Below are 68,956 nucleotides of genomic sequence, written 5' to 3'. Positions count from 1 at the left end.
TCGAACTGGGATCCTTATGCCAGTCCTTGAGTTTCATGCCATGTGCGCTTAACCCGCTGCACTACAGCCTGACCCCAACTTTGATTTATTTAAAAAAAAATTTTGGGGGGTGCTGGGCAGTGGTGCACTGGGTTAAGCACACATAGCATGAAGCACAAGGGAATGTGCAAAACCGATTCAAACCCCCGGCTCCCCAACTGCAGGGGTATTGCTTCACAAGCGGTGAAGCAGGTCTGCAGGTGTCTTATCTTTCTCTCTCCCTCTCTATCTCCCCTTCCTCTCTCAATTTCTCTCTGTCCTATCCAAAAAATTGAAAAACTGGCCACAGGAGCACTGGATTCATAGTACAGGCACCAAGCCCCAGCGATAACCCTGGAGGGAAAAAAAATGGCTTATTTATTAAAGACACACACGGCATCACTCCAGTACATGAGATGCCAGGTATAGAACCTGGGTTGTCAAAGTGTGAGTCTTGTGCTCTGCCTGTTGAGCCAGCACCACCCATGCTGGTTCTAACACCTGCGGGTCAGGGGGAGCCCCTAGCAAGTCAATGATGATATTCCTTTCTTCCATCTCCAATTTACACATCTGCCAAGAGCCACTTGGTCCCAGGATTTTCAAAAAGAGTTCTTTATGGGTTAGGGAGACAGCATAATGAGCATGAATGTAACTTTCATGCTTAAGGCTCAGAGGTCCCAGGTTCAATCCCCAGTACAACCACAAGCCAGAGATGAACAATTATTTTTTTTCCCCATGGTTATCACTGGGGCTCAGTACCTGCAATATGAATCCACTGCTCCTGGCAGTCATCTTTTTTTCTTTCTATTTTTATTCAACAGGACAGAGAGAACTTGAGAGGGGAGGAAAGATACAGAGGAAGAGAAAATAAGAGATACCTGCAAACCTGCTTCACTGCTCATGAAGTGTTCCTCCTGCAGGTGGGGAGCAGGGGCTCAAACCTGGGTCCTTACAGATGGTGATATGTGCACTTAAGTGGGGGAGCCACTGTTTGGCCCCCCAGGAAATTTTTTTTATTATTTTATGAGAGAAGAAAAAGATTAGAGCATCACTCAGATCTGGCACATTGAACCTGGGACCTCATACACACAGAACCTCTGGTTTAATTCTGACTTATCTATCCTTTCCTCTTTCTTTCTTTCTTTCTTTCTTTCTTTCTTTCTTTCTTTCTTTCTTTCTTTCTTTCTTTTTGTTCTTTCTTGTTCCTTCTCTCCTTCTTTCTCAAATAAAGAATGAAGATTTTTGTCATGGGAAAGCTGCTCAGTATGGTACCCAGCATTGCACAAACATTTAGAAGTAGAGGCCTGGCAATGGTGCACCTGGTTGAGCACACACGTTACCATGAGCAAGGACCCGAGTTCAAGCCTCAGGTCTCTTAACTGCAGGAAAGTTTCACCAGCCATGAAGCAGTGCTGTGGGTGCCTATTTCTCTTCCTCTCCCTATCTCCCTCTTCTCTCTCAAGTTCTCTCTGTCTCTATGCAATAAATAATACAGATAAAATTTTAAAAATGAAAAAGAGAATCTTTAAAAGAATTAAAAACAGAATTGGAGCTAGGTGGTGGCTCACCTGGGAGAGCACACAGATCACCACATGTGAAGACATAGGTTCCAGCCGCCATCCCCATGAGCACTGGAGAGGTGCTGCAGGTGTCTTTCCTCTCTGTCTCTATTTCTGGCTTCTTTCTTTCTTTCTTTCTTTCTTTCTTTCTTTCTTTCTTTCTTTCTTTCTTTCTTTCTTTTTTGCCTCCAGGGTTACTGCTGGGGCTTGATGCCTGCACTACTACTAATAATCCACTGCTCCTGGAGAATATTTTTTCCCTTTTGTTGCCCTTGTTGTTTATTATTGTTGTTATTGCTGTCATTGTTGTTGGATAGGACAGAGAAATGGAGAGAGGAGGGGAAGACAGAGAGGGGGAGAGAAAGATAGACACCTGCAGACCTGCTTCGCCGCCTGTGAAGGGACTCCCCTGCAGCTGGGGGCTCAAATGGGGATCCTTATGCAGGTCCTTGTGCTTTGCACCATGTGTGCTTAACCCGCTGCACTACCACCTGACCTCCTATTTCTGTCTCTTATCCTCTATCAAAAAGAGGGGGGGAAATGGCCACTAGGAGTGGTGGAGCCGTGCAGGCAACAAGAGTGGGGAGGAGGAGGGGAAGAAGTAGGAGGAAGGGGAGGGGAAGTGGGAATAGGAAGAGGAGAATTTGATTTATTTGCATGTTGGAGATAAAATTTCCAGTGGTTTCCAATGTTGGAGATAAAATTTCCAGTGGTTTCCAAGGTCTGGATACAGCGAAAGGGGTTTCTGGTTTTAAGGTCACAGAAGGGCCTGGGATATTGTATCTGATTCTACCCAGGCACCCTAGAACAAACCATTGGCTTCTGGATGCAAATCCCCAGTGCCCAAAAATGTGCCTCTAACCTTAATGCCTCCAGACTGCTTTGAAGGTCTCCTTCATTTAAAAAATGAGTCAAAGGGGTCTCGCGGTTCCGCAGCGGGTTAAGCGCACATGGTGCAAAGCTCAAGGACCGGTGTAAGGATCCCGGTTCAAGCCCCCTGGCTCCCCACCTGCAGGGGGTCGCTTCACAAGCGGTGAAGCAGGTCTGCAGGTGTCTTTATCTCCCCCTCTGTCTTCCTTTCCTCTCTCAATTTCTCTCTGTTCTGTCCAACAACATCAGTGGCAACAATAACAATAATGACAACAATAAAGGCAACAAAATGGGGGGGGGGAATGGCCTCCAGGAGCATTGTATTCATAGTGCAGGCATAAAGCTCCAGCAATAATCCTGGAGGCAAAATAAATAAATAAATATAAAAAATAAAAATAAAAAATGAGTCAAGGGCTTCTGAAATAGCTCACTTAGTGCGCTGCTTGGCCATGTGCGTGACCCAGGTTCAAGTCATAACCCCGGCACATTGGAGGACGCTTTAGTCCTGGGGCCTCATTTTCTCTCTTTCTCTCTCTCCCTCTCTGCCTCTCTGTCTTTTTTGCCTCTATGTAAAAAAAAAAAAAAAGTCTACTTTTTAAAAAGATTTATTTATACGCATGTGAGAGAGTCCAAAGTCTATGGTGGTGTCAGGTACTGAACCTGGGACTTCTGGGCTCACAGGTGTGCTATCTCCTGCCCCCCACTTCCCAAAAATCTCTGGCACAGCGGTTCTTCTGCTGTGATGCTCTTGAGGTCAGCTGGGGAGATCTGAGTCACCCCAATGCCTTGGCCGCAGACAGAACAATTCAGTACAAATCTGTATTCTGTCCTGGCCACCTGGACAGACAGAAGAAACCCTGCATGAGCTCATCTCCTCTCCCACCAGCACGGCTTCCCTCCTAAGATACAGCTCTAGCCATTCTTTCACTACAGCTCACTCCACCTCTTAGTGATGACCTGGATCTGGGGTCTCTCCACCTCCCCATCTTCAAGGAGGGGTTGTAGCCATTCTCCTGGGACCCAATTATAATTCTAGCACCTTCCTGTAAACCACCCCCCCACACACACACACACTCTTTCTGGGAGCTCACAGAGTGGCAGAGGAGATAAATGACATAATTGTGCTCTGTGTCACCATGTGCTCCTGCTCCTATAGATGAGTGAGTGCACCGTTTTCCAGGAGCCAGGAGGCAGGAAGGGAAGGAGGGAGGGAGGGAGGGACTGTTGAGTCAGTGGAAAGACCGAAAATTCCACAGGCAGGTGAATGGCTCAGTCTGAGAGCCTAGTGTTCTGAGGAGGCATTGACTGAATCCTCACGGATGCCTTCCAGCAACGCTGCTTTTTTTCATTTTTATGTGTAGTTATTTACTTGGGTAGAGACAGGGAGAAATCAACACAACAGGAGAGGGAGATAGAGAGGGAGAGGGACAGAGAGACACCTGCAGACCTGCTTCTTGGCTTGTGAAGCTTCCCCCATGCAGGTGGGGACTGGGGGCTTGAACCAGGGTCCTTGTACATTTCAGCATGTGTGCTCTACCAGATACTCCTTAAAACGTTCTTTGAGAAAATATTGTTATTAAAAATATATTATTAGTGTTTTAACACTGAGTTGCAAAACTGTCAGATTTCACACTCATCTATGTGCTTTGAAGGTTTTTGTTTATTCAAATGAGAGACAAAAAGAGACCACAGCCCTGCTCAACTCTGGCTGATGGTGGTGCTGAGAATTGAACCTGGGACCTCAGAGCTTCAGGCTTAAGAGAGTCTGATGCACTACCACTGCTCTATTTATGTGGCTTCTTGTATTCTAATTAATTTCAATACTATGACACCATTTAAGGGTCCCATTTAATTGTGGTGACAATGAAGTCTTTACAGGTAAAAATAAATTAATTAAATAAATAAAATAAACTTTATAGTGATGGAGACATCTCAGTGTTAGAGCAAAGGGCCTGCATACCCAGGACCCCTAAGGCCCAGGTTCAATCCCTGGCACTGCCATATACAAGAGCTAAGTGATGTGCTCTCTCTCTCTCTCTCTCTCTCTCTCATAAAATAAATTTTAAAAAATTCTCACTCTGGGTTACTATTCTTTTTCAGAGAGGGAAACAGAGACAAAGAAACACAAAGAAAAGAGAAGATACTTGGGTCAGGGGGGCTGGGTGGTGGCACAACAGGTTAAGCACATATAATAGGAAGTGCAAGGACCTGTGCAAGTATCTGGGTTCAAGCCCCTAGCTCCCCACCTGCCGGGGGGGGGGGGGGGGGGGGGGGGGGGGGGGGTCCTCACTTCTAAAGTGGTAAAACAGGTCCACAGGTGTCTGTCTTTCTTATTCCCTCTCTATTTCCTCCCCCCCTCTCAATTTCTCTGTTTATCCAGTTTAAAAAAATGAAAAAAAAATGTCTGCCAGGAGCAGTGGATTCCTATGCTGGCACCGAGCCCCAGGGATAACCCTGGAGGCAAAAACAAACAAACAAACAACAACTTGAGCCGGGTGGTGGTGCACCCACAGAGTGCACACATCACCATAAGCAAGAAGCTGGGTTCAGGGAGTCGGGCGGAAGCGCAGCGGGTTAAGCGCACATGGTACAAAGCTCAAGGACCGCCCTAACGATCCGGGTTCGAGCCCCCAGCTCCCCACCTGCAGGGGAGTCGCTTCACAGGCACTGAAGTAGGTCGGCAGGTGTCTATCTTTCTTTCCCCCGTCTTCCCCTCCTCTCTCTATTTCTCTCTGCCCTATCCAACAACGACGACATCCGTAACAACAACAACGATAACTACAACAATAAAACAAGAGCAACTAAAGGGAATAAATAAATAAATATTTTAAAAAAGAACCTGGGAGTCGGGCTGTAGCGCAGCGGGTTAAGCGCAGGTGGCACAAAGCACAAGGACCGGCATAAGGATCCCGGTTCGAGCCCCGGCTCCCCACCTGCAGGGGAGTCGCTTCACAGGCGGTGAAGCAGGTCTGCAGGTGTCTATCTTTCTCTCCCCCTCTCTGTCTTCCCCTCTGTCCTCTTTCTCTCTGTCCTATCCAACAACGACAACTACAACAATAAAACAACAAAGGGAATAAATAAATAAAATAAAATATTAAAAAAAAAAAAAGAACCTGAGTTCAAGCCCCCAGTTCCACGGGGTGGGGAGGAGGAAGCTTTACAAGCAGTGAAGTAGTGCCGCAGGTGTCTCTCTTTCTCTCACTCGCTTTGTCTTGCTTTATCTTCCTCTTCCCTCTCAATTTCTCGCTTTCTCTATAAAAATAAATAGATCAGGGGGTCGGGCGGTAGCACAGAGGGTTAAGCGCACATGGCGCGCAAGGACCGGCGTAAGAATCCCAGTTCGAGCCCCCGGCTCCCCACCTGCAGGAGGGTCGCTTCACAGGCACTGAAGCAGGTCTGCAGGTGTCTGTCTTTCTCTCCTCCTCTCTGTCTTTCCCATCTCTCTCAATTTATCTCTGTCCTATCCAACAACAATGACAGCAATAACAACAAAAACAATAAACAACAAAGGCAACAAAAGGGAACAAATAGCCTCCAGGAGAAGTGGATGCGTGGTGCAGGCACCAAGCCCAGCAATAACCCTGGAGACAAATAGTAATAATAATAAATGAATAAATAAATAAATCATTAATTTTTAGAAAAGGAAAAGACACCACCACACCAGTGTTTCCACCCATGCCATGGGGACCGAACTCCGACCGGAGTCGCATGTAGTGCAAATATATACTTTAGAGGAATAGTATTAAAATAATGTACCCAGAGAAGATCTTTACATGCCATACATCAGACAAGAGGCTAATAACCAGAATATATAAAGAACAGGCAAATCTCAACAACAAGACAACAAATAACCCCATCCAAAAATGGGGGGAGGACATGGACAAAATATTCGACAAAGAAGAGATCCAAAAGGCCGAGAAACACATGAAAAAATGCTCCAAGTCTCTGATTGTCAGAGAAATGCAAATAAAGGCAACAGTGAGATACCACTTCACTCCTGTGAGAATGTCATACATCAGAAAAGGGAACAGCAGCAAATGCTGGAGAGGGTGTGGGGTCAAAGGAACCCTCCTGCACTGCTGGTGGGAATGTCAATTGGTCCAACCCCTGTGGAGAACACAGGAGAACTCTCAGAAGGCTAGAAATGGACCTATCCTATGATCCTGCAATTCCTCTCCTAGGGATATATCCTAAGGAACCCAACACACTCATCCAAAAAGATCTGTGTACACATATGTTCTTGTCAGCACAATATGTAATAGCCAAAACCTGGAAGCAACCCAGGTGTTCAACAACAGATGAGTGGCTGAGCAAGCTGTCATGTATATGTATATGTATATGTGTGTGTGTGTGTGTATATATATATATATATATATATGAAAATGTATATATATATATATATATATATATATATATATATGAAAATGTATATATATATATATATATATATATATATATATATATATATATATGAAAAGTGTATATATATATGAAAAACCTCCACCTTGGGGTGGGTGGAGGGGAGAATACAGATCCAAGAAGGATGACAGAGGACCTAGTGGGGGTTGTATTGTTATATGGAAAACTGGGAAATGTTATGCATGTACAAACTATTGTATTTACTGTTGAATGTAAAACATTAATTTCCCAATAAAGAAATTAACAAATAAAAATAATAATAAAACAATGTACCCAGGAAGTGGCACAGTGCAGAGGACACCCAACTTGCCTGGCCGGGGCTGGGTGGTGGTGCACCCGATAAGTACCTACAGTATAAAGTGTAAGGATCTGGGTTCGAACCCCTACTTTCCACCTTTAGGGGGAACACTTCACAAGTGGCAAAGTAGGTATCTCTCTTTCTCTACATCTTCCCTTCCCCTCTTAATTTCTCTCTGTCCCATCCAATAAAATAGAAAAATGTCCTCCAGGAGCAGTGTATTCGTAGTGCCAGCACCAAGCCCCAGTGATAACTCTGGAGGAAAGAAAAATTAATTAATTAATTAATTAATTAAAAAAGAAAAACAGGCCACAGGTTCATACTCCTCCACCCCCACCCCCAATCTGGGTTGAAGATGGGCTGGTGACTTTCTGGAATGGCTGAAGAGGTGGAAATTCAGGCCAGAAGGTGCAAGGGAGCTAAGATGGGGGAAGCTGCTGAGCCAGCCTCCCTTTGTCTCCACAGAGTTGGAAGCAGGGCTGTGAGCTCCCCCTCCACCCCCTGCTGGAGTAGCTCACAGCCAGGCCTTCCCACATATGGATGTGCAGAGAATGAAGGTCACATGCCTTTGTCATGAAAGGCATTCACCAAAACAACACGGGCGTGGGGTGGGGGGGGGTGGGGGGGTGGCGACACCTTGGAAAATGCAAGAACAGAAAGAGACCCTAATGAAAGATGAATGTTGTGGTCCGGGAAGTGGCGCAGTGGATAAAGCATAGGCCTCTCAAGCATGAGGTCCTGAGTTCAATCCCCGGCAGCACATGTACCAGAGTGATGTCTGGTTATTTCTCTCTCTCCTCCTATCTTTCTCATTAATAAATAAATAAAATATCAAAAAAAAAAAAGAAAGATGAATGTTGTGAGTGGCTGGATAGATAAGAGTAGAGCTCTCACTCTTGTAGCAAGAAGGTACAACCACACAAAAAGGAATCCTGAGAACAAGGACAGACTCTTGAAACTGGAAAAGGAAGGGCTGGGTGGTGGTGCACCTGGCTGAACACACGAGCTACAATGTGCAAGGACTCAGGTTCAAGTCCCCAATCCCCACCTGCAGGGGGAAAGCTTTGCGAGTGGTGAAGCAGGGCTGCAGGTGTGTCTCTCTGTCTCTCTCTCCCTCTCTATCACCCTCTTCGCTCTCAATCTCTGGCTGTCTCTATCCAATAAGTAAAGATAATAAAAATTTTTTAAAAAGAAAATGAAAAAGGAGGTATTAAAAACAAAAGCAACAAACTTCACAGAAGGTTGGGAAATAAAAAGAAGAAAAGAAAAAAAAAAGGAGAAAATTTTCCTGGAGTGTACAATTATGTATAAAGAATAGAAATAGGAAGGGACCAAGAGGTAGCACAGCAGGTTAAACGCACATGGCCCAAAGCACAAGGACCAGTGTAGGGGTCCCAGTTTGAGCCCCTGGTTCCCCACCTGCAAGGGGGTTCGCTTCACAAGCGGTGAAGCAGGTCTGCAGGTGTTTATTTTTCTCTCCACCTTTCTGTCTTCCCTTCCTCTCTCGATTTCTCTCTGTCCTATCCAACACAGCAGCAATAACAACAACAGTAATAATAATAAAACAATAAACAATAAGGGCAACAAAAGGGGAAAAATGGCCTCCAGGAGCAGTGGATTCATAGTGCAAGCACCGAGACCCAGCAATAACCCTGGAAGCAGAAATAAATAAATAAATAAAATAATAAAAATAAAAAATAGAAATGGGGGTCAGGCAGTAACACAACAGGTTAAGCGCACACGGTGCAAAGCACAAGGACCGGCGTAAGGATCCCGGTTGAAGCCCCCGGCTCCCCACCTGCAGGGAGTCGCTTCACAAGCAGTGAAGCAGGTCTGCTGGTGTCTATCTTTCTCTCCCCCTCTCTGTCTTCCCCTCCTCTCTCCATTTCTCTCTGTCCTATCCAATAACAATGACAACAACAATGATAAACAAGTGCAACAAAAGGGAAAAAATAGCCTTCAGGAGCAGTGGATTCATACGGAGCCCCAGCAATAACCCTGGAGGCAAATAATAATAATAATAAAATAAAATAAAAAGCACAAGTTTCTGAGTTAGTTCCCCTTGGCATCCCATGTGCCTGAGTGATGCTCTTCTTCTCTCCCTCCCTCTCTCTCTTGTAAGTAAATTAAATAGCATTTTAAAATAAATGAATCTCCCATGAAAATATCCAAAAAGAATATACTAACCATTTTCAACTCTGTGAAATCTCAGAAACATTCCCTAGGAGAGTGGAAAAGCCAAGGGAGGGGGGAGTGGCACCAGGAGCTGAGAGAGAGGTGACAGGTGCCCCACTGAGGCATCTCTGAGTCACAGCCTGAGGCAAGCTGTCTGATGTGTGACAAGGGCCGCAGGATAGAAGTCTCCCGGATAAGACCAGGTCACCTGAGGGAGGGATTTGTAATAAGTACCTGGACAGCTAGACAAGCAACACGGGAGATGGAACACCCCTGGGAGAAAAAGCCCCAAGAAAATAACCCGATCCTCACTGAGCACAGGACCCCACTGTAAGAAGTGTTTATAGCACCAGGCTGAAGAGGTCACCACCACATTCTGCTCTCACTACACATCAGGAAGGAGGAAGCGAAATAGCCCACCTGCAGAATGCGCTGCTTTGCCCTGTGTGCAGCAGTGTTTGACCCTCCACGGAGCTGAAGGAAGCTTCAGTGCTGTGAGCTCTCTCATCCTTTTCTCTACCTCTCAGTATTTCTCTTTTTTTAAAAAAATTTTTAATTAATTAATTACTGAATAGAGACAGAGAGAAATTGAGAAGGGAGGGGAAGATAGAGAGGGAGAGAGGAAGAGAGACACCTGCAGACCTGCTTCACTACGAATGAAGCTTTCCCTCTGCAGGTGGGGATCAGGTCCTCGTGCACTGTTCCGTGTGCACTTAACCAGGTGCAACACCGCCTGGCCCCTCTCTCTTTCTCTCTCTTAAATATTTTATTTATTTATTTTGGATAGAAACCGAGAGAAATTAAGAGGGCAGTGGGAGACAGAGAAACGGAGACACCAGGGCAGAGGTTGAGAGCATAATGGTTATGCATAGAGACTCTCATGCTTGAGGCTTTGAAGTGCCAGGTTCAATCCCCCACAACACCATAAGCCAGAGCTGACCAGTGCTCTGGTAAAGAGAGAAAGAGAGAGAGAGAGAGAGAGACCTCCAGTAGTGCTTCACTATTCATGAAGCTTTCCCCCATAGATAGGGACTGAGGGCTTGAGCCCAGGTCTTTGTGCACTGTTATGTGTGTGAATTGCCAGGTATACCACCATCTGACCTCTCTTGGTCAGTTTTTCTGTCTATCTGAAAAAGTCTTCCTGCAGTAGTGGAGCCCCAGTGAAGAAAAAATAAAAAATCAGGACATAATTTTTTCCCAAGAGGACAAAAAGTTGTGTGCAGAGTGAGTGGATATGTAAGAATTAAAATTTGGGGGGACTGGGTGGACCTGGTTGAGTGCATATATTACTGTGTACAAGACTCCAGGTTCAAGTTCCCTGTCCTCACCTGCAGGGGGAAACTTCAAGAGTGGTGAAGCAGGTCTGTAGGTGTCTCTCTCTTTCTCCCTTTCTCCCTCCCCTTCCCACTCAATTCCTTTCTCCAAAACAAAGAAATTATAAAATATTCTTTTAAAGTTAGATCATTATTTTTTAAAAAATTAAAATCTTTAGCATGGGGAAGATGACATCATAATTATGCAAGAGACTTCCTACTCTAACCTTCTGAAGCCCCAGATTCAATCCCCCACGTCTCCATAAGCCAGTTTTGAGCAATGCTCTGGTAAAAAAAAAAAAAAAAAAAAAAAGAGCCAATTCTGTAAACCAGTATTGCCTCAATAAAGAAATACTGAAGTTAAACCCCTGCAACACCATAAGCCAGAGCTGAACAATACTGTCATCAAAATTAATTAAATCGAGAGTTGCGCAGCATGTTAAGTGTAGGTGGTGCAAAGTGCAAGGACCAGCGTAAGGATCCCGGTTCCAGGCCCTGGCTCCCCACCTGCAGGGAAGTCACTTCACAGGCAGTGAAGCAAGTCTGCAGGTATCTCTTCTCCTTCTGTCCTCCCCTCCTCTCTCCGTTTCTCTCTGTCCTATCCAACAATAGCAACAATAATAACTACAACAAGAAAACAACAAGGGCAACAAAAAGGAATAAATAAATAAACAATTTTTTAAAAGACAAAATTAATTAAATCTATAGGCCCTAGAAGGGGTGTAGTGAGTATAGTTTGGACTCTCAAACATGATGTCCTGAGTTCGATTCCTGGCATTGTCATGTGTCAGAAAAATACTCTGGCTCTCTCTCTTTCTCTTTCTCCAGGGTTAAGGCTGGGGCCTCAGTGCTGCACTACAAATCCACTACTCCTAGAGGCCTTTTTTGATTTCCATTTTTGTTTAATAAGAAAGGACAGAGAGAACTTGAAAGAGGAGAAGATAGAGAAAGGGAGAGAAAGATAGACACCTGCAGACCTGCTTAACGGCTTGTGAAGCGACCCCCTCCCCTTTTGGGGTTCTAAGTGGATCCTTGTGCTTCATGCCATGTGTGCTTAACCTGCTGTGCTACCTGTAAATAAACAGCTTTCTGTTTGGGACTACTGCTTCTAGGCCACCAGCAGTAAGACAGGAATTGCATCAGCTGGCTGGTTTTGTGTCTCAGCTGTCACCAAAAGAGTATAGTAATATTCCTGATTAAATATTACTCTGAGGCACAAAAATGGGAACAATGAGCCCCCCATGGCTTTCCCTCCTTATCTCTTCTCCTCTCTCTATCATAGTAAATAAGTCTTTTAAAGATATATCTAAAACTGAAAGAAAAAAGGGGGGGAAAAAAGAAATGACAGAACAAGCATATTACTTAGAAACCAGAAGAAGGAGCTTTCTGAAAGACTTGAAATTGTTGAACTCAAGAAGTGGATGGGGAATGCAGTAAGGTGAGGCTGCTTTTCCTCAGGATTAATATTTGACTTTCAAAAATGATAAGAAGTTAGAAAAAAAACTTTTTTTAATTAAAAGGCTGGGGTGGAGGGTGTGAGGACAGGAGCCCAGAAGAAAGATTTTGACGGCAAGATGGAACGTTCTGTTCCTTTGCGTTTTAAATCAGGGGTGGGGCATAGCGAATTATTATTTAAAGTGTGTTTGATGAATAATAAAAGACTTAGGGCATATATGTGGCCAGCTTTAGAGCAAAGGATAAGGAGAGAGGGAGGGAGAGAGAAGAGGAGGAAGTGGAGGAGGAGAGACAGAGAGAAAGGAAGGGAGGACAGAGATGGGGAGAGATAAACCAACACCATGACACAGAAAGACAGGTGCGAGGCCTGGCAGTGCTCACTCAGTTGAGCGCACACATTATCATGTTCAAGCCCCGAGTCCCCACTTGCAGAGGGGAAGCTTCAGGAATGGTGAAACAATGCAACAGGTCTCTCTCTCCCTCTCTGTCTCCCTCTCCCCCCTCTCCCCCCCCCCTCTCTCTATATATATATATCCTTTCTTTCTTGATTTCTGTCTCTATCCAATAAATAAATATCAAAAGAAAGACTGAATGAATGAAAGAGGAATCAGGTGATGGTGCACAGTGTTAAGTGCACATAGTACCAAGCATAAGAACCTGCTCAAGGATGTCCATTGTAGCCCCCAGCTCCCCACTGGCAGGGGGGTCACTTCATAAGCGGTGAAGCAGGTGTCTATCTCTCTCTCCCCGTCTCTGTCTTCCCATCCTCTCTTGATTTCTCTCTGTCCTATCCAATTTAAAAAAAAAAAAAAAGGCTGTCAGGAGCAGTGGATTCATAGTGCCGGCACTGAGCCCCAGTGATAACCCTGGAGGCAAAAAAAAAAAAAAAAAGAATGAATAAGAGAGAGGAAGGGAGCAGATCGCTTTCTCTCCTCTCCTCTCCTCTCCTCTCCCGGATCAACTAGGAATACCAGAGGAGACCACCCGGACCAAAACAGGACAGGACTAGAATGACCACAGGAACCCAGTAAATCACCCGTGAGTACAAACACGCGTGGCTGGTGACAGAGAGGAGAGAGGGGCCTAAGGAGAGATTAAGTGGCTGCTTAGTTCGACAGTTTGTCAGTGGAGACACCACCTCCAGTCTGCTCCACAACAAGGGGACAGCTGAAGGGAGGAGGAGGTTCCCCAGAGACTCACCAAGTACAACTCTGAGTCTCCATTGCTACTGCCCTCAGAGTCTGGAGCAGCAACAGGGAGGGACACCAGGGTACAGAGATCTGACCGGGAAACTCAGGAGAAGACCTATGCCTCTCGGTGGCATAGCTGAGGGGCTGTGAAAGTCTCTTTGCATAACCACTGGAGTATCTCTGCCACACCCTGCTTTATCTCTTGGTCAGGAGTCAGTGATTAAGCCAAGAAGCCTATTGATAGTTTAAAAGCCCTCAGGCTCCCATAGCCTACAGGGGAAAAAAAAAAAAGGCTTTTACACCACTGAACTCCAACTCAGGGATTGAAAAAACTGTTAACTTATATAAAATGGTTAAAACAACAAGAAAAAATATTGGAGACTCGAACCAGGACAAGAGTCCAGCTAAAAGTCCTCCAGAGGGTGAAGCACAAAACAACGAGTTCAACATCCAAACATTAGCTAAGGAAATAATAACAGGAGTGAGTAAAGAATTTGAAAAAATTGTAATCAGAAATGCAGGAACAACAAATGAGAATATGGAAGAAAATTCTAATAATCTCATGGTTATTAGAGAGCTGAAAGCTGAAATCGCTGAGCTAAGAATGCAACTAGCTGAACAAGCTAAAACAGTATCAGAGCAGGGCAACAAAATAGATGAACTCCAGAAAGCAGTAGAGGGCAGAGAGAATAGAATCAATGAGGCTGAAGACAGAATTAGCAAGATTGAGGATGAATTAGAGACAACTAAAAAAGAAGTAAGAGATCTCAAAAAGAGATTAAGAGATGCTGAAAACAACAACAGAGTCCTATGGGATGACTTCAAAAGAAACAATATACACATTATTGGCTTACCAGAGGAAGAAAGAGAAGGGGAGGAAGAAAGCATTCTCCAGGCCATAATAGCTGAAAATTTCTCTAGTCTAGACAACACCAAAGACATAAAGATTCAAGAAGCCCAGAGGGTCCCAAACAGAATTAACCCAGACCTAAAGACACCAAGACATGTCATACTTAGATTGGAAAGGAATAAGGATAAAGAAAGGATCCTCAAGGCTGCAAGAGAAAAACAAAGAGTCACCTACAAAGGAAAATCCATAAGATTAGCAGCAGACTTCTCCATACAAACACTACAGGCCAGAAGAGAATGGCAAGATATCTATCGAGTGCTCAATGAGAAAGGCTTTCAGCCAAGAATACTATATCCTGCTAGATTGTCATTCAGACTAGATGGAAGCATCAAAACCTTCTCAGACAAGCAACAGTTGAAGGAAGCAACCATCACCAAGCCTGCCTTGAAAGAATTTCTGAAAGGTCTCCTATAAACAACCAGACCACCACAAATAGAACATATATCAAAACACTCTAAAACTCTACAAGAATGGCGTTAAAATATCTTCAATCTTTGATATCAATAAATGTCAATGGACTGAATTCACCTATTAAAAGACACAGAGTAGGAAGATGGATCAGAAAACACAACCCAACAATATGTTGTCTACAGGAAACTCACCTAACGCAACAAGACAAACACAGACTTAAAGTGAAAGGATGGAAAACTATCATTCAAGCCAATGGCCCACAAAAAAGGGCAGGAACAGCTATTCTCATATCTGACATGATAGACTTTAAAATAGATAAGATTAAAAAAGATAGGAATGGACACTACTTACTGCTCAGAGGATCAGTCAATCAAGAGGACTTAACAATTATTAATATCTATGCACCCAATGAGAAGCCATCTAAATACATCAAACTTCTACTGAAAGAGCTAAAGCAATATATTAACAGTAACACAATCATAGTAGGGGACTTCAACACTCCACTATCTCAACTTGACAGATCATCCAGGCAGAAAATCAATAAAGACATAAGGGAGCTAAATGAAGAGATAGATAAACTAGAACTATTGGACATTTTCAGAGTCATTCATCCCAAGAAACTGGAATACACATTTTACTCAAATCCACATGGATCATTCTCAAGGATAGACCATATGTTAGGCCACAAAGACAGCATCAGCCTATTCAAGAGCACTGAAATCATCCCAAGCATCTTCTCAGACCACAGTGGAATTAAACTAACACTTAACAATCAACAAAAGATTAGAAACAGTGCGAAAATGTGGAAGCTCAACAGTACACTTCTTAACAACTTCTGGGTCAAAGAGGAAATCAAGGAAGAAATCAAAATGTTTCGAGAGTTCAATGAAAATGAAGACACAAGCTATCAAAATATTTGGGACACAGCTAAAGCAGTCCTAAGAGGGAAGTTCATAGCTATACAAGCACACATTAGGAAACAAGAAAAGGCACAAATAAACAGCCTGATTGCACATCTTAAAGACCTAGAAGAAGAACAACAAAGGAATCCTAAAGCAACCAGAAGGACAGAAATCACTAAAGTTAGGGCAGAAATAAATAACATTGAGAATAGGAAAACCATACAAAAGATCAATGAAAGTAAATGTTGGTTCTTCGAAAGAGTAAACAAAATCGACAAACCTTTAGCCAGACTCACAAAACAAAAAAAGGAGAAGACCCAAATAAATCGGATAGTAAATGAAAGAGGAGAAATCACAACAGACACTGCAGAAATTCAACATATCATGCGAGGCTTCTATGAACAACTATATGCCACCAAGCTAGAGAACCTGGAAGAAATGAATGATTTCCTAGATACCTACCAACTTCCAGAACTAAGTAAAGAGGAAGTGGATAACATGAACAGGCCCATCACAGCTAATGAAATTGAAACAGTTATCAAAAATCTTCCCAAAAATAAAAGTCCTGGACCAGATGGTTTTACAAATGAATTCTACAAAACCTTCAAAGAAGAACTAATACCTCTACTTTTAAAAGTCTTCCAGAAGATTGAAGACACTGGAATACTCCCTGCCAGCTTCTATGAAGCCAACATCACCCTGATACCAAAAGCAGACAGGGACATAACCAAAAAAGAAAACTACAGACCAATATCTCTAATGAACATAGATGCGAAAATATTGAACAAAATTCTAGCCAACCGGATACAGCAGTATATCAAAAAAATTGTTCATCATGACCAAGTGGGGTTTATCCCAGGCATGCAAGGTTGGTTTAATATACGTAAATCAATCAGTGTGATCCACCACATCAACAAAAGCAAGACCAAAAACCACATGGTCATATCAATAGATGCAGAGAAAGCCTTTGACAAAATACAACATCCCTTTATGATCAAAACACTACAAAAAACAGGAATAGATGGAAAATTCCTGAAGATAGTGGAGTCTATATATAGCAAACCTACAGCCAACATCATACTCAATGGTGAAAAACTGGAAGCATTTCCCCTCAGATCAGGTACTAGACAGGGCTGCCCACTATCACCATTACTATTCAACATAGTGTTGGAAGTTCTTGCCATAGCAATCAGGCAGGAGCAAGGAATTAAAGGAATACAGATTGGAAGAGAAGAAGTCAAACTCTCCTTATTTGCAGATGACATGATAGTATACATGGAAAAACCTAAGGAATCTAGCAAGAAGCTTTTGGAAATCATCAGGCAATACAGTAATGTGTCAGGCTATAAAATTAACATTCAAAAGTCAGTGGCATTCCTCTATGCAAACACTAAGTTAGAAGAAATTGAAATCCAGAAATCAGTTCCTTTTTCTATAGCAACAAAAACAATAAAATATCTAGGAATAAACCTAACCAAAGAAGTGAAAGACTTGTATACTGAAAATTATGAGTCACTACTCAAAGAAATTGAAAAAGACACAAAGAAGTGGAAAGATATTCCATGCTCATGGGTTGGAAGAATTAACATCATCAAAATGAATATATTACCCAGAGCCATCTACAAATTTAATGCTATCCCCATCAAGATCCCAAGCACATTTTTTAGGAGAATAGAACAAATGCTACAAATGTTTATCTGGAACCAGAAAAGACCTAGAATTGCCAAAACAATCTTGAGAAAAAAGAACAGAACCGGAGGCATCACACTGCCAGATCTCAAACTATATTATAGGGCCATTGTCATCAAAACTGCTTGGTACTGGAACATGAACAGACACACTGACCAGTGGAATAGAATTGAGAGCCCAGAAATGAGGCCCCACACCTATGGACATCTAATCTTTGACAAAGGGGCCCAGACTATTACATGGGGAAAGCAGAGTCTCTTCAACAAATGGTGTTGGAAACAATGGGTTGAAACATGCAGAAGAATGAAGCTGAATCACTGTATTTCACCAAATACAAAAGTAAATTCCAAGTGGATCAAGGACTTGGATGTTAGACCAGAAACTATCAGATACTTAGAGGAAAATATTGGAAGAACTTTTTTCCGCATAAATTTTAAAGACATTTTCAATGAAACGAATCCAATTACAAGGAAGACTAAGGCAAGTATAAACCTATGGGACTACATCAAATTAAAAAGCTTCTTCACAGCAAAAGAAACCACTACCCAAATCAAGAGACCCCTCACAGAATGGGAGAAGATCTTTACATGCCATACATCAGATAAGAGTTTAATAACCAACATATATAAAGAGCTTACCAGACTCAACAACAAGACAACAAATAACCCCATCCAAAAATGGGGGGAGGAATTGGATAGAATATTCACCACAGAAGAGATCCAAAAGGCTGAGAAACACATGAAAAAATGCTCCAAGTCTCTGATTGTCAGAGAAATGCAAATCAAGACAACAATGAGATATCACTTCACTCCTGTGAGAATGTCACACATCAGAAAAGGTAACAGCAGCAAATGCTGGAGAGGGTGTGGGGTCAAAGGAACCCTCCTGCACTGCTGGTGGGAATGTCAATTGGTCCAACCTCTGTGGAGAACAGTCTGGAGAACTCTCAGAAGGCTAGAAATGGACCTACCGTATGACCCTGCAATTCCCCTCCTGGGGATATATCCTAAGGAACCCAACACATCCATCCAAAAAGATCTGTGTACACATATGTTCTTGGCAGCACAATTTGTAATAGCCAAAACCTGGAAGCAACCCAGGTGTCCAACAACAGATGAGTGGCTGAACAAGTTGTGGTATATATACACAATGGAATACTACTCAGCTGTAAAAAATGGTGACTTCACCGTTTTCAGCCGATCTTGGATGGACCTTGAAAAAATCATGTTGAGTGAAATAAGTCAGAAACAGAAGGATGAATATGGGATGATCTCACTCTCAGGCCGAAGTTGAAAAACAAGATTAGAAAAGAAAACACAAGTTGAACCTAAAATGGAATTGGAGTATTACACCAAAGTAAAAGACTCTGGGGTGGGTGGGTGGGTGGGGAGAATACAGGTCCATGATAAATGACGAATGAAATAGTGGGGGTTGTATTGCTAAATGGGAATCTGGGGAATGTTATGCATGTAAAAAAAAACAAAAAAAGGAAGAAGAAGTAGAAACGCAAAGCAGAAATTGACTGAGTTTGGAGTATGGCACCAAAGTAAGAAAGCAGAAGTATACTAGAGTTTGCAGTGAGTACCTCCCTAATACTTCCTCTCCACTTTTCCAAGCTTTGGGTCCATGATTGCTCAACAATTTGTTTGGCTTTGTATGTTAACTCTCTTTTCAGTCACCAGGTTCCAGGTGTCATCAGGATGCCAGCCAGACTTCCCTGGATTGAAGACACCACCAATGTGTCCTGGAGCTCAGCTTCCCCAGAGACCCATCCTACTAGGGAAAGAGAGAGGCAGACTGGGAGTGTGGACCGACCAGTCAACGCCCATGTTCAGCGAGGAAGCAATTACAGAAGCCAGACCTTCTACCTTCTGCAACCCTCAATGACCCTGGGTCCATGCTCCCAGAGGGATAGAGAATGGGAAAGCTATCGGGGGAGGGGGTGGGATATGGAGATTGGGCGGTGGGAATTGTGTGGAGTTGTACCCCTCCTACCCTATGGTTTTGTTAATTAATAAAAAAAAAAAAAAAGAGAGAGGAAGGAAGGAAGGAAGGAAGGAAGGAAGGAAGGAAGGAAGGAAGGAAGGAAGGAAAGTGGAAACTTAGAAAGACATCCAGACGCTCACATTCTGAGTGAGGAGACGCCTCACAAAGAAAGCCGCGGGCAGAGAACAGTAGAAACACCTGTCTCCAGTTCTTGTTTAGGAGCAGAGAATAAAGCTGTCACCAGTGAGAGCCCCTCCTGCCATCATCAGGCCAAGAAGTTGCTCTCGCTGGTGTCAGCACAGGACTGGGGCTGGGACTCTCTAGACTGTAGTACCATCAGGGCCTCAAACCCAAGGCCAAGGTCAATATCAGGTCCCCCAGGGTCACCCCATTTTCCCTTCTAGAAGGAACAGCTGCATGGGCTGGGAGAAAACTCAGTAGAGCACATACCTAACCATGTGGGGACCCGAGTTCCAGTATTAGACTCACATGGACAGCACCAAGGGGAAGGACTTCATGCATAGTGGACCAGTGCTGTGTTGACTGTCTCTCTCCCTCTTCTCTCTGTGTCTCTGTTTGAATGAGCAGCCTGGGAGGTAGCACAGTGGATAAAGCACTGGAATCTCAAGAATGAGGTCCAATTTGATCACCAGCATTGCATGTGCCGGAGTGACACACTGGTTCCCTCTCACTCTCATTTATCCATCTTTAAAATAGATAAGTAAATAGGGGCCTGGGGAGACAGCATCATGGTTCTGCAAAAGACTGAGGCTCTGCAGTCCTGGGTTCAATTCCCAGCACCACCATCAGCCAGATCTGAGCAGGGCTCTGATCTCTCTCCTTCTCTCTTGCCTTCCTCCTCCTCCTCCTCTTCTCCTCTCCTCTCACTAAAGCAAATAAATTACAAATAGAGTAGGGGCATACTTGATTGAGCACACGTTACCTTGTGCAAGAACCCAGCATCAAGCCCCAGTCACCACCTGCACAAGGAAGGTTCATAAGCAGTGAAGCAGGTCTGCAGGTTTCTCTCTGTCTCTTCCTCTCTATCTCCCCTTTCCCTCTCAAATTCTGTCTGTATCCAATATATATATATATATATATATATATATATATATATATATATATATTGCCTCCAGGGTTATTGCTGGGGCTTGGTGCTTGCATCATGAATCCTCTGCTCCTGGAGGCCATTTTTCCCATTTTTGTTGCCCTTGTTGTTTTTATTGTTATTGTTGTTATAGCTATTGTTGTTGTTGGATAGGATAGAGAGAAATCGAGAGAGGAGGGGAAGACAGAGGGAGGAAGAAAGTTAGACACCTGCAGACCCGCTTCACCGCTTGTGAAGTGACTCCCCTGCAGGTGGGGAGCTGGAGGCTCGAATCGAGATCCTTATGCCGGTCCTTGCACTTCACGCCATGTGCACTTAACCCGCTGCACTACCACCCAATCCCCATAAATGAATATTTTTAAAAGAACATACAATTACAAATAGAATGAAGAATGGGGGTTGGGTGGTGGTACATCCAATTAAGCGCAATTAAGCGCACAAGGTCCCAGGTTCGAGCCCCGGCTCCCCATCTACAGGAAGGGGAGCTTCATGGGCAGTGGAGCAGTGCTGCAGGTGTCTCTCTGCTTCTCTCTTTGTCTCTCTGTCTCTCTCTCCCCACCCTCTCAATTTCTCTCTACCCTATCAAATAAACAAAAAAAAAGTGGAGAAAAAGACAATAGGGACTAGGTGGTGGTGCACCTGGTTAAGCACACACATTATAGTGCACTATGACCCTGGTTCAAGCCCTTGGTCCCCACCTGCAAGGGGAAAGCTTCACAAGTGAAGTTGGGCTGTAGGTGTCTCTCTGTCTTTCTCCCTCTCCCCTCTCGATTTCTCTCTGTCTCCAGGCAATAGTAAATAAAAGATAGTGTAAAAAAAAAAAAAAGTAAAGGGGGCCAGACGGTAGTGCACTGAATGAATGCAAGGACCCCAGTTCGAGCCCCCAATTCCCCACCTGCAAGGGGGGGTCCCTTTGTAAGCGGTAAAGCAAGTCTGCAGGTGTCTTTCTCTCCTTCTCTCTGTTTTCCTCTCCTCTCTTGATTTCTCTCTTTCCTGTCCAACAACGACAGCAGCAACAACAGTCACAACAACAACGGGGAAAAAGATGGCTGCCAGGAGCAGTGGGTTCGTGGTGCAGGCACTGAGTCCTAGCGATAACCCTGGAGGGGAAAAAAAAATACAATAGAACCAAAGGTCCCTGAGTACCTCCTTGGCAGGGTACCTCCCTGGGGCTGTCACCATGCCATCCTCTCTGTCCCTGAGCCCCATCTGGCCGTTCTGCGCTGCCCCACCTCTACACCTCCAGAAGCTGACTGACATTTCCACTACTCTCTCTGAACCACCTAATTGTCAGGGGCACCAACCTGTCTCTACCCAGGACCCCACCCCTTGGAGATGAAAAAGGCCAGGAGCTGTGGGGGGGCAGGTGGTTTGAAGCCCACTTCTTTTTTTAAAGGTTTTATTTATTCATGAGAAAGACAGGAGAGCGAGAAAGAACCAGACATCACTCTGGCACATGTGCTGCTGGGGACTGAACTCAGGACCTCATGCTTGAGAGTTCAATGCTTTATCCACTGTGCCACCTCCCAGACCACGAAGCCCACCATTAAAGGGATAGGCTCCAAGCTGTCTTTGGGGAAGGAAGTGTCTAGCCCCCAGTCCAGGAAGGAATTATAGAAGTGAACTGTGCTTCCTTGGGGTTGTTTTACAGGGGTGAGGGTTACGAGAGGGTAGGCTCTACCACCCTGGATGTAGAGGTATGCTTCTAGAAGCAGTTTATTCAGTGGCCCATCTTCCACCCCTTTCTTTAGACCCTCAGAGGTAAAAAGGGAAGAAAGCAGAAGAAGTGGGGATATGTTTCTCCCCAAAGACTTTTTTTCCATATTTTATTTATTTGCTTAAAAGAGAGGCAGAGAGAAATTGAGAGGAAAGAAGACAGAGAAGAGGAAGGGAAGGGAAGAGGAGGCGGTCAGGCAGTGGTGCACCAGGTTAAATGCACACAGTACCAAGTGCAAGGATCGGGTTCTAGCTATCCCCCCCCCACCTTCTACCTGCAGGGGAGTCGCTTCACAAATGGTATAGCGGGCCTATAGGGATCTGTCTTTCTCATTCCCTCTCTGTCTTACCCCTCCTCTCTCAATTTCTCTGTCTTATCCAATAAAAAATGAAAAAATAAGTCTGCCAGGAGCAGTGGATTCATACTGCTGGCACGGAGCCCCATAGATAACCCTGGAGGCAAAAAAGAGAGAGAGAAGGAGAGAGGAAAAGATACAACTGCAGTCCCGCTTTACCAGTTATGAAGCTTTCCATCAGCAGGTGAGGACCTGGGGTTTGAACTCAGATCCTTGTTCATTGTAACATGTGCTCTCTACCAGGTGCACCACCATCCAGCCCCACCAAAGACTTTTTCATTCACTGGCCCCTGTCTCAAAGTGGAAGGGGATGTATAAATATGTATTGCTTCCAGGGTTATTGCTAGGGTTCAGTGCCTGCACTACAAGTCCACTGCTCCTGGAGGCTACTTTTTCTCTTTTGTTGCCCTTGTTGTTTACCATTGTTGTTGTTATTATTTTTGTTGTTATTGCTGTCATTGTTGTTGGATCAGACAGAGAAAAATTGAGAGAGGATGGGAAGACAGAGAAGGGGAGAGAAAGACACCTGCTTAACCACCTGTGAAGTAACCCCCCTACAGGTGGGGACCAGGGGTTCGAACTGGGATCCTTACACCAGTCCTTGCACTTTGCACCTTGTGCGATTAATCCACTTTGCTACGCCCGCCCCCCACCCTGTTTTATTTTATTTGGGACAGGCCTGAAGCCTTGTAGTGTGGAATTATACAACTCCAGGCCCTTTTGCTTGCAGATATACACACAGAAAGCTAGAGAGACGGGGGGGGGGGGGGGGAAGGAGACACACCTTAGCACCACAGCACCTCCCCCGTGATGCCAGGATGTGGACCTGAGCCACGTAATAGCAATGCACACGCCCTACCCGCTGAGCTATCTCTCTGTCCCCTCCCCCGTTGTTGTTGATGCTGTGTTCTTCCCGTATCTATAATTAGATCAAGCATGACCATTTTTATGACTCAAATACTAAGAGACATTTCATACCATAAAACAAACTAAAGGACTTTGGGTCTGAATGGGCAGGGGAATAAATCACCCAGAGATTTCATTCCCCCTACCCCTGCCCAGTCTGGTTCCTAATCTTTCCACAAGGCTTTCCTCCTCATTACTCTGCAAACTCTGGCATGTGGCCATCTCTCGACCCACCCAGCCCCGGGCTCCCAGGCAGGAATGTGGAGGCACAAGTAGTGTGAGGTCAATACTTGGTCAGTGGAAAGTTTTCTTTATAAGTGGTGGTGGCACCATTAATGGCCGGGGCCTCCAGCCTGTGGTTTCTGAGGTCCAATCAATTTTTGGTGGGACAGGGAGATTGGCCTGGGCTCTTGGCAGAGACCACTGAGGACCTGGATGAGTCCCCACCCAGTGTGTCCCTCGTTCCGTACTGGGGGAATTTGAACCTGTCACAGGAAGTGGGGCACCCCTGTCTTGAGCTTCTTCCAATACCTGCAGCCCAGCACTGGGTCCCAGAGGACAGCTGCCCAGGGGACCCCACACCTAGGGAAGACTGAAGAAGCAAAGGTTGTGTGGCCAAAGAGGAAGCGACAGACACCAGGTGCAATGACTAGATCTCAGGACAGAACAAAAGAGAATGTGCTGGGTTTGAAATTTCCATAAACTCCAAGGTCAGGGTGTTTGGAAGTGAGATCAACGGGAGCCAATTAGCCTTAGATGAAGTTGTGAGGGTCCCATTTCCCCCCTCCCCCCAGGATTAATGTCCTCTGAAGGAGAGGGAGAGGGGGGAGGGGGAGGATGAGAGAGAGAACAGCCAGGAAGGAGGCTCAGTGGTGGAGTCCAGGACTTGTGTGCATGCAGGTTTGGGTTCAGTTTCTAGCACTGTACATGAAAAGTACAGTGGTCTTCTCTCTCTCTCTCTCTCTCTCTCTCTGTCTGTCTCTCTCGTTAACAAATAAGTAGCAGCGGCCAGGCAGTGGTACTCTTGGTTAAATGCACATATTATCACACACACAAGGACCTGGGTTTGAGCCCCTGCTCTTCATGGGGCTCAGTCCCGGCACTACATATCCACTGCTCCTGGTGGCTACTTTTTCCATTTTATTGGATAGGACAGAAAGTGAGAGGGGAGGGGAGATAAGGAGAAAGGTATATACCTGCAGACTAGCTTTATCGCTTGTGAAGCTCCCCCCCACACACAGGTGAGGAGCAGGGAGTCAAACCCTGATCCTTGCGTGGGTCCTTATGCTTTGTACTATGTATGCTTAACCAGGTGCCCCACTGCCTAGCCCTGGCATTGAATTTTATTCCTGCTATTGGGTATGTGGTAACTTTCTACATATATTGCTTTGTAAGCATAAAAGGTGAGTTGATAGGGGTGTCGTGAGGAAGACAAAGAAAAGACCTCTTCCTGGCATAAGGATCCCAGTTCGAGCCCTCGGCTCCCCACCCTACAGGGGAGTCAATTCACAGGCAATGAAGCAGGTCTGCAGGTGTCTGTCTTTCTCTCCCCCTTTCTGTATTCCCCTCCTCTATCGATTTCTCTCTGTCCTATCCAATGACAGAAACAACAACAACAATAATAACCACAACAATGATAAAACAACAAGGGCAACAAAAGGGGAAAAAATGGTCTCCAGGAGCAGTGGATTTGTGGTGCAGGCACCGAGTTCCGGCAATAACCCTGGAGGCAAAAGAAAAGACCTCTTGCACCTGTGTGGATAGATGCAACCCCATCAAGTCAGCCTCAGCCAGGCCATTCCACAGATCCACTTCCACAATTTTGTAAAAAGTTACAGAATGGGAGTTGGGCGGTAGCGCAGAGGGTTAAGAGCACATGACGCAACAAAAGGGAATAAATAAATAAATAAAAATATATATATAAATGTTACAGAACACCTGACCTGCAGGGGGAAAGCTTTGCAAGTGGTAAAGTGGGGCTGCAGGTGTCTCTCTCTCTTTCTCTATCTCCCCCTACTCTTTAGATTTCTAGCTGTCTCTATCCAGTAAAGCTTTTTTTTTTTTTTAAAGAATAATAGAAAGAAGAAGTTACAGAACAAAAAGGAGATTTTCTAAAAGCAGAGCCCTGCTCAGCTCTGGATTATGGTAGTGCTGGGGATTGAACCTGGGGCCTTTGGGCCTCAGGCAGGAAAGTCTGTTACACTAAGGGTGGCATTATCTTCTCAGCCAGAAAAGGTATATTTTAATCACAGATTGGGGGGTGGGGGAGAGAGATTGTGTTTAAAATTTTCCTAGATATTTTGCTAACAACCCTGAGTTTTTTCCAAAGGAAGAAAAAAATTGACTCATCCCAGTGACTTTAAATATATATATGATGCTTTTTATTGTGGAAAGTTTCAAAGGGACCTGAAAGCAGACAGAAACATTCCTCCAGTCTCAACAATTACCAACACACAACCCTTCTTGCTGTGTCTCTCCCCCACACTGTCTCCCTCCCTTTGCTCTGCATTGTGAAGCACATCCTAGATCTTGTGTGCTGTACCCCATAAGTACGTCAGCACCCTCTCTTTAAGCATCCTTAATGCACACACTGTGGGCTGGGAGGTAGCTGTGCTGGCTGAGTGCACATTGTTCTGTGCGAAGAACTGTGTTCCAGCCCCCCAAGACCACATGGTCAGCACCATGCACTGGGGAAATTTCATGAGTAGTGGGGGAGTGCTAATGTGTCTCTGCTTCTCTCTTTATCTCTGTCTCTTATCCTTTATATGGAAAAAATAAGAGTATGTGTGTGTGTGTGTGTGTGTGTGTGTGTGTGTGTGTGTGTGTTTAGCGAAGGCTTCTAGCATGCTCCTAGGCTGCTTTTTTACTTTCACAGAGAGACCAAGAGAGAAGAGATAGCCTCAGAGCTTCCCTCAGAAGCATGGCACTTCCCATGTGGTGCTGGAGTTGGAGCTGGAGTTGGAGCTTAGCATGTACATGGGGAGGCACTTGTCCTACCCAGTGGGCTCTTTCTCTGGCCCTGGCCCTTCCTTCCCTATTTATTACCTGGAATATTCCTGTCTAGACAAACTTTCCTTCATGGTTGGTTTGATGAGGGCAGAGACGCACACATGACTATTTCCCTTTTTTTTTTTTTTTTTTGAGAAAAAGAAAGGGAGAACCGTTACCTAGCTGAGAATCTCTTGTTTGTTTGTTATCTTTGTCTTTCCATCCATTGAGTTTTTGCCCTTCCTGGACTTCTAGATATCCACCTATGGCCAGCACTAGCCTCTCCAAGTTTGTTCATCAGTCTTGTTGACCGGCCCCCAGGAATCTTTGATAGAAATTGCAGCTGAGGTGAGGGGTGGGTGTTGGCATACCCAGTTGAATACACATGTTAACCACTGCAAGGACCTGGGTTTGAGCTCCTGCTCCCCCTCATGGGGTGATGCTTCATGAGCTGTGAAAAAGGTCTGCAGGTTTCTTTCATTCCTCCTTTCATTTTTTAAAATATTTATTTATTTCCTTTTGTTGCCCTTGTTGTTTGTTATTGTTATAGTTATTATTGTTGTTGTTATTGATGTCATCATTGTTGGATAGGACAGAGAGAATGGAGGGAGCAGGGGAAGACAGAAGGGGAGAGAGAAAGAGAGACAACTGCAGGCCTGCTTTACTTACTTGTGAAGCGACTTCCCTGCAGGTGGGGAGCTGGGGGCTCAAACTGTGATACTTATGCTGGTCCTTGCCCTCTGCGGCACCTGCACTTAACCCCCTGTGCTACCGCCTGACTCCCTTTATTTTTTTAATGAGAGAGAAGGACATAGTGAAAACCAGAGCCTTGCTCAGCTCTGGCTGATGATAGTGCTGGGGACTGAACCTGGAACCTGACTCAGGCATGAAAGTTTTTTTGCAGAACCATTATGCTATTTCCCCTAAAGGTTATCTTTTTCTTTCCCTCTCTATCTCCCCCTGCCCTCTGTCATATCCAATAAAGTCGAAAGGTAAAAGAAAAACAAAAAGGAAAAGTGGCCGCCCTGAACAGTGGATTCATAACGCAGGCATCGAGCTCCAATGATAACCTTGGTGGTGAGAGAGGGAGAGAGCAAGTAATGGGAGGGGAGCAGTTGTACACCCAGTTAAGCACACACATCACCATATGCAAGGACCGAAGTTCAAGCCCCTGGTCCCCACCTGCAGGGGGAAAGTTCACAGAAGGTGAAGCAGGGCTGTAGGTGCCTCTCTTTCCCTCTCTGTCTCCCCCTCCCTTCTCAATTTCTTTATTTTTCTTTCTTTCTTTATTTATTTAGCCTCCAGGGTTATCACTGGGGCTCAGTGCCGGTACTAAGAATCCACTGCTCCTGAAGGTCATTTTTCCATTTGTGTTGCCCTTGTTGTTATTGCTGTTGTTGTTACTGGATAAGACAGAGAGAAATCAGGAGAGGAAGGGAAGACAGGAGGAAAGAAAGATAGACACCTGCAGATCTGCTTCACCATTTGTGAAGTGACCCCCCCACACACATACCACAGGTGGAGAGCCAGGGGCTCAAATCCAGATCCTTACGTGGATCCTTGTGCTTTGCACCATGTACGCTTAACCCACTGCGCTACTGCCCAGCCCCCCACTTTTCATTTTTATTGGATAGGACAGAGAGAAATTAAGAGGGAAAGATAAAGAGGGAGAAAGATAAGACACCTGTATGCTACCTCTCCCTCCCCGGACTGCCCCCCTTCTCAATTTCTCTCTAATAGAAAAAAGTTGGGGAAAAGGAATACTGGCCACTGGGGGGTAGTGGTGGATTCCTAGAACAAGCATTAGGCCCCAGCAATAACCCTGGTGACATTGATAATAATAATAATAATAATAATAATAATAATAATAATAAGAAGAAGAAGAAGAAGAAGAAGAAGAAGAAGAAGGAGAAATAACACATGTTGGGAAATAACACAGCATGCAGAGCACAGGACTTGCATGCCTGGAGCTACTGGCTTATTCCCTGGCATTGCACATATGGGAGGCCAGGTGGTACTGTGACTGACTGATCTTCCTCCCTTGATATTATTTATTGAATGAGAGGAAGAGAGAGAAGCAGAGCAGCATTCCAGCATGACAGGTGTTGCAGGAACCAGGCCTGTCTGTGCACACTTGCTGGCAGGGAGACAGCTCAGCCTGTTAGAGTACCAGCTCACACACCTAAGATCTCTGAGGTTACAGGTTCAATTCCGGGCACCCTTTGAACCAGAGCTGAGCAGTACTCTGGGAGCACTCCCTCCTCTCTTTAAATACATAAATCTTATCTATGGCCTTACCACCCTGAACAAGCCCAAATCTCACGTGATAAATACATAAATCTGGGATTCAGGTGGTAGCACAGCGGGTTAAGCGCACATGACACAAGGCGCAAGGGCCAGCGTAAGAATCCTGGTTCAAGCCCCGGCTCCCCACCTGCAGGAGGTTGCTTCGCAAGCAGTGAAGCAGGTCTGCAGGTGTCTATCTTTCTCTCCCCCTCTCTGTCTTCCCCTCCTCTCTCCATTTCTCTCTGTCCTATCCAACAACAACAGCTATGACAACAATAACAACTATAACAAGCACAACAACAAGGGCAACACAATGGGAAAAATAGCCTCCAGGAGCAGTGGATTTGTAGTGCAGGCACCGAGCCTCAGCAATAACCCTGGAGGCAAAAAAAAAAAAAAAAGAGTAGAAAAAAATACATGTCTTTTAAATTTTTAATTACTTAATTAATTATTCATTTATTTTTTTGCCTCCAGGGTTATCACTGGGGCTCGGTGCCTGCACTATGAATCCACTGCTCCTTGGAGGCCATTTTTCCCATTTTGTTGCCCTTGTTGTTATTGTTGTCATTGCTGTTGTTGGATAGGACAGAGAGAAATCGAGAGAAGAGGGAAGACAGAGAGAAGAGAAAGACACCTGCAGATCTGCTTCACTGCTAGCGAAGCAACCCCCTGCAGGTAGGGAGCCAGGGGCTCAAACCAGGATCCTTAAGCTGGTCCTTGAGCTCACAAATCTTTGAAAAAGAAAAACTTCTTACCCCCACCTCCTTCCTCCACTGCTTCCCAGGTAATCTGCTGGGAACTCACAGTCCCCCATCTTCCCTCGTTTCCCCAAACCTTTCCTATTCCAGCAGGCTCACTTTCAGGAAGCCCTTTGGATAATTCCAGTCCTCTCCTCTCCTCTTTCCCTCCTGCGTCTGAGTCGGTTTCAGCCCCCTGAGTAGATTCTGAGCTTCTTCAAAGAAGAATCACAGCCCAGGAGGTGGTGCAGTGATAGAACTTTACACTAGTAACCTTCAGGGCACAAGTTCAATCCCTGGCACTTGCATATGCTAGAACACTGCTCTGGCCTCTCCTAGTGAAGAAAAGAAAAGAAATATATATATGTTTTCTCCTTTTTAATTATTTGTTATTTTTTTAATTAGACAGGACAGAGAAAAAATGAGAAGGCAGTGGGAGGTAGAGGACACCGGAAGCACTGCTTCACTACTTGTGAAGCTCTTCCTGTAGGTGGGGACTGGGCACTTGAACCTGAACCTGGGTCCTTATGCATGTGTGTGTGTGTTAATTGATTCCCACTACAGTCCCTTTTTTTTTTTTTTTTTGGCTTCCAGGGCTATTGCTAGAGCTCTGTGCCAACACTATGAACCCACTGCTCCTGGCAGCCATATTTTCCCATTTTTGTTGCCCTTGTTGTCATTGCTATTGTTGTTATTGCTGTTGGATAGGACAGAGAAATCGAGAGAGGAGAGGAAGACAGAAAAGAGGAAAGACACCTGCAGACCTGCTTCACCACTTGTGAAGTGAGCCCCCTGTAGGTGGGGAGACGGAGCTCAAACAGGTATCCATTCGCCTGTCCTTGCGCTTAACCCTCTGCACTACTGTCCAGCCCCCCCAGTCATATATAAATTTATTTTCCCTTTTGTTGCCCTTGTTGGTTTTCATTGTTGTAGTTATTATTGTTGTTGTTATTGATGTCATCGTTGTTGGATAGGACAGAGAGAAATGGAGAGAGAAGGGAAAGACAGAGAGGGGGAGAGGAAGACAGATACCTGCAGACCTGCTTCACTGCTTGTGAAATGACCCCCTGCAGGTGGGGAGCCAGGGGCTTGAATCAGGATCCTTACTCCAGTCCTTGTGCTTTGCACCACGTGAGCTTAACCCACTGTGCTACCGCCTGACTCCCCCCACAGTCCCTTCTATCCCCTCCTTCCTCTCCCCTAGCTCTCTCCCTCCCATGACCCCCATCTTGCTGTCAGCACCCACTGGACTATTTTGTTTTTGCATCCTATTTGTTTCTTTCTATTAGACACAGCTAAGAGCTAATATGTTATTTCCATTCATAGAACCCCCCCCCCCAGTTTCTTCTGTTTGACTGCAAATAGCAAAATGTCCTCTGTCGTCAAACAGCTGAGTACAATACTACACCACTGTGTGGACGTGCCTCATCTTCCTTAGCCACTCATCAGTCCAAGCTATCGTCAAATTTCTCCAGGGAAAGTTTCACTTCTGTGCAGTCAACCACCCTCCACAGCACACCGGGGCAGGGTACATAGCTCAGCAGTAATGCACAGGACTCATATGCCCACGGCTCAACCCTGCACTCTGGCAGCTGTCAGAGCTGAGTTGCTCTAGTCTTGCTGTCCTTCGTGAAAACAAAACTTTAAGAGAAAAGAGAAATCAGGGTCAGGGGCTGGACAGTGGTGCAACTGAGTGAACTACACGTTACCATGTGCAAGGACCGTGGTTCAAGCCCCTGGCTCCCACTTGTGTGTGTGTGTGGGGGGGGTGAGGCTTCATGATCAGTGGAGCAGAGCTGCAGGTCTCTTTCCCTCTCTCTTGCCCTATTTCTGTCTCTATCATAATAAAAATGAAGGAGAGGGAGTTGGGTGGTAGTGCAGTGGGTTAAGCGCACATGGTGCTAAGTGCAAGGACCAGCGCAAGGATCCCGGTTCAATCCCCCAGCTCCCCACCTGCAGGGGAGTCGCTTCACAGGCAGTGAAGCAGGTCTGCAGGTGTCTGTCTTTCTCTCCCACACACTGTCTTCCCCTCCTCTCTCCATTTCTCTCTGTCCTATCCAACAACGATGACACAACAACAGCAATAATAACTACAACAATAAAAAACAACAAGGGCAACAAAACGGGAAGTAAATAAATAAATAAATAAATATAAAAAATAAAAAATATATAAAAATAAATAACTAAGTAAAATTAAAATGAAGGAGAGAAGTGGCCACCGAGTGCAGTGGCTTTGTCTCTCAAGCACTGAGCCCCAGCAATATCCTAGGTGGCAAAAACTAAATAAATAATTAGGATCAGAGAAATTGCTCATGGAGTATGGTGTCTGTCTTGCCATTTGTGCAACCCCAGTTCGAGTCCTGACCTCCTCCAGGGAGCGCTGTGACGACACTGCACTGGCGGAAGCTCCTGTGTCTATCCATCTGACCACCCTCTCTACATGAGACAGTGGGATGTAGAGAATTCGTGACTGCGTGGGGCCCTGGAGACAACAACCAAATCAAAACAAAAGCAGATTGAAACTTGCGTGACAGACTGGCGGCATGGCCAAGATGCAGCTGCTACAAATGCCACCTCACCCTGGAGGCTGCCTCAGCCACTCCCCCACCAGTCACCTCCAGTCCGCCTAAACCAGAGCCAAAGCACACCCCACCCCCCCAAAAAAAGAAACCAATGCTAGGAGTGTTAGTCTTTTAATATATTATTCTGAAAAGAAAGGAATTAAAAAAAAGTTCCTGACATCTCTTTTGATTTTTTTTTAATTTAAATAAATACCCTGTCCACCACCACCCCCCACCCACTAGAATGCCCCTCCTTCCCCCTCAGCCAGCCCATCACTGGGGCCAGGTCCCTACATCCAGGGGTCTGCTCCCCACTTCTCCTGCTCTACTTCCCCCACCAAACTCAGCCCCAGTTTTGGGGTGATCCCCAGTCTGGGGGGAGGGCAGGGGGTGGTGGATGGTAGAGACTTGGGTTTTGGGGGACAGTGCAAACCTGGCTCCCTCTGAATACCCTCCGATGGCCCTCACCCTGCTTGGGGGGGATTAGAGAGCAGGGCCCAGAATACCCTCCAGACGCAAATAAATAACAAAATAAGCCCCCCTCCCCTGCCCGACTCTATCAAAGAGCCCCTCTCCCTCTGGCCCTCGGCCTCTCTCCTCCCTGTGACCCCCCTCCTTCCTCCACCCCTCCCTCGCCCCACCCCCATGCTGACCTCGACTTTGCCCCCCAGGAGGAGGGGTCAGCCGGGCTCAGTGGGCAAAGAGGCAAGAGGGCTTCACCCCTAACTTCCAACCAACTCTCTGCTGCCCCCCTCACATTCCTAGGGGTGCTGCTGGCACCCCAGACCCGCGGGGTCCGACCACTCCCTGCCTGTCTGGGGGGAAGGGGAAGGGTAGGGGGCGCCGCTTCCCCTCCTGGTCCTGGTCCTTGAGTGTCCGGGAGCCGGCCGCCCCCTCAGATGGCAGTGTCCCAGAGGACCGTGTGCTGCCGGCGGCAGGGCGGGGTGCCAGCCTTGCGGGGCTCGGGCCCGCGGCGCCAGCTGGGGAGGATGGGCATGCTCTCCTGCTTGCAGAGCCCGCGCTCTGGCCGCTGGCGCGCCTTGATCTCCTTGCACACGCAGCGCTTGCGCTCGATCACCTCCAGCAGCTTGCCATCGCGGGCTGGGGCTGGGGCTGAGGCCGGGGCTGGGGGCGGCAGGGGCAGTGGCGGCGGCAGTGCGGGGTTGGCCTGAGGGTGCATGGCAGGGTCAGGGACACCTGGCCACCGGCCCCCAAAAGCTCCTTCCCCAGCCCCCCAAGGGGGTCCTCTGCAGTAAGCCTTTAATAGCATCACCGCGGTTACTGGAGGATTTCAAGGCAGAGACTAGCATTCCCGCCGCTCCAAGGTCCCAGGTTCAATCCCCAGCACCATCCTAAACCAGAGCTGAGCAGGGCTTTGGTGTCTCTCTCTCTGCTTCTCTCATTCTCATAATAAATGTTATAGCTGAGGAGACAGCATAATAGTGATGGAAAAGACTTCCATGCCTGAGACTCCAAGGTCCCAGGTTCAATCCCCAGTACCATCCTAAGTTAGAGCTGAGCAGGGCTCTGGTGTCCCTGTTTATCTCTCTGACTCTCACTCTCATTCTCCTTTTTTTCCCCATCGCTTTTTATTTATTTTTTCCCCACAAGTGTTATTACTGGGGCTTGATGTCAGCACTATGAATCCACTGCTCCCGGTGGTCATTTTTCTTTTTCTCTTTTCCTATCTTATTGCATAGGACAGAGAGAAATTAAAACAGCAGGGGAAGATAGAGAGGGAAAGAAAGATAAGACACCTGCAGAGGGTCAGATGGTAGTGCAGTGGGTTAAGTGTAAGTGTCAAAGTGCAAGGACCAACGAAAGGGTACCAGTTTGAGCCCCCGGCTCCCCACCTACAGGGGGGTCGCTTCACAAGAGGTGAAGCAGGTCTGCAGGTGTCTTTCTCTCCCCTTCTCTGTCCTATCCAACAACAATGGCATCAATAAAAGCAATAATAATAAACACAACAATGATAAAACAACGGGGGCAACAAAAGGTGAAAAAAATAGCCTCCAGGAGCAGTGGATTCCTGGTGCAGGCACTGAGCCCCAGCAATAACCCTGGAGGCAAAAACACAACACAACACAAAACAAACAAAAAAACATCTGCAGACCTGCTTCATAGTTTGTGAAGCATCTCCCTCCTGCAGGTGGGAAGTTGGGGCTCAAACCCAGGTCTTATGCATGATAAAATGTGTGCTTATCACTCATTTTTATGATAAATACATATTTTTTAATGCTCTGAAAGTAATTTTAAAATATTTTATTTATTTATTCATGAAGAAGATAGGCAGAGAGAGAGAGAGAGAGAACGAACCGGAGACATCACTCTGGTACATGTGCTACTGGGGGACTGAACCCAGGACCTCATGCATGAGAATACTATGCTTTATCCACTGCGCCACCTCATTAGAATAAGTAAATCTTATAGCTGGGGAGACATTATAATGGTAATGCAAAAAAATATTTTCATGCCTGAGGCTCTGAGGTCCCGGGTTCTATCCCCAGCACAATCATCAGCCAGAGCTGAGCTATACTCTAGGCTTGTTCTCTCAGTCATTCTCATTAAAATAAAATAAAATAAATCTTAAAAAAAAGTAAAGGCACTGAGGAGATAGCATAATAGTGATGCAAAAAGACTTTCAGGCCTGAGACACCAAGGTCCCAGGTTCAGTCTCCAGCACTAGTCATAAGCCAGAGATGAGCAGGGCTCTGGTATGTGTGTGTGTCTCTGTATATATCTTTATCTCTAGATATCTCTTCTATTAAAAATTTAAAAAAGAAAAAAAGGAAAAATTTTAAATAAAACTAAGGGGACTGTGGCACACCTGGTTGAGTGCATGCACACCATGCCTGAGGACCTGGGAAGCTTTACAAGTAGTGAAGCAGGGCTGCAGGTGTCCCTCTTTCTCTCTCCCTCTCTATCTCTTCCTCCTCTTTCAATTTCTCTGTCCTATTAAACAAACATACAAAAGTCCCAGGTTCAAGCTCCCATGCTACATAAGCCAGAATTCAGCAGTGCTCTGTTTAAAAATAAATAATAATAACATAAATTAAGAGTTATTTATTTATGGGTGAGGGAGACAGCATAATGGTTATGCAGACTCTCATGCCTGAGGCTCCAAAGTTCCAGGTTCAATCCCCCGCACCACCATAAGCCAGAGCTGAGCAGTGCTATGGTATTTCTCTCTGTCTCTCTCTCTCCCCCTCTACATCTCTCTCAAAAATAAAATAAATAAAATTTTAAAAAGACATATATTTACATAAGAGAAAAGCAGAGCATCAGTCTGACATATGTGATGTTGGAGGTCGAGCCTAGGACCCCATGCAATCTACCCACTATTATATGATGATGATGAGGCCTGGTGTGGAACCCAGAGCCTCACTTGTGCTAAGCACCAGCTTTTTATCAGCTTTTTACAAAGCATAAGGACCCACGCAAGGATCCCAGTTCAAGCCCCCAGCTCCCCACCTATGGTGGGGGGGTCGCTTCACAAGCAATGAAGCAGGTCTTCAGGTGTCTATCTTTCTCTCTCCCTCTCTATTTCCCCCTCCCCTACAGGAGCAGTGGACTCAGTGTAGGCACTGAGCTCAGCAATAACCCTGGAGGAAAAAAAAGAAAAGAGAGAGAGGAGAGAGAGAAGTGTGTGTACATGTGGGGGGTGGACCAAGATTACTCTGGCACATGTGATGCTGGAGACTCCAACACTTTAGCCACTGAACCGAGCCACCCACTTCCTCCTCACCTGACTTGCAGCATCCCTGGGCTGGCTGCAGGGTCGGGGGGTGGGGAGCATGGCCTGCCGGACTCCAGAGGTGGAGGCTGAGCGCCCCAGGCGGTAGCCTCCGGTGAAGTCTTTGAGAAAAGAGGGAGGAGTGAGGAAGGGGCCTCCAGGATTCCCTGCACCCGTTTCCTCAGGACAGTCCCTACCACACTGGTCCCTACCTCCGCCCAAGATGACAAGGATGGAGATGTGGTATGAGGGTGAAGGGTCCTGAATATGAACCCTGGGAGAGACCCCCCCCCATGTAGGAGCCCTGTCAAACCCCCCACTTCCCATGGTCACATCCAGGCCGAGTGTCCATGGGCAGGGAGTCACCTCCATTTCGGTGGCAGGCAGGAAAGGTCTGGCAGGGGACAGGCAGTGCCGTGCGACCCCCGCCTCGCTCCCCTCCATGGTGGATCCTGGCCAGCAGGCCCTCGGCCCCCTGGCTCCTCACGGGGATCCCCGATGCCGAGGGGCTTCGGTCCTCACGCTCCACCTTGCCCAGTCCCTCAGCACCGCTGTTCCAGCCCCGGGCACCATCATCCACCTCTGCTGGGGGGGAAAGGACAACTCAGTGCCTACATGCAGGAGGGGTCCCTGTCTCTCCGGTCACAATGGACTGGACCCCAGTGCAGCCCTGTCTGTGCACAAGGGTGCCACTGCTAGACTCAGACTCACAACTATCTGCTACTTCCAAATGCTTGTGCCCACTCAGAGAGGTCCTGCTCGAACCCCAGTATGAGCTTTGGGCTCAAGCCCATCAGGGCCAGAAGGACCACCTCACAGGCCAGGAACCAGGTGTGCTGTTTCCCAGAAGGGGGAAAACCCCGATTTCCAAGCCAAGAAGTGAGGTGGGGGGTGCAAGGGGCAAGGGGAGGACTGCCTGAATGCTAAGCTCATCTCTGGCAGAGCATTGCGTTGCCAGGCAACGGTAGGGCCTCCCTCCAGTCTGGATGGGTTGCCATGGTAACAGCTGGGAGGCAGCTGTGTGTGAGCAGGCTCACACACCCCTGCAGCCCAGGGAGGGGTGGGGCTGGCTGGGCCAGGAGGAGGCTGGCTGAGGGGGTCACTCTCCCCCAGCCCTGAGGATCCCTGTTCCTCCTGCCATCTGCTGCACCTCCTTGTCCTCTGGGCTCCCAGGGAAGTTCCCACTTCAGGACAATGGGTGGTGACTTCCAAGGAAGCCTTCTAACACCCCCACCCCCAGATCATGGCAGAATGCCCCCCTTTTCTCCCTGCTCCCATACTCACTGTCCAGCTCTCTCGGCTTCCGCCCTCCATATAGGACCTTCCTCTGCATAGCCCAGCCTGCCCCGAAGGCCGTGGCCCCCACCTCCTCTTCCTCCTCCTCAGGTGTGCCTCTCGCGCTGGTGATGACATGGGAGCAGGAGATGCTGGCAAAGCCCCCCCCATCAGTCCCCTGCTCCTGCAGCTGGATCTTGACCATGGGGGTGGGGGCTCCCACCGCGCAGCCCTTATTCAGCACCCCCCCAGCCTTGAGGCTCTCGTAGGCAGGGGGTCTCTTGAGCCCAGCAGTGGTGGCAGGGTAGGTCCAGAGGGGGGCGAGGGGGCCCGCCGTGGGGTCCGCAAGGCCGTGGGGGGAGGCCAGGCAGCCTCGGTGGTGTAGCACCCCGGCAGCAGCGTGGGGGCTGGCCTTGCCAGGCACAGGGGGCCTGGCACTGGCACACAGCATGCTGTGGAGGACCGCAATCTCCTTTTCCGTCTTGGGCTCCCCGGTGCCCAGGGGTGGGCCGGCGGCCAGCACTGAGTGCGTGGTCACCTTGAGTGCCGAGTACACCATGGTGTAGGACACGGCCTTGTCCTTGGGGGGCCCAGGGAGCAGGGCGGTCGGCGCCCCTGCCTTAGGGCAGATCATGCTGTGGGAGTTGGGGAGTTCACGCTCCCCATGCACTGGGCCCGAGCCCTGGGGTGGCAGCGGCGTGGAGTGGCTGCGGGCCCGGCCCGAGGGTCCCAGCAGCAGCAGGTTGGCAGCAGGAGGTGGTGTCTCCCGCTCCCGGGCAGGCACTTGGGGAGCTGGGGTGCAGGGCCCGGCGGTGGGCTCCTTGGGGTGACAGAGTACGGGCAGCCTGGACATGGCATCACTGGGGGCCCGGGAGGTGGCCTTGGCCTGGGGGAAGGCCAACAGCGGTGGCCTGTGCTGCAGGAGGTTGGGGAAGGGTGGGGGGATGTCACAAGGGGTGGTCTTGGTGGGTGTCGTGTCCCTCCGGCCCGGGAGGGCTGACACGGGGCGGCGATGGGCATGGGGCTGCAGGCCGGGGGGCTGGTGTGACAAGGGGGCAGCCATCATGAGGGGCCGGCCGTCGGTGGCCTCCTCGGCCAGTGGGTACTTCATCTCCTCATAGATGGCCTCGCTCTCCTCTGAGTCCGAATCGGCGGTGCCGGCGCCGGCCGGAGGAGTGGGGATCCCACTCCCGAGAGGGGGTCCGGCCAGAGTCCCCCCACTTCGCCCGCCTCCTCTGAAGACATCGCCCACCATCTCGATGTAGACGGGCTCCTCTTCCTGGGCGCCTGCCTCAGGGTCCCCAGCCATGCAGGACCCCCTGCTGGAGCGCTGCAGGGGCAGGTTCCCCCCTCGAAGAGAAGGGGCTGGGGGGCACGACTCATCAAAGGAGATGGAGAGCTGGGTGTTAGGGCTGCGCCTGGGTTTCTGAGGAGGAACCTTCCGGCTGGACTCTCGGCCTTCAGGAGCTGGCTTCTGGGAGCCTGGAGGTGGCAGGGAGGGGGGAGAAGGCACCGGTGGACTCATCAGGCCAGCTCTGCTGTCTCCTTTTATCTGTTTATGGTGGAGCAGGGCCTGTGCACATGCAATCTCACCACTCCGGGGCTAGCTTCTTCATTCCAATACAGGGAGAGACACCACAGCACTGGAGTCTCCCCTGCTGCTGTCGTTTGCCCATGTGGAGCCAGGACTCAAACTCGGGTCATACACACAGCAAGAAGGGGGCTCTACCCAGTGAGCTACCTCTACAGCCCCTGGTTTCCTTTTCTCTCTCCTTCTTTCTTGCCTTCTTTCTTTTAGATACAGACAGAGAAAGAAAGAGATCACAGCACCAAAGCTTCCTCCAGTATGATGGGGGCCAGCTCAAACCTGGGTCACACACATGGCAAAGCAGCATCCTAGCCAAGTGAGCTGCTTTGCTAGTCCTCCCTGTTTTCCTTTTAAGGTTTATATGTTTATTAAGGAGAGAGAACCAGAGCGGGCTGGGTGGTGTCACTCCTGACTGAGTGCACAAATTACCATGTGCAAGGACCAGAATTCAAGCCTCCACTCCCCACCTGCAGAGGGAGACACTTCACAAGTGGTAAAGCAGGTCTGCAGGTGTCTCTCTTTCTCCCTCTCCATGTCCTTCTCCCCCTCTCAATTTCTATCCTACAAATAAAGTAGAAATAACAAGAAAGAGAAGAAAAAAGAAAGAAAAAAAAAAAGAGCCACCAAGAGTAGCTGAACAAAGCTGCAGGGACAGAGAGAGAGAGAGAGAGAGAGAGAGAGAAACACCAGAGCATCATTCTAACACATGAGGTGCTGGGAATTGAACCTGGGACCTTATGCCTGTGGGTTCTATGTTCTACCGCTGGGCCAGCTCCCAGACCACTTGACTTTCCTGCACCCTTCCAGACAGCCCTGTGGGCTCCCTCCCAAACAATCAGCCCTCAGTGGCTTAGGAGGGGGTGTAGTGGATAAAGCACTAGCTTTTCAAGCATGAAGTCCCAAGTTCAATCCCAGACAGCACATGTACCAGAGTGATGGTCTGGTTCTTTCTCTTGTGTCTCATTGATAAAAAATACATAATCTTAAAAAAAAAAAAAAAAAAAAGTCAGTCCTTCTAACAAATGTCCCAGAATCTACCCCCCTCAACTCTCTCCCATCCCCGGGGTCCCTCCAAGCTGTCTCTGTAGGGAGCTTTCCCCGCCCCTGGGTGGTCCCCCCCCATTGGCTCTGAGAGTGAAACCTTCCACTTCCTCTGCACTTCCCTAAATGAACCCTCCCAGCCAGGCGGGCTCCTGGGGGGGGGCCCACTAGGCATCCTCCCACCCTCCCGGGGAGGGGCAAACCAACTTACCTGCTTTCTTGCTGGGAGGTGTCTCAGCGCCGGGCCCCGCCATGCTGAGCTTGGTGCTGGGGTGTCTCCGGGGTTTGGCGGGGGGTCTTCGGGAACCGTGGTCCTCCGGGATCCCCCCGCCAGCCCGGCCCGGCCCGCCCCCCACGCTGTCCATGCTGCCCACCGAGTGGCAGGAGAGCGAGCGCGGGGCCATGGCGCTGCGGCAGGGGTGCGGGGCGTGCTCCTGGGAGGCGGGCATGGTCATGAAGCCCATCCTGAGCGAGCGGCGTAGCGAGGCGATGTCCCGCACTCGAACCCCCGGCCCCGGGCCTGCCCCCACAGCGGGGCCCGCCGGAGACACCTCCTTACTGGTGCTGGAGAGACAAGGCAGGGGGTGCGGGGGTCGTTACACCTGCCTGCTCCTCCACCCCAGGAGTCAGCAAGGGAGGCCCCCGCCCAAGAAAAAAAGTGAGGTTTCTGAAGGAGGAAGAGGGCTGGGGTAGGATGGGGGTGAATGGGCAGGGGGATCCTGAAAGGCCAGGACACCCACAAGCCCAACAGGAGAACTGGGAGGGGCCCCCATGGAGCCTCTGCAGCTCCTCAAAGAGCCTAACCCCTGCAGGACAGGGCAGGGCAGCTGGACCAGCACCCTCCAAGGGGACAGGGAAGCCAGCCCCCTGTGGGTCTAGACTTTCAATAAAAGGTCAGGATATTGGGGGTGGGGCCTGAGGGACAGGTGCTGGAGAGAGGCAAAGCCGCAGCCCCACCCTGTCCCTCTCAGGCCTCTGATCCCCCCAGCTCTAGTCACTCCTCGTGGGCTTCAACACCAGCACCAAGCCACCCAGCGCCCCCTCCCCCTTTGGCGCTGTCCTCTCTCTGTCACCCTCCCAGGAGCAGCCCGTTCACTAGTTCCAGTGAAGGGGGGCAGCTGGCAGGGAAGGGGGAGTGCAGCGGTGGTGGGGTGGGCGCTCATTAAGGCCCTGTCGCTACCCCTTCATTAGGGAGAGATCGCTGCAGCGATAGCTCTGATTAATCTAATTAACAACAAGAATTAAACTCCACAGTTGTGAGCAGGGAGCAGGGAGGTGGCTCTGAGTCAGGCTCCAGAAGCAATGGGAGGGAGGAGAGGGGACAGAAGACAGGGTGGGGGGACCCCAGCCTGGGTCGCCTGCAGGATCAGCCTGCTGGGCCCCACCCAGGCTGTCAAACCCCATCGCTGTGGGGGGGCACAGCAGCAGGGAGGGACCCCTGTGGACCCTCTCTAGTGGTCATAGGGACCCCACCCTTGCACCCTCAAGGCAGCAGGGTCTGCCTCTTCCAAGGTCAGGTGGCAGGGGGGGAGGAAGTGGGGGAGGACAGGGGTCAGCCAGGAATAGACAGAGAGGAGTGCATAGTCCAGAGGGGGTGAGGCAGCCTCAGTCTGGGCTTCTAGAGGTGGGGGAGAGGGAGCTTCCTCAGAACTGGAAGCACCCCTCAGAGGCCAGGCTGTGGATGGGATGGGATGGGTACCGTTCCAGGCTGCTCTGCTGGGGTCAGAAGGGCAGTGACCCGGCTGGGGTGGGGAGGCCTTACCTCCTCTTGGCCTCCTCCTCCTTGTGCTGCCTCCACTCCAGCTTGGTTTTTCGGTAGAGGAGGTTCATGTCGTGGGGCAGGAGGTGGGGGCTGGAGGGCCCTGCTCAGCACCACCAGGCCCGGGGGGCGGCCCTCCCTGGGTCCCGGATCCACTTGGTGAGGGGGGGGGTAGGGTGGAGGTGGGAATTTAAAAAAAGAAAAGAAAAATGGGAGGTGGAGATGGTGGCAGTGGGGCAGGAATGAAAGAGAGAGAGAGAACGGGAACAGAAAGAGAGAAAGGGACAGAGACATGACTCGGGTCCTCAGAAAAACAGATAGAGGCCCTGAACCCCTGAATCCCGACCCTCAGACCCCAGATGAGCAGATGTGTGTACAGAGAGAGTCCCACCCCCCTGACAAAGGTATAGAGAGCCCCAAACACACCCTCTGGCAAGACATAGCTCCAGGTCTGGATCCCACTCCCCGACAGGCCCCCCAGCTGGACAGACACACAGACCTCAGGATGCAAAGCCCTGCCTTACACATAGGCGAGGTAAACACAACTCCGGAGCAGGCAGACATAAACACCGTGACACACCCACAGCGCACACACAACTCACCAGACGCTGGGACCCAGACAGACCTACAGACAGATCTATAGACAGGGAGCTGTGCCTGCCTCCCGAGGCCTTCTTGCACATATAACTGGGGAAAGGGGGGCCGACTGCACTCCCGCCCCTTTTTGAGCCCTGAGGCTGGGGGTGGGGTGTTAGGCGGGGACTGGGCAGGGGGCGCAGGAGAGATGGTGGGGACATTCGCAGGTCACCCACCAGCCCAACCAACCCTCTCCCTCCCTTCTCACACGCCTCGGGCCTCGGTCCACCCCAATTCCTGCTCCCCGCACCCGCACCCGCCCCCAGCCCTGGCCGCTGCCTCCCTCTCTGACAGCCCAAATCCCCTTATTCCTGCGGAGTCTGGAGTCCCCTCTTGCAGTGCCTCCTGAATGCTTCTGGGGGTCTCCTGCTCGGCCCCAAGGCTACCTCTTGGTCTGCGGCCTCCCTACCTGCTCAGCCTTCCCTGCCCCCCCCCCTTCTCCTCTGCGCCTTCGCCCTCACCTCTCCTCCCAGACGCCCCAGCTCACCGCTTGGTGCTCTGTTTGTTCCAAACCTGGCCTGCTGCACCCCCTCTGCATCCGAGGGCCCCAGGTCCCCGGCCCCCCTCCCTTTCCCCTTGTCCTGCTACCCGGGGTTTCTGCGCTTCTAGCCTAGCCGATCCTCCCGGCCCCTAGTCCCCCGCCCTCTCCAGTCCACTTCCCCGCACCGAGCCCCCACAGTTTCTCCATCCTCGTACCTGGCCTGCCGAGCGCCGGCCCCCCCATGCCGGGCTCCGCCCGGAGCAGGAGGAGGGCGGAGGAGAGACAGAGACCGCGGGGAGCCCAGCCGGGCCCTGCCGCAGAGACAGCCCCGCCTCCGGGTCCGCCCCCAGACCCGCCCCCGGCCCCAAACCCACCCTTCCACACCCTCCAAGGACGGAGCGGGAGCGGCGGCAGCGAGGCTGCGAGGCTGCGCTGCGGGGGCTGCGGGGAGCCCGGGACAAGGGGCGCGGGGCCCCGGCGCCTGCTCGCTCGCTCGCTGCTTGGGGGTAGCGGCCCGGGACCTGCACCTCCGCGCGGGCCCTGCGCGCCCTGCGCTCCTCGCTGCGCACCCCGCGTTTGGCCGGGACCCGGCTGCGGCGGCGGGGCCCCAGGGTGCAGTGAGGCGGCGGGGCCGGCAGGGGGGGCCTCTGCCCGGGCCCGGGGGCTCCGAAGGGCCAGAGCCAGTGCGTCCGCGCCTCTGCCCGGCAGGGGGCGTGCTCCACCGGCCGCACCCCGCCGCCCCCAGGAGTTGGTTCGAGGTTGTTACCTGACCCTGCAGCCTCTCGGGAGCCTGGACGTGGCTCTGCCGTCTGGGCCCAAAGTCTTTTCCTCCGCCCGCCTTCATCCTCGTAACCTTTGACCGCGCTGGCGGCGGCTGCCAGCACCTGGACGCACCCTAGGGACCACTAAGCAGGACCCGCAGTCACGGTTAGGGTGCAGTCACCCCCACATCATCTTCCTATCAGCTTCCTGGCAAGTCTCTGCCGCACGTGAGCTACTGGGAGGCCTTCCCTGATGCTAGCCAAGCTGGCTGAAAAGCGCCCCCCCAAAATAAATAAATAAAAGCAGCCACGTGCTAATCCCTGGGACCTACCAGGCTGTCTGCTGTGTGGCATTGGACAGACTGCACCCCCTCTCTGAGAAACGCTTCAGGCTTAGCTCAGTAAGTTCATAGAGAGCAGTACATGTAAGGGCTATTATAAATGCCCCAGGGGGGCAACACTAAATTAAAACCTCATTACAGTCCTTCCGGGTTTACACTTTAAGGCCAGTGTTTACTTGTTCATTCGACAAACATTCCCGGGAGAGATCAACAAGGGTCCTAGGCACTGAAACACCCAGTCCAAGTGGGTGCTGAGTGTCTGGGGGCAGAGGGGAGGGGAGGGGCTCCAGAGAAGCTGGAGGGCCTGTGGGTGAAGTGGGAGGGGGATTGGGGGCGGATAGAGATTGTGGGGGAGGCTGCTTCCAGGACCTTGTGCAGCCTTAGGACTCAGCTCTGCGGGGATTGTTACAAGGAGCGGAGACTCAACAAGGAGATACAGAACACCCTTGTGAAAGTCGAGACTAGGGGGTTGGCGTCATTTTATTTTACAGATTTCGTTTATTTGGCCTAACCCTAGAGGGTGGTGAAATTTTTCCATGAGCTCAAGCTGCTGGAGGAAGGAGGTGGGCAGATGAACAGTCCATCAGAATTCATTAGAATCCACTTGTTCTCCTGAACCTGGGGAGTGAAAGTAGATGAGGCTATCGGACTCTGCTTTTGCTAAAAGAATTCCTCCCGGAATGTTGTTTGGGGAGGTGCCCAAAAGGGGAGAAGTTGGCAGTCAGGGCTCTGTTTTTTTTCTTTGTTATTTTAATTGTACTTATTTTAGCTTTATTTATTTATTTATTTATTTGCCACCAGGGTTATCAATGAGGCTTTGGTATCTGCATGACTACACCACTCCCAGTGGCTTTTAAAAATTTTCCCCCTTTTCTGTCTTTCTGTTGGAGATAAAGGGAAAGAGAGGGAAAGAGACATCTGCAGTACTGCCTCACTACTCGTGAAGCTTCCCTCCAGCAGGCGGGGGTCCCTCATGGGTCCCCCATGAGGACATGGAGGTATGAACCCATGTCCTCATGCATGCTAACATGTGCATTCTACCAGGTGTGCCATAACCCAGCCCCTATTATTTTTATTTTTATTTTATTTTAAGATTTATGTATGTGGGAGAGAGGAAGATGAGATAACCAAAGACTGGCTTTGGATATGTGATACTGGGGATCAAACTCAGGACCTATGGTCAAGAGTCTGATGCCACCTCCTAACCACTTTTTGTTGTTTGCTTTTGTTCTTAAACTTTATTTATTAATGAGAGAGGAACATATGCATATATAATTTTTTTAATTTATTTAGTTTCCCTTTTGTTGGCCTTGTTGTTTTTCATTGTTGTTGTAGTTATTATTGTTGTTATTTTTTAAAATTTATTTCTTTATTGGGGAATTAATGTTTTACATTCAACAGTAAATACAATAGTTTGTACATGCATAACATTCCCCAGTTTCCCATTTAACAATACAACCCCCACTATTATTGTTGTTATTGATGTCGCTGTTGGATAGGACAGAGAGAATTGGAGAGAGGAAGGAAAGACAGAGAAGGGAGAGAAACATAGACACCTGCAGACCTGCCTCACCACTTGTGAAGCGACTCCCCTGCAGGTGGGGAGCTGGGGGCTCGAACCAGGATCCTTATGCCGGTCCTTATGCTTTGCGCCACGTGCGCTTAACTCTGTGCTATCGCCTGACTCCCCCTTTTTTTTTTAATTCTACTCAATTCCATCTTATGGTTGTTCCAGGGATTGAACCTGAGGCCTTGGAGCCTCAAACATGAATGTCTTGAGTAGCTATTATTATGATTATCAACAGTTGTCGCTGAGGTTCATCATTGCCTGTATGATGAATCCAACACTCCCAGGTGGCTTTTTTTTTTTTTTTTTTTTTTTGATAGGATGGAGAGAAGTTGAGAGGGGAGGAGGAGGAGATGGAGAGTGAGAGAGAAAGAGAGACCTGGAGATCTGCTTCACAACCATGAAGCTTCCCCCTGCTGCTAGGGAAGGGAGCAGGGATTCAAACCCAGGTCCTTGAAAATGTTAACATGTGTAGTGAACAGGGTATACTACCGCCTGGCCTGAGTAACCATTACCTTATCTCCCTGACTCAGGAGTCCTATCTTGCCAAGCACACAGTAGGTCCTTCATGAGTATGTGTATGAATTCTCCACCAGAGAGCACTGGGTGAGAGGTGGGAGGGGCCTGTGCTTGCAGCCAGTGGTTTAGTTCTGGGCACATCTGGATGGGTGACAGTATGCTGACCTGTGTGACCTGCTTTGTGGGCTGTCTTTACTGCTTCTCTCTCTCAGGGGCAGCCAAGGACACAGTGTCCTTTTTCTGAGCCTCCTGGTCCTTCCACATCTGATAGCTGGGATTTGATTCAGATACCCTAGCTTGAACAGCTGGGGGAGGGCTGGGAGAGGCAGAGTCATGGTAGAGGGGAGACTTGTGGGCCTGGAGTCTATATGATGCTCTGGTTCTCTTGCCTATTATTATTATTATTACTATTATCTTGTTTCCAGAGTACTGCCCAGCTCTGGTTTATGGTGGTGCAAGGGATTGAACATCCAAACTCAGAGCCTCAGGCATGAAAGTCTTTTTTTTGCATAACCACTATGCTATCTCCCCAACCCCTGGGCAATACAACTTCAAAACAAATACTCCAGCACTAAACAACAGAAGACCTTGGGAAGAACAGATAAGCAAGATGAGTTGTGAGTGGACCATTGCTGAAGCCGCAAGGTGAGGTTCTCATTCCAATTCTGTCTATTTTGGAACATGTTTAAAAACCCGACTTTGCTATATACAAGATCCAGGTTTGAGCCCAGCCCCAACCACACTGACGGAAGCTTTGGTGTTGGGGTCTCTTTCTTTCCCCCTTCTCTGTTTCTGTCTGAAAACTAAACCAACTAAGAGAATTCAAGAAAAATATATAAATAGAAATAGAGGAAGGGGAAACAATATAATGGCTCTGCAAGACTCTCATGGCTGAGGCTTTGAGACCCCAGATTCAATCCCCAGCATTACCAACAGCCAGAGCTGAGCAGTGGTCTATGTTAGGGTTCTCTCTCTCTCTTTCTGTATCTTTCTCACTCAAATGAACAAATATCTCAAATATACAAATAAGTTTTTGTTTTTTTTTTCTTACCAGAGCACTGCTCAGCTCTGGCTTATGGTGGTGCTGGGGACTGAACCTTGGAGCTTAGAGCCTCAGGCTTAAAAGTCGTTTGCATAACCATTATGCTGTCTTTTTAAAAATAAAGTATTGTGGTCCAGGAGGTGGCACAGTGAGGTCCTGAGTTCAATCCCCAGCAGCACATGTATTAGAGTGATGTCTGGTTCTTTCTCTCTCTCTCTCTTCCTATCTTTCTCATTAATAAATAAAATTAAAAAAATTTAAAATAACGTATTAAAAAATAAGTTATCGGGAGTTGGGCTAGCACAGCGGGTTAAGTGCATGTGGTGCGAAGCATAAGGACCAGGTAAGGATCCTGGTTGGAGCCCCTGGCTCCCCACCTGCAGAGAAATCGCTTCACAATCGAGATGTCTATCTTTCTCTCACCCTCTCTGTCTTCCCCTCCTCTCTCCATTTCTCTCTGCCCTATCCAACAACGATGACATCAATAACTACAACAATAAAACAAGGGCAACAAAAGGGAATAAATAAATAAATAAGTTATTATTTAAAGAGAATGCAAGAAGCAGAGTACCACTCTGGCCGTTGAGATGTGGGGGATTGAACTTGGGACCTCATGCTCTTTAAGACCAAGCTTGCAGTCACTGTGCCCTTTCCTGAGGTTGCAGAAGTCCACATTTTAAAATAAAGGTGAAGGTAGTTGGAGGCGAATAACTGCCTTGTGCAGGCCTATTATGAGAACTAGCAAAGCTGTGGCCATGACAGCCAGAGCAGCACCCTCCAGCGTGGGAGGCACTTCTGGGGTCCCTGCACAGCCCCCCTGCTCATCCCCTTCCTTCCCTTCTGTGTGTGCAGGCCCAGGGCAGCAAGTGCCTACAAGTAAGGGAATCCCAAGAGCCGCCCTGCCAACTCCTCCCCTTTCTCTGCACCCGCCGCCGCCCCTGCCTCCGAGGCTGAGCTGGGGCCTGGGCCCAGCAGGTGTGGGGTTCAGCGGCCTGTTAGGGCCCCCCACTTTGGCGCATCTGCTGCAGCGGCAGCGGCGGCGGTGGCAGGCTTGGCCCCAGGCCAGCTGGCCCGGAGCCCCAGGAGGCAGAGAGGGCGGAGGAAGAGGGGAAGGAGGAGGAGGAGGAGGAGGAGGAGGAGGAGGAGGAGGAGGAGGAGAGGAGCAGTCAGCAGGCCGGAGGAGGCAGGACTTCCTGGTGTGGGGGTTGTCAACAGCTCGGAAGAGACAGAGCGAGCGCCAGAGCTCGGGAACGAGCACCGAGCGGGGTAGCGGGGCCCGGGGGTGCCACGCGGAGCCGCCAAGGAAAACCCGCTCGCCGGGACAACCCCCCCCCCCCCCGGCGCCGGCCGCCCAGGGGCCTGCGGAGCTCCCTGAGGTGGAGCCGCGGGAGGAGGCGGGGGTTCCCTCTTTGCTGGAGAGCAAACTTTCCGCCGAGATGCCTGGCGGGGCGAGTGGCGGCCCCCGACGACGCCCGGACGGGCTCTGATCGCGCCCCCTCCGCGCTGCCGAGGCCAGGAGCCCCCCCGGGAAAGGACACCAGGACATCGTAGGAGGCAGGGACCCCGGGCCCAACAGACTGGCGGAGACCGAGAGGTAGGGCTGTTGCTGGGGCGGGGCGGGGTACGGGGACGTCCGGGCTGGGCCGCCCCTGGGATGGGGGTGCTGGGTGGGGGTGGAACACGCGAGGCTTTGGGGAGACCCGGCCGCGCCGAGGGGCCGCTACCCCTCACCCCGCCCCCGCCCCCGGGTGGACACGAGTCCCGTGAGACGGAACCCCAGGCGGCAAATGCCCAACTTTGTGTCTACGCTGCCCCTGCTCGGTGCCCCTGTCAGCCTCTCTGGGCTCTGGTCTCCGTCGTCTCTGTCTGTCTCTGGGTCTCTGGCGGTTTCCCCTTCCTCCCCATTCTGCTCCCCGGAGAGGAAGCCCCGAAGGTGGCCTGCCTACTGCTTTCTCTGTCTGCCTCTCTCTCTCTCTCTCTCTCTCTCTCACACACACACACACACACACACACACACACATACACACACACACACTCTCTCTCTCTCTCTCTCTTTTCTTTCCAGTTTGCAAACTCAGCTCTGGAGCAGCGACAACAGCAGGAAAAACCTGCCCGAGCCCTCCCCTGCCGCCTGCCCTCCCCTGCCCCCCACTCACCAGCCAGCCACCCCCAGTTTCCGCAAGGCCCTCCTGCCATGTCGGACCCAGACCTCCCTCGGGGCCCCCCTGCCCCCGCCATGTGGCCCCCCTGTTCCAGGGGCGCCTGAGCCCCGCCGAGGACCCCCAGCAGCACCCTTCCCGCCTCGGCCCAGTCGTGCACCCCAGGGACCATGAGCGGAGGCAAGAAGAAGAGTAGCTTCCAGATCACCAGCGTCACCACGGACTACGAGGGCCCCGGGAGCCCCGGGGGCTCAGATCCCCCCGCTTCTCCGGGCCCCACCGGGCCCCCCGGGCCCCCCGCCCGCCTGCCCAATGGGGAGCCCAACCCGGAGCCAGGGGGCAAGAGCACCCCGCGGAACGGCTCCCCGCCACCGGGCGCCCCAGCTGCCTCCCGTTTCCGGGTGGTGAAGCTGCCCCAGGGCCTGGGAGAACCCTATCGCCGAGGCCGCTGGACGTGTGTGGATGTTTACGAGAGAGATCTGGAGCCCCCCACCTTCGGCCGGCTCCTGGAGGGGATCCGGGGGTCGTTGGGGGGCACCGGAGGCAGATCCCTGGACTCCAGGCTGGAGCTGGCCAGCCTAGGCCTGGGTGTCCCAGCCCCGCAGCCAGGCCTGTCTCAGGGCCCCACCTCCTGGCTGCGCCCACCCCCTACCTCCCCTGGACCTCAGGCCCGCTCCCTTACCGGGGGTCTGGGCCAGCTGGCCCTCTCCACCAAGGCCAAGGTGGAGACGGCCCCCCTATCGGCCTCTCCACCCCAGCAGCGCCCCCCAGAGCCGGCAGCTGGGGATAGCGCGGGCCCATCCCGTGCAGCCACGCCCCTGCCCTTCCTGCGGGTGGAAGGGGAATCTGGGGGCTCGGCCAGCAGCACCCCACCACTGTCCCGAGGGAAAGATGGAGGCCTGCGGCTGAGGATGGAGTTGGCTGGTTCAGAGGAGATGGCACAGGTAAGATCAGGGTCCTGGATGAAGGACACACCACCCCTCAGTGTCGGTACTTGCCCAAGTGGGTCTGAGCCAAACCTCCATCCTGGGCCTTACGGCCTGCACGTCCACATCTCCCCCCAAAAAAACCCAACAAACTATAATCTGACCTTTGAGTCCTAAGGCTCTTCTTCTGTCTTCCTGTCACCTCTTGTGTAGTCCATCTGGGGCTCCCAGTCTGCACCTCCTCTCAGTCTCTCTGAGGCCTCATTGTCACCTCGTGGCCAAGTCTCCACTGTCCCTTCATTTCTCCATCACCAAGATGGGGTCTCCTCACTTCTAACTTTAGGTTCAGTAGATTGGGGTGAGGGGGGAGAGGGAGGCTTTCTGCCCCATTCTCTCTTTTGCAGCCTCCATTCCAAAGGAGTATGTGTGTGTGGGGTGGTGGTGGTGGTCTTCTTTCTCCTACCCCAGCCTAGCTTCAACTCCATCCTTGCCCCAAGCCTGGGGGGGGGGGGTCTTTCTGGTTTGTCTTGTTCATCCCCCAGTCCCCTGCATCTGGGTCTCGCCTGGATCACTAGGAGAGGGGGGCAGAAAGAGTTAAATCCCTTGCTCTTCTGCTTCCTGTCTCCAAAAGAGGAACCTGGGCTGAGCTGGGGGTGGGTGGGATGCCCAGGTCCCTGGGGTGGGGGTGGGGGTGGGCAGCCAGGCCTATGAGCCTTAGGGAGAAAATAACACCTTGGCCAGGCGGCAGGAAAGGCAGCAGGCATGAGGATGGGCACTTTCCCCTTTCCTGGCCTTGGGCACAAACCACAGTATAAAAATAACCTGAGCCTGGGTGTCTGGGCTCTGTCAGGACTGGTCAGGACCGGCTCCCCCCACCCCCTCCTGGCCTCCCGCTCGCTGCTCACCAGCCACCCCCCTCCCCTGACAGTCCTCCAGTGCTTTGGCCCAGTTGCCATCGCAGGAAGACAGGAGCCACTTCACTGTCCTGGTCCCCACACTCCTCATACAGCACCCCGGCAGGCCTGAGCTCCTTGGGGGTGCAGGCCTCAGCCCCCCTGCCCTGAGCCCTTCTTCAGTGAATGCATCTGAGCTGCTGTTGGCAGCCAGAAGTCTGTCTCACCTCTGCACCCCGCCCCTCGGCCCCCTATGGTGGCCCAGGAGGAGGGTAGGGAACACCACCTGGGCTCTGTCCCCTGCTCTGTCCCTCTAACCACCTTGGACTCGCTATTCTTGGCTTTTCCAAGAAGCCCTGACCTCCTGGGGCCTCACAGAGGCAGCTTGTTTGGGTGGTCCCCGCCCTCTGCAGCCTCCCCCAGTGCCTGTTGGGCTGTATGGGTTCACGCCCAGGCTCCGCCTTTCCCCTCTCCGCACCCCCCCCCCCCCACAGAGTGTGCTGACAGCAGGAGCAAGGCTTCACCTGAGTCCTCTGAAGTCTGAGGCAGGGAGGGGAGGACCAGCTTGTGAGAGTTCATTCATTCTACAAATAGCTAAATGGCTACCAGCTAGTTCTGCCTCCTGCCCGCGGGCTCCTATCTTCCAGCCTCCCAGCAGTCTGGCTACTTTCATTTCAGATCCTGTTAGGGGCTGGGGGTGGGGGGTGGGCAGGGGTGAGCGGTACAGTGAAATCCAGTAGTTGGATGATGAAGAAATGCCACTCTTCTTGAGAAAGTGACATTTGAGTTGTTTTAAGAAATCAGAACTAGCTGGGGAGGTGGCTCAACTGGTAGAGCTTGGGCTCCAGTGCCTGAGGCTCCCAGTTCCAGGCCTGGTGTCCATGTATGGGAGTGGTACTCTGGCTTTTTCTTTCTCTCTCTGTCTCTCAGCTAGTATGAAATAAAAGAAAATCTTTTTTAAATTTTAATTATTTTTTACCAAACCACGGTTCAGCTCTGGCTGATGGTGGTGCTGGGGATTGAATTATGACATCAGAGACTCAGGCATGAAAGTCTTTTGCATGGGATGGAGGGGGGGGTAGATAGCATAATGGTTATACAAAGAGGGTCTCTTACCTGAGGCCCTAAAGTCCCAGGTCCAGCTCCCCCCCCAGCAGTCAGTGCTCTGGTTAAAAAAACAACTCTTTTGTAGGACCACTATGATATCTCCCCAGCCCCAACCTTTTTTTTTTTTGTCAGGAATTGAACAGGTGGTAACACAGTCGGTTAAGTGCACAATGCCAAAGCACCAGAACCGGCATAAGGATCCCCATTTGAGCTCCCAGTTCCTCACCTGCAGGGGAGTCACTTCACAGGCAGTGAAGCAGGTCTGCAGGTGTCTGTCTTTCTCTCCCCTTCTCTGTCTTCCCCTCCTCTCTCCATTTCTCTCTGTCTTATCCAACAACAACAGTAATACAACAATAATAACAACAATAAACAACAAGGGCAACAAAAGGGAAAACATGGCCTCCAGGAGCAGTGGATTCATAGTGCAGGCACTGAGCCCCAGCAATAACCCTGGAGACAAAAAAAAAAAAAAAAGATTTAATAAAAAAAAGAAAGAAATTGCACAGTTGGCACGTCATGTACTAATATGATATTCTGGCTCCTCTCTCTCTCTCTTTATTCATTTCATGTGGGATAGAGTTTCATGTGTGTGACAGAGAACAGAACACTCTGGCACATGCAACATCCGGGACTGAGCCAGGAGTCTCAGGCATGCAACTTCTGCACTCTGCCAACTGAGCTATTTCTCTGGCCTCCCGGTTTTTCTTATATGAAATAAATAGAATACAGTTCAGCTGCCAGGAGACAGCAAAAACGATTCTGCAAAGAGTGTTCTTGCCTGAGCCTCCAAGGTCCTAGGTTCAACTTTCAGCATCACCATTAGCTAGAGCTGAACAGTGCAGTGTTCTGGCCTTTCTGTCTGTATCTTCTTGTCAAAAATGGAATAGATATTTTATGGGACAGACAATGGCCCACCTGGTTGAGCACATACATTTCCATGTGCAAGGACCTGGGTTCAAGCCCCTAGTCTCCACCTGCAGGAGGGAAGCTTTGCAAGCAGTAAAGCAGAGCTGCAGGTATCTCTTCCTCTCTATCTTCCCTTCCCCTCTCAATTTCTTTTTTTTTAATTTTGTATTATCTTTATTGGATAGAGATAGTCATAAATCGAGAGGGAAGGGGGTGAGAGAGAGACACCTGCAGCCCTGTTTCACCACTCGCAAAGCCTTCCCCTTACAGGTGGGGACTGGGGGCTCGAACCTGGGTACTTGTGCACTGTAACGTGCTCTCAACCAGGTGTGCCACCTCCTGGCCCGCCCTCACAATTTATTTATCCCATAAATAAGTAAAGAATTTTTTAGCCTGGTGGTGGCACACCTGGTTGAGCGCACATGTTACAATGCGCAAGAACCCAGGTTCAAGTCCCCGGTCCCCTCCTGCAGGGGAAAACTTCATGAGCAGGGCTGCAGGTGTCTCTCTGTCTTCCTCTCTGTCCCGTCCCCCCCCCCCCCCCGCCTCTCGATTTCTGACTGTCTCTATCCAATAAATAAAGATAATTAAAAAAAATTTTTTAAGAATTTTTTTTAAAAGAATAGAATTGTTTAAATACAGTTCAGCTGCAGTGAAAATAGCATAAAGTTTCTGCAAAAACACTCTCATGCCTGAGGCACCAAGATCCCAGGTTCAGTTCTCAGTACCACCATCAAGGCAGACATTCTCTGACTGTCCTCTGATTAGGAGCTAGGTCACTTTTTGGAAGCCTCTGGATGTGTGTGTGTAAGGGGGTGGGCATGCTTCTCTCGATTCCTTTTGTGTTACCAGCCAAACACCTTCCCCATAGCCCATGGGCTGGGGGTCCTGGGTCCTTGGCAGCAAAGAAGGGGCAGGTGAGGAGGAAGCCTACCCTTGGAGCTGTAAGGTGAAGGCTTGCTTTGTGTCTGCCTCTAGGCACCCCTGCGGGACTCTCACCCTAGCTCCCCGGCCCTCTACTTCTTTCCCGACGCCAGTCTGGTTCACAAGTCTCCAGATACCTTTGGAGCCGCCGCTGCCCAGAGCCTCAGCCTGGCTCGCTCCATGCTGGCCATCAGTGGCCACTTGGACAGCGATGATGACAGGTAGGTGGGCTCTGGCCTCCCTACCCAGGCTGGCCTTCTCTCCCCCTCCCCCCACCCCAAACTGAAAACAAGAGAATCCTGGCGGGAGCAGAGCTGGTCTGGGACCAGCTTCCTCAGCCTGGAGAGAGCTGGGTGGGACTCCCTGGCTTGGAATCGTCAAGTCATTGACTTCTCTTAGGGTTTGAAGGGAATCATTGTTACCAGATTCCAGAACTCTTGCAGATTTCGTGCCCATCTGGCCAGCTCTAAGAACCTCCTGGCAGGGGTGCCCACCCGCTAAATGGAGTATCAGTCTCCTCCCAGATCCCTGTCCCCATGAGTGACCAGGGGACACCTTAGACAGGGCTGGTTTGGGATCCTCAGGCCTCTGCTGTCCAGAAAGCAGGCCCCTAGGTTTTTGTTATCTGCACAAAGACCACTGTGGCTGCAGCTGGGTGGGCAGAACTTCCTGTTCCAAGGGCGAGGTCTCATTGCAGAGCTGAGGAGGGAAGGATGAAAGTGCGGCTGGGGGGTCAGGCGGTAGCACAGTGGGTTAAGTGCATGTGGTGCTAAGCGCAAGGACCAGGCTGAGGATCCCAGTTCGAGCCCCCAGCTCCTTACCTGCAGGGGAGTCGCTTCACAGGTGGTGAAGCAGGTCTGCAGGTGTCTTGTCTTTCCCCCTCTCTGCCTTCCCCTCCTCTCTCTCTTTCCTGTCCAACAACATCATCAATGACAATAATAATAACCACAACAATGATAAAACAATCAGGGCAGCAAAAGGGAAGAAAAAAATAGCCTCAGGAGCAGTGGATTTGTGGTGCAGGCACCAAACCCCAGCTAATCCTGGAGGCCAAAAAAAAAAAAAAAAAAAAAAGCCCAGGCGGATAGCTCAGCTGCTTCCTTCTGGCTGAGGAAGACTGATAGGGAGGAGGGGGGGTGCTGAGGGAGTCCCCACTTGCATATGTGAGGGAGGAGTGGGACTTCCTGTTGGAGGGCTGGGATGGGGAGGAACTTCCTATTTGCAAGGAAACCAAGGGTGGGACTTAGCCTTGGTGGGTGTTGGGGTGGGGTTGGGGGTAACCTATGCCAGAGGAGAGTCTGCCCCCCTTACTGCCCCTGCTCCCCTCCCATCAAGGACTGAGTTCTAACCAGAGGAAAGGGCCTGGGGCCTTGGGGGGAAGCGGGGAGTGCCAGAGGGAAGGGAAGGATGGCCAGGGGTGGGTGGGCTAGAGAGTGGGGGTTGGGGGCGGTTGGCGGGTTGAGCAGGACTGGGCTGGCCTGGCCTCCCAGCCCTCAGGAATGTGTGAGGTGTGAGGTTGGGCAGGGTCAGCAGTAGAGTCACCTGCCAGAGGCTGCTATTCTGAGCCATGGTACCCACCCTCTCCCCCTCCCCCCTAAGGCAGCCTGGCCAGAGGGCTCCATGTCCCTCCCCCAACACAATGGGTTGTGAAAGCCTGGTGTCATCCTCCCTGTGTTAGGGGACTCTGCCTGCAGAAGCCTCTTAGCTTGATTCTTAGAGTGACCCCTCCTTACCCCCCCCCCCCCGCCCGTGTATCCCAGTCTGACCGGTCCAGCTCCCAGCTTCTACTTCACCCCATCTGCTTCAGGCCTCTCTGGGGCCCTAGCCCAGCCCTGCCCCACTACCTCACCCTGCTGGGCTAGCGGGTTTGGGTTGGGCCACCCATTGGCCCCCTGGAATGGGGTGTGTAACCCCCCCCCCCCCACCTCTCTGGTGTGCCTGGAGCTGGCAGGAGGGCAGCGGGAGGTAGCAAGGGGCCTCCTGTCTGAGAGGAGTGGTGAGCATCTGCATGGGGACTTCCAGGTGCCTAAGCATGCTCCTGCACCCCATCTGAGGGTGGGGAAAAGGGGTGCATTTATTTATTTTTTATTACCAGAGCACTACTCAGCTCTGGCTTATGGTGGTGGTGGGGGGATTGAACCTAGGACTTCAGAGCCTCAGGCATAAAGAGTTTCTTTGCATAACCATTATGCTATCTAGCCCCACCCACCCCCACTTTCCTGATGAAGAGCCTGAGACTCAGACAAGGATTGTTGTAGAAGCTGACCCCAGGTCACCCAGCAAGTAAGGGTCAGGACTATGTTTAGAGCCAGGACCTCTGTTCTCCAAGGTCCCCAAGAAGAGGAGGAAGAAGCTGCCATGTGTAGGAGTCTCTCTCTCTAAGACAGAGGTGGGGCCAGCTCTGCCCAGTGGGGCACAGAGCCAGCCTCCTGTTTGACTCCGCCCCAGAGAACCAGAGATCCGGGAGGGAGTGAAGACACGGCGGCGGGATGCCACTCAGCTGGCCTCAGACCAACCCCTGGGGGCTTCTCAGAACACAGGGAGAGCACAGGGCTGACCAAAGCTCCCCACTTCTCCCAGATGCCCTGCTGCTTCATCTGCGGCTACTCAAGGCTGTTTTGACCTTCAGAAATCAGTCCAACCTCTAGGACTGCCCTTGCCCTGGGGCCCCAGTGTCCTGTAGGGCCAGAGTCTCCAGGTGTACTCCCACAGCTAGGCTCCCCCACAACCACAGGGGGAGCCACTTCACATCTGCGGTCCCTGGTTGGGAACAGTTTTGCAGAAAGGCACTAGGAGAATGGAGCATTGGGTCTCACTCGCACAGCGTTTCCTTGTGGGTGTGTGGTGAGCTCGACCCCTGCCAGCTCTCACTCATCTTAGAAGCCAGTGGGACTGGGGCTGCTAGGGTTCTGGTACCTTGAAGTTGTTTCGGTTTGAGTGTGACGGTGGCAAGTGGTGTCTAAAACTCCAGCTTTAGGACAGCCAGGGGGGGAAACTCATCTCTAACAGCCGAGAAATGTTTCTTGTTGACTTATTTCTTTATTTCTGGCAAGAACCGGCCACTTACTTGGCTCCTGGCCCCTAGTGCCCGCCCCACTGCCCCTCCCCCCCACACAGGAGTGCTGTCCCTCTGTGGCGTCTGTGTGTCCTGCGGGTGGGGGTGGGGGTTGGGGGGACTTCTGCAGCTGCCCAGTCTCCACCCAGGTGTTTGGGATCGAAATAGCTCCAAAGTTGGGCTCGGACTCTGCAGCTGACTGGGCCTCCTCCCCAACCCCCAGTCCCAGGTGACCTTCCTGCACCCCACCCCCTGCAGGATTCCACCTGTCTGCACCTTATGCATCTGGAGCAGGGATGGGAAGTGGAAAGTTCCCAGCTCCTTTGCATTAGCTCTCTGGCTGGAGGGCCTGGTCTCGAGGTCACCTTGAACAAATGAGGGAGTTCCCCCCTCCTCCCCCCAAGCTGTTAGAACTAACAGTCAGGAGTGAGAAGTGAAGGCCTGACCAGGTGTCCAGGATGCGGCTCCCCTGGGACCTTAGCTGGGCGGAGCTGGGGCCAAGGACAGGGCTGTGGGCCTGTTGCACAGGGTAGGAGGGGGGAAGGAGCCTGGGCCTGAGTATGGGGTAGAAGGGAGCCCTGGAGGCTCTGACAGGGGTAGAGGCCTGTGCAGGCGCCCTGGGCCCCATAGCAGAAGAGACACAGGGTGTTGTAGCAAGCTCCAGGTTCAGGGACTCAGAGCCTGGCCTGAGTTGCCCTCTGGTGGCCACTTAGCAAACTACAGCCAGCCAGCCAGAGCTCTTTTCCCTCCAGCCCCCTCCTCTGGGAAGCTGAGGGACAGTCCCAGGCCACCTCTCTCCAACCTCCTCCGCTTCATCTGTCCACTTCTCCCCAGACCCCCCCAGGGCCCCACATTCAGCCTTTACTTGCTTTTTAAGACTTTATTTTATTTGATAAGACAGAGAAGTCAAGAGGAAAGGGAGATAGAGATACGTGCCCGCTCCATTTGTGAAACTTACCCAGCAGGTGGGGACCCAGGACTTGAACCCAGGCCCTTGCATATGGTAACACATGTGCTCAACCAAGTGTGCCAATGCCTACCCCTTCCCCAGCCTGCACTTGCTTTACAGGCCTCTGTTGCCATGGTAACCTTACTCATTCCTCATTGTTCTCACTATAGGAGTTTGGGGGACCTCTAGATAGCCCCCATGATTGGGTCGTGTTTGGTTTTTTTTTGGGGGGGGGAATTTACAGTTGGAGCACAACAGAAGTGTCCTCCACCCTGTACCGCTTCTGCTTAGCAGAAGCCTGGGGGACAGGGGGGCTTGCCCTTCACCCAGGCCTCTGGCCCCACAGCCCCTCCTCAGCCCACCAGCTGAACGCCAAGCCCCCACCCTCCACTCTGGGACTGGTGCCAGGGTGAGAAAGGGACACTGGCACAGCCCGTGGCTGGGAATTCCCGCCCACCCTGGAGCCGGCGGGGACTGCGGGAGGGGGTCCCCGTGTCCCTGTGCAGCCAATCGTGGCTAGGCCTTGCCCCCCCAGGGGGGGCAGCATATATCTCCGGCCAGCACCCCCAGGCACCGTCTTCTCTCTGCCTGTCTGGCACCGGCCAGGCCCTTCTCTGCCCCGGGGGGCGCTGAGCCCCCCGCTGTCCTTGGAGAGAGTCTGCTTCCTTTAGGGGGGGTACCCAGAACTCCTGTCCCTAGGGATGGCCCAGCCAGGGGTCTCTGTCAAGTCCCTGGTGTCATCCTATGAGACTCGAGTGGTGGGGACGGCCTTGGGGCCCCCCCAGAAGAGGGGCTGTGTTTCCTCTCCCTGTTCCCCACGGGGAGCATCTCCTGTCCGAGGTGTCCCTGCACCCCCACCCCACCGAGGCCTGGGGGGGCCCGGGCTGCGGACCTCACCCCGTAGAGGCATGGACAAAACCCTTCTCTCCCTGATCCTCTGCTGTCACAGGTACAGCGGGGGTGGAAGTGAGGGTGGGTGTAGCAGGGGGAGATGGCTGTAGGTGGGATTGGGGGTGAGGACACCTGTTCAAGTACCTCCTCACCTGCGTCTCCCCGTGTCTCTCCAGCAGCTCAGGAGGCCTAGTTGGTATTGACAACAAGATCGAACAAGCCATGGTAAGAGAAGCGGGCCTGACCCCCAAGTCCCAAGAGGTGGGGGGGGCTGCCCACAGACCCCTGTGTCCTTCTTCCCGGCTACTGATGCCCCCTCCCTTGCTGACTGAAGCCATGACACCCCCACCCTTGGTCCCTCCTGTCCCCTCCCTTCCGTTGGCTCCTATTGGGCTGAGCCACCTGACTCCTGTGTTCCTGGCCCCCCAGGACTTGGTGAAGTCTCACCTCATGTTTGCTGTCCGGGAAGAGGTGGAGGTACTCAAGGAACAGATCCGAGACCTGGCTGAGCGGAATGCCGCGCTGGAGCAGGAGAACGGGCTCCTGCGTGCCCTGGCCAGCCCCGAGCAGCTGGCCCAGCTGCCATCCTCGGGGGTCCCCCGCCTCGGACCCCCTGCGCCCAACGGGCCCTCTGTCTGAGCCTCTGCTCCCTCACAATGTGCCTTTTGGGGGTTGCCACGGCTGTACCCCATCTTCCTATGCAGCTTTAATGTTTAATGCTCCCTGACCTCCCTCCCTCAGACCCTCCCCCCACACACACAATAGTCCCCAGGAACGCAACTGGGGCCTCTCCAGGCTTTGATGGAGAAGGAGAGGACTTCAGGATGGGGGTGTTAGAAGGAGCCCCCCCACTCCAGGAGGCCCTTGCCTCCACTCCCTCCCTCCCTATTCGCTCTGAGACACCCCCCCAACTGGTGTCTTGGGGGGTACTGGAGACTCCTTGGCAGACCACCCCCCTTCATCCTACTTTGTTTACCCCCACAATGCCGCCTTTCCACTGCCCAGGGGAGGGAGGATGGACAGTATCTGGAAGTTCTGGGATTCAGGTTTTTGTTGTTGTTGAAATAATAATTATAATTAAAACTCTGAAGAAACTTGAATATGGAGGTCAGCATGCTTGTGTCAAGAGTTTGGGGGGCTGTCACAGGGGTCTCATCCAGACAGAGAGGTGCTTAGCTAGCTGACAGTGTGTGTGTGTGTGTGTGTATGTATGTGTGTGGCGGGGGGAGGGGGGTCATACAGCAGCCCAGGGCCTGGGAAGGGGCAAGCCAGGCCAGGCAGAGGGAGGGCCAGGGATGAGGGGCGTCTGCCCACGTGCTGGGGGACCTGGGCAAACAATGAAGCCTTTGGTGATTATATGGGATCCACCCCCAGCTTCCCAGCATGTCCCCTCTGCCCGCTGGATCCGGGTGGCTGCTGGGGGTGGGGTGGGGGGCCCTGAATGGGCCCCTTGTCTCAGCTCTGGGTGTAGGCCAGATCCCCGGGCACACGCTGCCCTCGCCAGGCCTGGCCGTCCTCCGTGGCTTCCACCCCCAGCTGGCCACGGATGCATCAGGCCCCTCCTGGGCTCTCCTGACTGTCCTGGTCTGGGCTCAAGTCCCAGGCAGGAGAGGAGCAGGTAGGAAGAAGGTCACCAGCTAGTGGGGGGGGGGGGGGGAATGGGAGCCTCCTCCAGAAAAGGGGGGTGGGGGGGAGGACTAGTGGGACCGGATCTGTAATCTATGACCTTGAGCAGGTGTTCTGATGTCTAGAATCTCGGCTCACTCACGAGGAAATGGCACCACAAGAAGTCCCCCCCCCCCCCCCGTGACGTCCGGTGAGCACCATGTGACATTTAACATGGGCAGTGTCACTACGTTTCCCTCCCCTGGCTCTGGGGGTCCTGGGATGGCTCGGGGGTTGGGGTCTGCGCCAGCCAAGCTCTCACAATGGGCTAGAACCTTCCCTCCCTCTAGGTTCTCATCCACTTCAGCTCCTCTCCCTGTCCCAGGGAGGGGAGGCAGGGTGTTGAGAGAGTGGGGGGGGAGGGGGCTTTGCCCCTGCAGCTCCTACTTCTTCCCTCACCACTGCACTTGAAGCCCCCAAGAGACACCCCCTAGGGGCCCCTCTCTAAGTGACAGTCACTGGCCTGCAGCTGCTCCCTCTCCTCCCTCCCCTCCCGTGTCCTGTGCTGGTCTGGCCCCTGCCCAGGGCTTGCGCCTTGTGGTTTTGGAGAAATGGCTGTGGTCATGAGGTTCTTCTGGTGGGTGTGGCGAAAGTTCACACACTGGGTGAGTGTCAGAGAGGGCCCCCTTTCCCGTGGTGTCTCGGGTGGGAAGCACCAGTCCATAGCTTCTGGAAGCCCTGAGAGACTTCTAGAAACTCCCGGGCCTTCTTTGCCGCTGACTGGCACCCAGCATGATGCCCTCTTGCCCCTTGTTTCCTCACCTCTCCCCCTCCTGCTCTGCTCAGTAGGTTCTGCCCTCCCCTTTCTTCTTTTTTAAAGAAACTATTTAAAAATATTTACTAATTTATTTGTTTTGGATAGAGACAGAGCAATTGAGAGGGAAAGTAAAGAGAGAGTGAGCAAGAGAGACACCTGCAGCCCTGCTTCACTGCTCATGAAGCTTCCCCCCTGCAGGTGGAAAGTGGGGGCTTGAACCTGGGTCCTTGCACATGGTGACATGTGCCACTGCCTGGCCCCCTTGGTAGGTTTTCTTCTGGAAGCACAAAGTGAAGCTGCCCGAGGCTCCAGGGCTCCCCGACTCTGTGAACATCAACCTGCTGGGAGCGGAGAAGGCCGGCAAAGTGACGGAGACACTCACATTGGTGCAGCCCCTCCAGGAGACCACGTTCCTTACCCTGGAGGAGCTCCCCAAGCTGGTGGGACCCTGTGCCGCCCTGGTTGACTCTGCAGCTGCTGCTGGGACCGGGACGGGGGCCCCAGCTGGGGTGGAGCTAGCGCATGGGAACCGCTCTCTGCTGCAGCTGCCCCGCACAGCTGTCAAGTCCGTGTCCACCCTCATGGTCTCCGCCCTGCAGTCAGGCTGGCAGAAGTGCACCTGGAAGGTCAGCCCCCCACCTCTAGCCAATACCCACTGCCCCCTCCCTCTAGCTCCAGTGCTGGGAGTGAGGCAGCCACTGGGGAAAGACGGGACAAGAAGGCGAGTCTTAGAGCACAAGAAGTGCTCTAAGGAGTGACCCGGGAGGAAAAGGGGTGGCTGGGGGAGCTCAGAGGAAGATACGTCGCCCAGGCCTTGCCCAGGCCTCTGGGAGCCAAAGAGGGCCTCTTCAGAGAAGAGGGAGTTCTGGGCTAGAACACCTAGTAGGAGTTGAGCCCCGGCACCACTTGGGAGATACCATGGCACCAGAGAAAGCTGTCTTTCTCCTCTCTGTCTAAAAGAAAATATGCGTGGAGTCTGCTGGTAGCACAGCGGGTTAAGTGCACATGGCACAAAACGCAAGGACCGGCATAAGGATCTCAGTTTGAGCCCCCTGCTCCCCACCTGCAGGGGAGTGAGTGGCTTCACAGGCAGTGAAGGTCTGTAGGTGTCTTTCTCTCCTTCTCTCTGTCTTCCCCTCCTCTCTCATTTCTCTCTGTCCTATCTAACAATGATGACATCAATAACAACAACAATAATAACCACAACAACAATAAAAAACAAGGGAACAAAACAAAAGGGAAAATTATGTTAGTCTCTAGGCTTATCTCTGGGGCTCAATGCTGGCACTGTGAATCAAAGACACCTGCAGATCTAATGATCTGCTTTACTGCTTGTGAGACATCCCCTCTGCAGATGGGGAGCTGGGGGCTCAAACCCAGCTCTTTGTGCAAGTCCTTGCACTTCATACTATGTGTGCTTAACTGGTGCACCACTGCCCAGCCCCCTATTTATTTATTTATTTATTTTTAATATTTTTATATTTATTTATTCCCTTTTATTGCCCTTATTATTTTATTGTTGTAGTCATTGTTGGATTGGACAGAGAGAAATGGAGAGAGGAGGGGAAGACAGAGGGGGAGAGAAAGATAGACACCTACCTGCAGACCTGCTTCATCACCTGTGAAGCGACTCCCCTGCAGGTGGGGAGCCGGGGGCTTGAACCAGGATCCTTAAGCCGGTCCTTGTGCTTTGCACCACCTATGCTTAACCCACTGCGCTACTGCCCAACTCCCCTTTTTATTTATTAATGAGAATGAGGGGAGAGAAAGAACCAGACCATCACTCTGGCATATGCTGTATCAGGTATTGAACTTGGGACCTCATGCTTGAGAGTCCAGTGCTTTATCAACTGTGCCACCTCCTGCACCTAATCATGATTTTTAAAAAAAAAAATTATGTTTATTTATTTATTTTCCCTTTTGTTGTCCTTATTGTTTAACATTGTTGTGGTTATTGATGTCATTGTTGTTGGATAGGACAGAGAAAAATGGAGAGAGGAGGGGAAGACAGAGAGGAGGAGAGAAAGACAGACACCTGCAGACCTGCTTCACCACCTGTGAAGTGAACCCCCTGCAGGTGGGGAGCCGGGGGGCTTGAACCAAGATCCTTGTGCGGGTCCTTGCACTTTGCGCCACATCCGCTTAACCTGCTGCACCACCACCCGACTCCCATCATGATTTTTTTTTTTAAAGAATTTATTTTTTCATGAGAAAGATAGGAGGAGATAAAGAACCAGCCATCACTCTGGTACATGTGCGGCCGAGGATCGAACTCAGGACCTTATGCTTGAAAGTCTAGTGCCTTAGCTACTGTGCCACCTCCTGGACCACCTAATCATGATTCTTAAAAAAAATATTTATTTATTCCCTTTTTGTTGCTTTTGTTGTCTTATTGTTGTAGTTATTATTGTTATTGTCATTGTTGGATAAGGCAGAAAGAAATGTAGAGAGGAGGGGAAGACAGAGAGAGGGAGAGGACATCTGCAGACCTGCTTCACTGCCTGTGAAGCGAACCCCCTGCAGGTGGGGAGCCCGGGGCACGAACCGGGATCCTTACGCCGGTCCTTGTGCTTTGCGCCATGTGCACTTAACCCGTTGCGCTACCACCCGACTACCCTGATCATGATTTTTAAAAGTTCACCTGGCTGCCCTGTGACTCTGAGGGACAAGATGGGGAAAACAGAAGAGGCAAGAAGATGCATGGTAGAGTTTCAGTCCAGGCTGAGAGAGAGGGTTGTCCTGGGCTTGGGGAGAGGTATCAGGTAGAATATGGAGGCCCGCAGGTGGCTTGGTGGTAGAGCACAGGCTTGGCACGTATGAGGTCCTGGGTTCCATGGCCAGCTCCACTATGACAGAGCCATGCTCAGGTCTCTCCCTCGCTCTCACATAATAACCATGTAAGAAGTAGGTAGCTGATTGGTGACGGCAAGGGAGGGAAGGAAAGGAAAGTCAAGCAGGCTGGGGCAGAACAAAGGAGCAGATGTGGACTTCAGGGATACAGTGATATGTTTTAGGGGTCTGGAATAAGAGGAGTTGACATATCGGGGATATAGCTGAAGTCCTGAGACAGTTCTGGATTGGAGATGGGGGAGGGGGCTCATTCTGTCTTTTTTCCCCCTCTATCTTTTTTTTTTTTTTTTTAATTTAATTTTTCACCAGAGCACTGCTCAACTCTGGCTTATGGTGCTGTGGGGGATTGAACCTGGGACTTGGGAACCTCAAGCATGAGCATCTCTTTGCATAACCATTATGCTATCTACCTCCGCCCCATCCATTTTTTTGTAACTAACTTGGTATTCCCTGACTAAAAAAATTAGCTAGTAGTTGTGTATATTCCTTAAGTCAGTTTGTCTTGCTTTCCTTCTTCTATTCTTTCGTTCTTTTACAGTATTTTCTTTATTTGATAGACAGAAATCTATAGGGAAGGGGAAGAGAGAGAAGTAGAGACAGGCAGAGGTAGAGACAGCTTCACCACTTGTGAAGCTTCCCCCCTGCAGGTGGGGGCCAGAGTCTTAAAGCCAGGTGCTTGTGCTCTGTAATATGTGTGCTCTACAGGCACACCACAGTCCTCCCCTGCCTTCATTTGAACATACTCTCCCTAAAGCCCAGGCATGAGTCAGACATGGTCCCTGTCTTCCAGAACTTTTCAGTCTAGTGTTAAAAATAGATGAGGCGGTGAGAAAACAGCATAGAGGTGATACAAACAGACTTCCACGCCTGAGGCTCCCAGGTCTCAGGTTCAATCCTCAGCACCACCATAAGCCAGAGCTGTGCAGTGCTCTAGTTAAAATCAAAATAGTAAGAAGAAAAGAAAACATGAGGGGCGGCTAAGGAGGTCAAACAGTTGCGAAAGTGTTAGATATTCAATTATGAGGTCCTGAGTCCCAATCTCGGCATTGCATGTGCCAGGTTAATGCTCTGGTTCTCCCCCCCACTAAATAAATAAATTAATATTTAAATAAGAAAATGGGGGGATAACATAATGATTACACGAAGACTTTTTTTTTTTCCACATCCAGGGTTATTGCTGGGACTCGGTGTCTGCACTATGAATACACAAAAGACTTTCATGCCTCAGGCCCTGAAGTCCCCAGTTCAATCCCTAGCACTACCTAAGCCAGAGCCAAGCAGTGCTTTGGAAAAAATAAGTAAGGTGGGGAGGTAGCATAGTGATTATGCAAAGAGATTCATTCCTGAGGCTTCAAAGTCCCAGGTTTAATTGCCTACACCACCATAAACCAGGGCTGTGCAGTGCTCTGGTGAAAAAATAAATAATTATATATTATATATAATAACATATATATAGTTTTCAGAAAAGTCACGATGTATTTTCTTCTGTTTTTCTATGTAAAGTTGCATCACAACCTTTCCAACAAATATATAAATGCACATACACAGAGTTTGGAGCTGAGAGATAGCTCACACAGTAGAGCACACATTTACCTGCCCCTGGCTCCCACCTGCAGGGGGAAAGCTTCACTAGTGGGGAAGCAGGGCTGCAAGTGTCTATCTCTCCCTCCCCTCTTAATTTCTCTGTCCAATACTAAATAAATAAAAATATTTAAAGAGGGAGAGAGAGAGAGAGACATTTGCAGCCCTGCTTCACCACTCCTGAAGCTTCCCCCCTGCAGGTGGGAGCCAGGGGCTTGGACCTGGGACCTTGCACACTGTAATGTGTGTGCTTAACCCAGTGTGTCACCCCCCTGGTTCCTCTTTCTCTCCTTCTCTGTCTCCCCCTCCTCTCTTAATTTCTCTGTCTCTATACAAAATAAAGTAAAATAAAAGGTTTCCTGGAGGAGGTGAACTCAGAACCTGAGACCTGGTGGAGGAGATGGAGTCAGAAGAACCTTTGCTGTAGATCGTAGGTGGTTTTGCCAGTGGTTCCTGCCCAGACCAAGCCGCTGATAGGTGCCCACCTTTGTCTCTCTCTCAGTCGTCTGTGAGTTCTACCTCGGTGACTTCCCAAATAAGGACCAGCTCCTCTCTGGAGTCCCCGGAGGCAGAGATGCTGCGGGAAGTGTACCTGGTGCTGTGGGCCATGCGCAAGCAGCTGCGGCAGCTAGCCCGCAGGCAGGAGAGGCGGAGGCAGCGCCACCTGTGGGCCCGCTCCTGTGCCCAGCCTGACCCCGCCCCGGGCCTGAAGCAGGAGGTCCGGAGTCCCCTCTAGAGGGGAGGCCCGCATCCTAGCAAACCCCCGCCTCCCACCGAGGTCAGGCTGCAGGCAAGGTCAGGGCAGCAGGCCCTGGAGTTATGGGTTGAGGAGGCGGTTTCTCATGTGGCCTCTTCGTTGGATGAGAGGATGAAGGGCCCCGTGCCTGGGGCCCCACACACTCGTCCCCTTCCTTCTTTAAAGGAAAATAATAATAATAAAAAAATTTAGCAAAATGTTGGAAAATAAATACCAAATGTTTCTGAGTAGATTGTCAAGTGTGTCTGTGGATGGTCAGAGGTGCTGAGGGGACGTGGGAGGACAGCCCAGCTCTTGGATTGATGTAGGAGTAACCGCTGGACCTTTTAGGTGCTGGCGGGGGTGGGGGGCATGCAATAGGTCCTGGTCCTGAGCTCACAGCCCTTCTTGGGGCTGAATTGCCTTTGGCGACTCTGCCACACAGCAGCCACGACCACGTGTTTGCTGAGGACAGTCCCCTTATCAGACCCCACCTTAAAATCCGTTAAGTAGACAGCTGCAGCGGCCAAATGCCAGCAGCCGCCTGGACCTGACTGGACCGGGTCGGCCTGCAGCGGCCAGCCCTCCCTCCGCCCAGCACCCACCCCTCCTGCACCAGCGCCCTTGGGCAAGCAAAAACTACATCTCCCAGGGGTCTGTGCGGCCACAGTGGGCGGGACGGGAAAGGGCAGTGTGTGCGTCTAGGGTTGTGGCGCCCACCTGGCATCAGGAGGAAAGTTGGGGATCTGTGGAGGTAGGGCTGTGTGTTCGGAAGCCTCCTCCCAATTCACTAGAAAACTGGCACCATGGGCTGGGCAGACAGCATAATAGTTCTGCAAAAGACTTTTATCCCAGGGGCCAAGTGGTGGCGCACCTGGTTAAGCGTACACATTACAGTGCACAAGGACCCAGGTTCAAACTCCTGGTCCCCACCTGCAGAAGAAAAACTTCACGAGTGGTGAAGCAGGGCTGCAAGTGTATCTGTCTCTTTTCCTCTCTCAATTTTTCTCTATCTATCCAATAATAAATAAATACTAAAAAAGACTTTCATGCCTGAGGCTCTACAGTCCCAGGCTCAATCAGCAGCACACCACTATAAGCCAGAGCTGAGCAGTGCTCTGGTCTGTGGATCTTTCTGTATCTCTCTGTCATTAAATAAATATAAATAAATAAAATATTAAAAAAAAAAAAAGAAAACTGGCACTACTACCCTGCTCCCATCTGTACCCGTGGGAAGGTTGGGCCCCGTCGCTGGGATTTCCGGTGTCTACATGTCACCTACCACTCATTAAATACCTGGGTGACTATTTTATGGTTGATGTGTGTGTGATGACTTTTTTTTTTTTTTTTTTTTTGCCTCCAGGATTATTGCTGGGGCTTGGTGCCTGCATCATGAATCCACTGCTCCTGGAGACCCATTCCCCCCCCCCTTTTGTTGCCTTATTGTAGCCTTGTGGTTATTGTTGTTGTTGATGTCCTTCGTTGTTGGATAGGACAGAGAGAAATGGAGAGAGGAGGGGAAGACAGAGAGGGAGAGAGAAAGACAACTGCAGACCTGCTTCACCTTCTGCCGGTCCTTGCGCTTTCGTGCGCTTAACCCGCTGCCCTACCGCACCCTCCATGACTTTTTATGAAAAGTGTGTGTGTGTGTGTGTGTGTGTGTGTGTGTGTGAGAGAGAGAGAGAGAGAGAGAGAGAGAGAGAGAGAGAGATCTGGATCACACTGGAGTCAGCACTCCCCACTGAGCTCAGCCCTTTGTATATCTTATTCTTGGTGATGTAGTATATAAAAATAATCTCAAATATTTCTACCAGGTCTTCAGGACATCTGTAAATTCCATGCTTTAACCCCCTCCATTTCTAGTGTTTGTATGATCTCGAGGACTTTTACGATTTTAACTACCCCTCTCTATCTCATAGTGCTCACGTACTCAAATGTGAACCCAGCCTTTCTTTGTATACTGTTACACTGTAAGAGAGACCACCGAAATCCCAGGCCCAGAAATTTGTATCATGAGCTATTCTGGCTCAAGTGCCAATAAACTGTTTCCCTGAGTCCTGGGTGTCTCGGTTTTTGTTTGTTTGTTTGTTTTGTCTTGTTTTTTGCCTCCAGGGTTATTGCTGGGGTATGGTGCCTGCACTAACGAATCCACTGCTCCTGGAGGCTATCTTTTCCCCTTGTTTTTTTTACTGTTGTTACTGCTGTCGTTGTTGTTGGATAGGACAGAGAGAAATTGAGAGAGGAAGGGAAGACGGGCAAGGGGTGAGGGAGAAAGATAGACACCTGCAGATCTGCTTCACCGCTTGTGAGGCGACCCTCCTACAGGTGGGGAGCCGGGTGCTCGAACCAGGATCCTTACGTTGGTCCTTGAGCTTCGGGCCATAAGCGCTTAACCCCGCTGTGCTACCGCCCACCCCCCTCCTTTTTTTTTTTTCAATTAGCTCTCACTCTGTCTCTATAATAAAACATTGTCTCTCTTTTCAAATTTTATTTTATTCTCTTGGTGCTAGGGATAGACCAGTTCGAGCCCTCGGCTCCCCACCTACAGGGGGGTCAGTTCACAAGCAGTGAAACAGATCTTTCTCTCCCCCTTTCTGTCTTAACCTCCCCTCTCAATTTCTCTCTGTCCTATCCAAAAAAGTCGAAAAAAAATGGCTGTAGGAGCAGTGGATTTGCAGGTGCAGAGCCCCAGTGATAACATTGGAGGCAAAAAAACAGGACCTAGCGGTGGTTGTATTGCTATGTGGAAATGTTATGTATGTACAAACTGTTGTATTTCACTGTAGACTGTAAACCCTTAGTCCTCCAATAAAGAAATTTAAAAATTCCTTTAGCTCTTATGTCCATCCAAATCAATTATTCATTTTTTCATATGTATATATATATATGTATGTATGTATATATATATATATATATATGGGTTTTTTTTGCCTCCAGGGTTATTGCTGGGGCTCAGTACAT

The 68,956-nt window shown here is 50.5% G+C and overlaps 3 protein-coding genes across 7 annotated transcripts; 2 read left to right on the top strand and 1 right to left on the bottom strand.

Moving 5' to 3' along the window:
• Positions 1 to 30,880: 30,880 nt before the first annotated feature.
• NYAP1 (neuronal tyrosine phosphorylated phosphoinositide-3-kinase adaptor 1) lies at positions 30,881 to 42,730 on the bottom strand. Of its 4 annotated transcripts, none has more exons than XM_060173405.1 (7): positions 42,582 to 42,730; positions 41,253 to 41,404; positions 39,702 to 40,054; positions 36,871 to 38,343; positions 35,953 to 36,171; positions 35,599 to 35,708; positions 30,881 to 30,933 (listed from the first exon to the last, which is right to left on the bottom strand). In XM_060173405.1, exons 2-7 carry the CDS (start codon positions 41,318 to 41,320, stop codon positions 30,904 to 30,906), a joined length of 2,253 nt encoding a protein of 750 aa, XP_060029388.1. In that variant the 5' UTR covers positions 41,321 to 41,404; positions 42,582 to 42,730; the 3' UTR covers positions 30,881 to 30,903. The 4 variants fall into 4 exon arrangements, with proteins under 4 accessions (XP_060029388.1, XP_016048795.1, XP_007534877.1 ...); XM_016193309.2 differs by lacking the exon at positions 30,881 to 30,933 and adding an exon at positions 31,970 to 33,021; XM_007534815.3 differs by lacking the exon at positions 30,881 to 30,933 and adding an exon at positions 31,970 to 33,021 and having other exon boundaries at positions 35,953 to 36,168.
• A 5,039-nt stretch (positions 42,731 to 47,769) lies between these two features.
• TSC22D4 (TSC22 domain family member 4) lies at positions 47,770 to 59,506 on the top strand. 2 transcript variants are annotated; one of them, XM_060173402.1, is made up of 5 exons: positions 47,770 to 48,190; positions 48,662 to 49,699; positions 53,566 to 53,732; positions 58,586 to 58,631; positions 58,836 to 59,506. In XM_060173402.1, exons 2-5 carry the CDS (start codon positions 48,926 to 48,928, stop codon positions 59,043 to 59,045), a joined length of 1,197 nt encoding a protein of 398 aa, XP_060029385.1. In that variant the 5' UTR covers positions 47,770 to 48,190; positions 48,662 to 48,925; the 3' UTR covers positions 59,046 to 59,506. The 2 variants fall into 2 exon arrangements, with proteins under 2 accessions (XP_060029385.1, XP_007534878.1); XM_007534816.3 differs by having other exon boundaries at positions 58,583 to 58,631.
• A 749-nt stretch (positions 59,507 to 60,255) lies between these two features.
• SPACDR (sperm acrosome developmental regulator) lies at positions 60,256 to 66,243 on the top strand. Its single transcript, XM_060173403.1, has 3 exons — positions 60,256 to 60,676; positions 61,098 to 61,454; positions 65,762 to 66,243. Exons 1-3 carry the CDS (start codon positions 60,623 to 60,625, stop codon positions 65,993 to 65,995), a joined length of 645 nt encoding a protein of 214 aa, XP_060029386.1. The 5' UTR covers positions 60,256 to 60,622; the 3' UTR covers positions 65,996 to 66,243.
• The last annotated feature ends 2,713 nt before the right edge of the window (positions 66,244 to 68,956 follow it).

The sequence above is a fragment of the Erinaceus europaeus genome, chromosome 15 (assembly GCF_950295315.1).
Source record: "Erinaceus europaeus chromosome 15, mEriEur2.1, whole genome shotgun sequence".
Lineage (NCBI taxonomy): Eukaryota > Metazoa > Chordata > Mammalia > Eulipotyphla > Erinaceidae > Erinaceus > Erinaceus europaeus.
This window is presented reverse-complemented; position numbering and strand designations above follow the sequence as displayed.

What these genes read in the sequence shown, in the direction of transcription:
- TSC22D4 (XM_007534816.3), top strand. Translation starts at nt 48,926, where the DNA reads ATGAGCGGAGGCAAGAAGAAGAGTAGCTTCCAGATCACCAGCGTCACC. An exon ending in TTGGACAGCGATGATGACAG is followed by an intron (nt 53,733 to 58,582) that starts GTAGGTGGGCTC and finishes GTGTCTCTCCAG; the next exon opens with CAGCTCAGGAGGCCTAGTTG. An exon ending in ACAAGATCGAACAAGCCATG is followed by an intron (nt 58,632 to 58,835) that starts GTAAGAGAAGCG and finishes CTGGCCCCCCAG; the next exon opens with GACTTGGTGAAGTCTCACCT.
- SPACDR (XM_060173403.1), top strand. Translation starts at nt 60,623, where the DNA reads ATGGCTGTGGTCATGAGGTTCTTCTGGTGGGTGTGGCGAAAGTTCACA. An exon ending in GGCGAAAGTTCACACACTGG is followed by an intron (nt 60,677 to 61,097) that starts GTGAGTGTCAGA and finishes CCCCCTTGGTAG; the next exon opens with GTTTTCTTCTGGAAGCACAA. An exon ending in GGCAGAAGTGCACCTGGAAG is followed by an intron (nt 61,455 to 65,761) that starts GTCAGCCCCCCA and finishes TCTCTCTCTCAG; the next exon opens with TCGTCTGTGAGTTCTACCTC.
- NYAP1 (XM_016193309.2), bottom strand. Translation starts at nt 41,320, where the DNA reads ATGAACCTCCTCTACCGAAAAACCAAGCTGGAGTGGAGGCAGCACAAG. An exon ending in ACCTCCCAGCAAGAAAGCAG is followed by an intron (nt 38,344 to 39,701) that starts GTAAGTTGGTTT and finishes TGCCACCTCCAG; the next exon opens with GCTCCCAGAAGCCAGCTCCT. An exon ending in TGCCTGCCACCGAAATGGAG is followed by an intron (nt 35,709 to 35,952) that starts GTGACTCCCTGC and finishes CTTTTCTCAAAG; the next exon opens with ACTTCACCGGAGGCTACCGC.